The 72,089-nt window shown below is 46.5% G+C and overlaps 1 protein-coding gene across 1 annotated transcript; it reads right to left on the bottom strand.

Moving 5' to 3' along the window:
• Positions 1-771: 771 nt before the first annotated feature.
• On the bottom strand, positions 772-43,373 carry LOC147668316 (uncharacterized). Its single transcript, XM_086948606.1, has 7 exons — positions 38,723-43,373; positions 26,954-27,062; positions 13,909-14,046; positions 11,588-11,744; positions 10,633-10,728; positions 5,093-5,208; positions 772-1,860 (listed from the first exon to the last, which is right to left on the bottom strand). The coding sequence occupies exons 1-7, from the start codon at positions 40,080-40,082 to the stop codon at positions 1,854-1,856; spliced, it is 1,983 nt and encodes a 660-aa protein (XP_086804732.1). The 5' UTR covers positions 40,083-43,373; the 3' UTR covers positions 772-1,853.
• Positions 43,374-72,089: the final 28,716 nt, after the last annotated feature.

A 72,089-nucleotide genomic window follows, 5' to 3' on the forward strand; every position in this document is an offset into this window, starting at 1 on the left:
AGTCACCTGTCGTGTAATGTTGCCTTCTGCCACCCTTATCATTTTAATGAATTGTCACCTTATGTCGCTTTGTGTATATCATGAAACTGTTTATCACCCTGAACTTTTATCCTTATCTATGTCACTGTGTAGGAGGCTGTGAGGAAAAAAACAGAGAAAATAAACCCAAGGGGAATCATTTACTCTAACCACTGAAATCCTTGCACAAACGTCATGCCCTTGTGTGAACTGCACACCTACATTGAGCTGCCCTGCACACAGATCTTATGTTGTTGGTCCACCACTGCAACGGAGTGTGTTCTTTCGGATGGCTTCTTGGTCACAAGACCGCGTCCCTCTGCTGTTTGTGATCTCTTGAGTACCATCTCTGGGGCCACCGCTTACACTACATGTCATTCCCGCTCCATACACCATGAATCTCTCTGCTCCTCAAAATCCCAGCTGTCCACTGTGACTAGATATTTCCCCTAGAAACCTTATGAATTTCACCTGATCCTTATGCAGTTTCTGACATCAATTGGCCAAAGCTGGTTCCTAGGGGCCACTCCTGATTCCACCTCAATATTGAAAACTCTATTCAGATCAGTTGGTACCTCTTTTTTTTTCTCTTTCGCAACTGTGGTAAGACCCTTGCCGTACCCTACCAGTAAATCAAAGCGCCTTCTTCAAATCGACCAAACACTGTAGCTGAACTGGTTATTATGTTCTTTGAAGATGCTCAGAAATAAAGGAAGCGGAGCCAGGTATGTATACAATACTAAACTTTATTACTTGGGTATTTTCTTTGACATCTTTTACATTTGTGGTTCTGTTTCTGAGTGAGGGGTGGGAGAATCTGGAAGGAGCTTTTCCCTCACCATGTTATACGACCACTATCCTGCACTAATCTGCTTTTCCTCTTCCTTCACTTCCTGTCCAATCCTCGGACAGGAAATGGTATCCAGAATCCTTCCTGTGGACCAGGATGGACTTCTGCTTGGTGGGATCCTCACAATACAGTGCTGGTACTTGAACAAAACTCTAAAACTCTCCAACTCCCAACAAGAGGTGACCTGTGTGCTTTCCTGCGAAGGGCTCGTGACCTTCAGAGCATCTCCTTCAAGCTGAGCATCCGCGGAAGCACCTCCAAACAAGCCCTCCATCCAGGTCAATATCTACCCTTGTCAAATCAAGTATAGCCCAAACATACACAATTGTGGGAAAGCTGGTTTCTGCTTGTCGTTTTCAAGAATGCATCGTTAGTCCCTGCTGGCATCAGCCTTAAGCACACCACTTGGCTACCAGGAAGAATCTCATATTGGACATTGTTCGATTATGGACCACCTCATCTGCCAGGAAGCGGGGAGAAGCCGTACAAGTCTTTACGTTCATCTACTTTACATTTGTGATGACCAACTGAACATACATAGAATCCAATTGGGCATTGTTTGCATAGTCACTGGTTATCCAGAAAACGTGAGCAGTTTCTTTCCCTTCTGCATCAACTTGGGACAACTCTCGTTAAGTCGAGGACAATGGTAACGGGTAAAGAATTGAACTACAACAACCAACATAGTGCTTTCAGCACCGGATCTCTTCCTATAAATGAAAAACTCTGTGTCTTCATATGGTGTCTATTTTTTGAATGGATACTGAACGAACAGCGAAGCCTCAAGTTCCTCCTGTCCTCAGCTCACTTTAGAAAAAATATAAGTACCTTGAGTTTTTTGTGTAAAAAAATAGATAAATGATGGACAAAACACGAAACTGAAAAGAGTTATATGAGACAAGCTGTTGTCACATAATGTCCACATCTAATTTGGGCCGAGGTGCGGATATGTTCACAATGTCCTTGTAGTCAAGGAGTGAAGTCCTCAGAAGCTGCATGAAAAGAGAAAAATATGTTATGGAGATATTTAGAGAGGACATTCCTACAAACATCCTTACTATAGTGATCATGTGTAATACAGATGTCAAAACATAACTTCCCAGTTCACTGAGGGGTCTCCATTGTAAAAAAAACAATTGATGGACAGAATACAGAACATTGTCATACATTCACCCCAGGACAGAGATCTGGGCCTAAAGCCATTGTTTTTTTTTACTCCCATGCTATTCCAGTTTGAACCCAGCCATATGCAAATCAGTCTTGACCCCGCGCCAATGGGAACAGTCCAGGCCAGGTCCTCCCTGGACTGGAACAAGCATCCTAGGACCGGTTTCAGGGTTTCACTCCTCATCAGCCAGGATAGCTTGGTTCTAGTGGCAGGGAGCACAGACGTGGGTCCCTTGCTTACTTTGCGACTGGATTCAAGCTAGCCTGGCTGAAGAAGGGTGACATACCCTGAAACCGGTCCCAGGATGCTTGTTTCCGGTTCAGGTAAGACCTAGCCTGGCATTTCAGGCTGGACTGTTCCCATGAGGCACAGGGTCAAGCCTAATTTGCATATAGCGGAGTCTGAACTGAGGTGGCAAAGTGAGCTAAAGAATGATGATGAATTCAACCCAGATCTGTGACTGGGGGGTGAGTGTCTGAAAATGTTCAGCGCTCCACCCATCATCTCCTTGTGTTTGAGTCTCCACTGTAGACACAGTACAGGATGTAACTCATTAATGACTGAGCGCTTCATCATACGTGGTCTCTCTTTGGTAAGGGTTGTCTTGGACTGACTTGGAGAGTGTTTCCGTGGAGGGATCCACACTCAACGTAAAATGGTGCAGGGAGTGTGGTATCCCATTAAAGGTGTTCATTCTGGACAACTGTCCTGTGGCTGCTGGCCCGCTCAAAGATGTTGACAGAGTGAAGGTCTGAGGTTCCACCGTCTCAAACAAAGCAGTTCCCTCACCTCTAAATGAGTTAGTGGAAATTAAAGGGGGGCAGAATGGGCATTTACTAATTTTTGGAGGACACCATGTTGCCCCCATGCCTATATGAGCCCTGGATACATTCCCCTTCTTTGGAGGAACAATAATGATTTTCTTCCTTTCCCTTATTTAAACCAAATTTGCATAGGCTTCCCACACAATGTAAAATGCAACATTTTTATTGTACCCACTAACAAAAAGATCTGGTTCCGCAATATTATAAATACCAGATGAGCAGATCTTTATTCTTGAAAGCTGGCAACCAAAAATATGATTTAACCACTTAAAGTGAAATCTCTCAGAAATTGTGTTGTTTTTTGCTATTTTGTACCCAGGAGAGTCTGGAAGCGAAATACTTTCTAAGGAGGAAATGTTGCTGGAAGTGCGACAGACCAGAGTGAAGGTCAATGAACAAGGAAGAAAGTGTGAATTCACCTTTGTCAGAGATGACTTCAGGCACAGATTTTGGGTGGATCAGGTGAGATGATTATCCACGAATTTTGATAAGAGTTGGAGTGAAAGGTTCATAAGCCCCAGATCGGGAAGAGTTAGTTGTACAGAATTGGGTACATAAGTAACACATTTCTGAGGTTAGAATAAATGTGACTAGAAGACTTCATCCTGTGATGCATTCACTTAACTATTTGGGCAACCGCTCTGACACAGATACCCATGCGAAACAGGGCAGTTTCTGGATAGAGGTGTTACATGATATAATAGAATATAGTTGTACCTATTGCTCTGAACATTGCTAAATCTTTTCGTAACTTGCCCAATTTTAGAAGACTGTCATTATCAGTTCTTAACATTTTTTTGTTCCATAGGAACCGCAACGATAAATATGCTTATATTTGAAATAAAAAACAGAAAATCAAATTCTGTTTGCAAACAAGATTATCTCTTTTTGTTTTAAAAATGAATTCTATTCCTTGAAAATATAGTCATCCAAAAGGCCTCCAGGTTGCAGACTTTGGAAAAAAAATTTTTTTTCAGACCACGCTGCTTTCATGAATATTAAATGGGATATACATCCTTTTCTTAATGTATTTAATATGGGCTATGTGAGATTTGTCATTAGAAAAATAAGAGCAGCAGGAGAAATTGATAACCAGAATCCAGATAAACGGAAATAAACTACAAAATGTCTCAGAAAAAGCAGTGGTCTGGATTCTCACTCAAACAGACTCATTGAATTTTTGGCTGGCCGATCTAGAGTTGTCCACCCCGAAGTGGGCAGATCTATCAGGCCATGGACACATGACGAACATGAGGCCACTTTTATTATTTCTGCCGATAGACATCTAAAGTTTGGCTCTGTCTTCGGAAATATTGTAACTATCGCTGATGCTACACTGAAGGGCATGGGGAGCATTTTTTAGCTGTTCTTGGCCGGGACCGCCATCAATGACTTGGTGCCACCAGACAGGTTGTGTGAAGGCAGAAATGGTGTCCGAGGTAGCAGTCTATAATATTCCCACTGATACTGCTATGAGGCTGATTGTCTGAATGAATGAATTAGATGTTTGCTTCTTTACTGCAACGTTCCTGCTCAAATCTATTGAAGCTAGGAAAAGTATTGTTTTAAATTTACCCCTTATTAATTGACGATTTGTATGACTTTTTATGACCTTTTTAAAACAAAATGAATGTAATGAGAATTGATATTGATGATGTGTATATACATGCTTTTATGGTTATTTTTAATGACTCGAATAAAGCTTTTTTGAATTGAATTGAATTGAATATGGCAGCCCGTCCAGTCCCATTTCCAGGGCGTAGAGTCCCCCAAAAGGCTATTCTACATGCTGCTGTTCCATCAACAACTGTATTCCCCAAAGTCTAAATGAGGTGGGTGAGCCAAGAGAAATGCCAGACAGAACAACCTCCAACTTTAAGCAGAAGTGTTGATTCCCAAAGGATCGGATCACTTAAGCTTGATAACAAGTCTGTGGCAGGAGTGTAGCTAGCATAAGGGCAGCAGGTGCAGTTGCACTAGGGCCAGAGGGGCTCACTGCAAACTGATTATTCTGTTACTTTATTATCAAACTAGCAGTGGGAGGGACCGTTTTCCTTACTTTCACTGGGGTCAATGGCACCCTTGCTACACCTCTGAACTTTGGAGTTACTGAGCTGTGCTCCTAGAAGTAAAATTTGCTGGAACAGTAAAATAACCGTGGCTTGAGCCTCCCTCTGCTTCTCATGAGCAAATGCACCAATAATCTGAGATACATATCATTTTTAACTGTACCTGGTCACTCTGCAATTTCGTGTGCTGACGTAGCTCCCGCTGTACGTGAGTTCACATCTCACCACGTTATTCGTGAAATCCGACTCTGGGACCTGGAAGTTTGGGTTCACGGTGACCTATTGCGAGAGGGAGAGAGAAATAAGAGGTGTGGCTAACCAGTAGCCTGAAATGATATATTCATTATACTTCCTGTTTGGGTGTTTCTTTGCACGAAATGCTGTTGGATAAAAACCCATACTTAACAGAACCTAGTAAAATAGGGTAGATAATACACACGGCCTGTGAGATATGACTCATCAGCATAATAGCAGCCCCACCCCACAAAAATACTATGCTAAGCGTTAACATTGTCATTGCCACTGGGATAATGTATCAGTGGAGGACAATGCAGGGCTATCTTAATTGTGCAGCAAGAAAATGCAAATTATGCTGCATTGTGTGAGATGTTCCCTGGCCGTATTTATTTTGATCCATTTGAGGTTGAAAACATTTTGTATGAAATCTGCAAATTATGTGGCACGTGGTTTAAATTCTTTTTTTTTTTTTTTAAATCTTTATTATATTGTTCAACAAAAAGTACAGTTTGTAGCCCTACAACCACAGGGGCCGGTCACCACATGTAAGCGATACGTGTCAGGAGTTCCAATAACACAGCTCTTCAGCCGGCAACCCTGGTATCCGGCAGCGGTAAAGGATATACGATGCATTTAAAATATTTCGGATCAAGGATATACATAAAGTTTCATTTTACATTTAATCCCCCCTACCCCCCCAAAGACAAGATAAAGAAGAAGATACAGGATATCCGGAGCCACACACTCGAAGGTATAATAAATGCGGGTAGGTGTAGGAAGGTAGTCGCGGACCAAGTTAAAGAAACAGTAAAGACGCAAGCGCTTAGAAGTTCACTGAGGGTGAAGAACTAAACTACCTATCTCTCATCGTAGCCGCCCACCCCAGATCCCGCCCACTCGTATACTTCAGGACAGTACTGCTACCGGACCCTGCAAGAAGAAAGAAAAAAGGGGGCCATAGAACACAACAAAGGCAAAATAACAAACTCCCCCTGCACCCCTGCAATGGCTACGGCCTACCCCACTAGCAGCGTGCCTGTCGCCCAGAGGAATACCCTAAAAAGAAGAGAAAGAAAGAAATAGGGGCCATAAAACAAAACAAAGACAAAATAACAAACCCCCCACCACCCTGCACCCCTTCAATGGCTACGGCCTAACCCACTAGCAGCGTGCCTGTCGCCCAGAAACGTCCCTAAAAGAGAAGAGAAGCGGAGGAGGAGAGACAAAAACACACTCCCGGACTCCCTTACCCCCCACCAGTTGCGACCACCCCGAAACAAGGTCAAAATAGAATGCAGCGAGATACCCAATCAATCCGGGGAAGCACAATACATACCACCCGACTCCCGCACTTTACAGGTCACAATCCCAGCAGTAGATTAAATTATTTCTCCGAACCCTAAAAAACACAAGTTAACCCTGGCCAGTACGATTCTTCACTAGAGCACTTTTAACCCAGACCACAGCAACAATGAGAGAAGCAAAGCATTCGTAAAAGTTCAAGTCAGTATGAGCGAACCGAAGAAAGGATAAAAGTTCACGATATCCACAAAGCAAGCGCGGAAAAGCATGGAAGGATGACAAAACTCTCCAATAGCCACAGGTGATCTCGTTGAGGCACTCAAGGTTGTCCATAGCGATATTCAGCAGGACATGGCTCAAGCAGGGGACGCTAACAATGTTCACGGACGCGCGATCTGTCTTGTAGGGATCAGCAGCGCACACGGAGTCCGGCTTTCGCACAGGGTCCTCAAAGTTGAGCATATAATGTTCCGTGGGTAGTACAGCTGGCTGAGATGATGCCAAAAAGTCGCCGTCCGGTCTCCAGCAAAGATCGTCCACTGTTACCGACAGTGCCTGATAGTTGGCGATGATCTGTGAGTGGAGCGCTCTAATGGCCGCCATTACGGCATGCAACGGTGGTGTGTCTTCTGTTCCCTCCATCTCCTCTCGCGAAGGGACAGAGCAGGATGTGAACCCCGGAGGTCGACTACTCCGGGGTAGCAGGCACAACCGGAGCAGACAGCAACAATGGGTGCTCTCACCTCACGATTTCTGCACCTTCGCCGCTGGTCAGGGCTACCGTCCGCACCCCCCGAAAGGCTTACGATGTCTCCGGGCGTCGGATACAGGGCCGCAGCAAACGAGGTGTCACGCTGCAGCGTGTGCGGTGCAAGGAGGATACGAAATCGCTGTTAAAAACAGGTAAAGTGTGTCTCCGTTCGGGAGACCGGACGAAGCCCAAAGTTCACAGCCGATGTTGTTCAACTCCAGCCCGGATGGGTTGGAAATCGAGGCCCCGGCTTCCACGCTGAGGTAGGCCAAGAATGAAACACGGCGTATCTTCGTCACCCGATGTGGTAAAAAGTTCGGGATTGCGCCTTCAGAGTCAGTCACTCCTCATGTACACGGGAGTCCGGTGGAAAAACAGGATAACTTGCAGGATATACGAGCTGCTGGCGGAGGTCGGCGGAGCCGGGAGCTTATGCGGCCATCTTGCTTGCTAGCGTAGCTCCTCCTCCGTGGTTTAAATTCTTAATTATCCAGTATGTGCCACAACCATAATGTAGTCTCTTAATTTCATCAGCCTTGACAACTGTCCATTGTTTTATCAACAATCTATTTGTGAAAGGTAAACAAAATCTAATGTTCTAGTAAAAATCAGTGCCCATTGTTAGCTGCACATGGAAATTTAGCCCAAGACCCGCCGAGACGGGAAATGAGGGTCTGCCGCTCTAACCATTGAGCCACACTTCTCCATGTATATATTCAAATAAATTAGTGTTCACATTTACAAGTTGCCTGAAATACTTATGTAGCATTGATGATGTAATTCCTGTGATTTATGCATTTTCATCCATCTAGAAATGTAAAAATAACACAAATAAATGGGATGCTGCCCAAGAACACGCCTTGTAGTTAATTGGAAGTCATTAATCCCCTGAGTCATTAAACTGAGGTTTCCAATGTACATGATGGAACAGGGACGGAATCACAAACCCCTGATTTAGAAAGGCAGAAACTTTGGAGAAGATTTCTGATTTTTTCCAATTTATTTCAAAATCACCAACATCCATGGGACTAGTCCTAGTCCTGGAAAGTGACGAGAAGTGTGGAGAAGTGTGGCTCAATGATTAGAGCGGCAGACCCTGTGCAGAGGTCTATCCCGGGACCAGGGTTCAATTCCCCGCCTCAGTGGATCTTGGGCTCAAAATTCCACGGACCTGATAATTCTCGCCTCGGTGCCTATTCCAATCATGGAGTCCCACTCTGCAACTCTGGGCAATAGCTTGCTTAATCTCTACAACGGCCCCCACAACGCTAAGGATGCCTGGCCTCCACCTTGGGGGTGCCCAGGAGTGGACGCCTCACAGGGAAAGCCAGGATGGGTTCCACAGCGGTATTCGTACAAGCGCCTTGAGACCCTTGCGGGTGAGTAGTGCGCTATACAAGTATCAATTTATGAAGACCCTCTCCCTAGAAGTTTAAATGTATGTGTTAGACTAACAATTGCATGTAATATGTCCTCAAACCTTTGAAAGCTCGTCTATTTACATTGGATTTACCGACTACAGAACCAGGCTGGCACTCGTTTTGAGTTCAGCTGTTCAAGGATAGTTCAGTGAGTAACGCATGGCTTTGAGTGTTTTTAGGAGGCATGTTTCAACACTGCGTTCTTTCGGCACTGATAAGTTCTCTCAATTTTTTGATGAAGTGGTACTATATTCACCTACCCACCACACTACGGTGGATACACAAGACGTTTAGTGTTTCTTTTCCTCATGCGGTTTCACAATATCTTCTTCACAGGGATCTTCATTTCTGGTTCTTGGCATGTGCAAATCCTGTTTGTAACTTATGCTATGTACCTTATATTGGTCATTAACATGGATAACGTCATGGCACTGTTCTCTTTTGTTTACGTTGTAGCTTCCCCCTGAAGGAACGACTTCACGCAATTTTGTGACATAAATGTATTGGAATCATACCCCTGAAGAAGGGTTTTTAGAAAACCCGAAATGCATTGGCCTTTTTTGTTATGTTTAAAAATGTTCTGCAAACCTGATGTATAGATAGTTGTTTTGTAACATCAATGCATTGGTAACTGGAAGTTAAAAAATCTTTTATTCTTGTTTTAAAATGCATTTGATATAAGAAATGCTTTAAATAAAATTTTCTTTTGTCAAAGAATTGATATCGAATTTGTTGCTTTCATGTACATAAATACAATTGTTAGTCTAACACATACATTTAAATTTAAAGTAATAGGTGAAACCTTAGGGACCCGGCAGAGCGTCTCACAGACCTGGGTGATCCCAGGCCTCAACAGTGTAATTGTTACTCAGGGGTTCTTGCTGTACCCCCCAGTGAGGCAGCACGCCTATTTAGTTTACATGATTATCTTAGTGTTAAAAAACTCTAGTTGAATTTGATTAATCAGGAGTGCGGGTCTACACTATCACAGAGCCTCTCTCTGCAAGCCCATATTTACTCATGCAGATCTTTTACTAGGTGGAATAATCTACTTCAGAATGTCTGGTAAAAAAGTAAATTTGAACTTTTAATTTCTAGGTTTTTTTTCTCTACAGCAAGATATTATTCCTAGTGAAAAACTGTTCTGTCACACCTTCGTGAAATTAGGAGGTGCTTCCACCCATCTACATTTCTAAAACACATATAATGGAACATTTTAGGAGCACCTTCACCAGAATCTCCGGTGTTGGAAAGGTCATGCAACATGTTTGCGAACACACATGAACTTTTGAGTTTGTTGTAGTTCGTGCATTTTGTTCGGCAACAATCGCGACACGCTACCATTACTGCCCGTAACCTGAAATTTATGTTGGTGAAAAATCTACCACATTGGTGGATTTTCCATCACTTTAAGTGCATTTTATTGTTCTAAATCTTCACTCAGCCTTATTCTGTGTATCGCAGTTTGAGTTTTTAAATCACAAATTCCTTTTTTGGAACCTACGTTGCAGTGGGGTAACACAAAATGATGCCCCTCCCTTGAAGAATGTGATGATAGTCCCCTGAGGGTACCACATCTCACCGATATTTATTGGCCTTGAGCTGAATGGGCCCCCGAGTCCTGGGGCCCACTGGATGGTTTCCCCCCCTGCACCACAGGCCCCTGCTTAGTTCCACAAAAGCCATTGTGAGTTGAAACCGCAGTGTCTTATAGCTGTCTATGAATCTATTGCTCTGCATAATCGAAACACAAAGTAAGGATATGTTCTTTGCATCTCAACAAATGAACTTTTGTTACGCAGATTAAAGGCCAAGTGTTTCAGTGAAATTCCATCGAGAGGCAATGTCACATTAAACCTTGCCGACAGCTCCAGCCATTGCACAGCTTTGAGGGATATTGCGTTGGACGGGCAGAATCACATTTGAAGCAGCTGTCCCAGCTCTACCCATAGACATTAGGTAAGTCCTGCTTGAGGGATGGGCCTTGTTTACCTTCAGAATGTAATTTCCAGGTGACACGTCGGTGATATCGATCCATTGGCAGTCAATGTTGGCGTTGTAGGTGTCATAACAGCCAGGACCCAGGCCCTGCAGGGAGAGGAAGGCACATGTTATCCTCTATCTATCATATCATGATCACATAGCTAACTCCTAGCTTTGTGCTCTCACTTCTCACTAACTCTAGGCTCTGTGCTGTGTCTTCTTGCTACCTCCCAGCTGTGTGCTGCGTCTTCTTGCTACCTCCCAGCTGTGTGCCGCGTCTTCTTGCTACCCTCCACCTGTGACTTCCTTATACCCCCCACTGTGCTTTGTGCCCTCTCAATTCTGTGCTGTGCATTTCTTGTTGCCTTAAAGTAGCACACAGTGACTTCTCATACTCTCCAAAATGGGTCCTGTGTTTTCTTTCTTTTTTCCCAGATGTTGCTTCTTGCTACCTTTCATCTTAGCTCTATTTCCTTTCAGTTATATATTGTGAATTTATATTAACTTACAACAGTACAGTGTGACTTCTCACTCTCTCCCATTGTGCCTTTTGATTCCTTGTTGGCTCCAAACTGTGTCTACTTGCTACCTTCCAGCTGTGATTTCTTACTACCTCCTGGCTGGGATCTATGCCCTCCCAGCAATGTACTGTGACGTCTTGTTACCTTACAGAATTACAGTGTGACTTCCCACTATCTCCCAATTGTGTCATGCAGTTCCTTACTTTTTCCCACCTGCATCTTTTTCCTACCTCTAGTGGGGCTACAGATATCTTAGTAACTCCAAGTTGTGTGCTGTGATTTCTTGCTACCTCCCAGCTGGGTTCTATCTCCCCAAAGCTATTTATTGTGACTTCTTGTTACCTTAATGTAGTACGTATGGTGTGACTTCTATCTCCTCTGCTGCTTGATCTGACTTCTTGCCCTCTCCCAGCTGCGTACCGTAACCGAACCCATGCTCTTACCTGGGTGTGTGCCGTGCAGGCGTATCTCCGCCTGAATCCGGGGTCACACATTGTGTCCTCTAGACAGAAGCTGGCCTTGTGTCCTTCTGCCACTTTCCTTTGAGTTGTTGCGTCCAAGAGGTCATAGTTGCTGAAGGCGTCCATGCTGTGGTAGTGCCTATGCGTAAAACAAACCAACGTTAATTGCAAAATGAGAGTAGTGGTGTGTGACAGAGGATGCGGAACTATGCAGACATAGATAAACACAAGTTCACATTTGTCTAAGAACACAGAAACCTTCTGACTGGCCACATAGCTAAGGTTGCCAGTTGATCCATGTCATGAAGATCAGCATAATCCAGCCTTCCGCTTATACCTATCAACCCAATGGATTACATGAGTTTCCATTTACTAATTAATCAAATGTTTTAGACCACAGAATTTGTACAAGTAACAAAAATAGGCCTGCATGAAATTTAATTGCACAACAATATTTGTGCAATTGCTGGATTTTGCAGTACCCGAATTTAATGAAAGTTCCAGAAATCTTTCTTTACACAACTTTACGTACTGTGTGTTTTAATCAAGTGCGTACCTTGCATAAATAATCTTGTAAAAAGCCAGTTGGAGACTCATTCTCACAGAAAATGTCTTTCCCGTTACCTCAAATCGGTTTCCTGAAGATTTCTTGAAAGACTATTTTTTTTACGGGAGGTGTGCACCTTCATGGAATTTGATGAAAATTTGGAAGAATAAGATTGTGATTTCGCACACACCCTGGTAAAAACTGGGCTATAATATGATAACTAGGATAACATGAATACAATATGTAACCTTGTAAGTAACCCACTGCTGTAGTGGTGGCACATGCAGAATGGATGGATGGAGATGAGATGGATAGGGCTAGTGGAGAACTGACCATCAGTGTTTGTGAGAAAGGAAGAGAAGGAACGTAATGTATGGTGTATCCAAGCCCCAAGGAGTTAGAACATCATCTCCGGTCATAGTTGGACATTTTGGTGTGATTAAAAGGCCATTGTGTGCCCATGGGCTGGCTTTGATGTAACAGCTTCTTGTTTCCATCAGCTGTGAAATTAACAACTCTTGGCAACATCTGCATTTTCTATCAGTAGCAGAAACAGAAAGGCGTAATTCCTCATTTTTCAAGGGATCATGTGTGACACCCCGGAAGAGTAACCAGGTTTAAGAAATCCTTGCATTGCTTTTCAGCATGAATTTCCATACAGAGCCATATGTTAATTATAGCATAGTGCCCGCAGTATATGGAAGTAAGGATGCTGTTCAACACATTTTTTCGTTGAACTTTATGGAATATTTCTCTTCAAGGTATTTTATTCTGGCAATGCAGGTAACCTACACTACACCCTGACCTCTTTTGTTTCCCGAGTACAGCCAAAGATCCCCTTCCGTTCGTGCTGTCCATTTAGTCCACCAGTCTTCTTCAAACATGGCGGGCTTGTTTGTCGAATCAATACTTTAACCCCTTCACCAGACCATGCCTTCAGCAAACCCTCCACACCATTAGTTCTTTGAGAAAGGTTGTCACTTTTTAACTTTCTTTTCTCGCGTTCAATATTCTAAAATGCACCCCCTCAACACTTCAATGTTTTAATTGTATTTTGATCTGAAGGTTTTGAGCAAAATTCCAAACCTTTAGGTCATTACAAATAAAAATGTAGCAAAAATTGAAAAATTATCATATACATAGTCATAAGTGTCAGATATAACCGAGGGTTCTGCCAAGTCGTCTTTTGTCACCCTTGTCTCTCTAGAGAGATGACTCCTGCTTTCTTTGTACCAATTCCTTTTCCCCACTCCAGGATGCCTGTTTAGGTCCAGCAGGCACTGAGCACTGAGAAAGACTTCACTTCTAGGATTACTCTATGGGTGACCTATGGATGACTTGACGGTCCCTCGTCTCAACCAAACAAGATAACAAAATGGTGTTTAGTGGTTATTTGCCTACAAAATAGAAATGAAACAAACTAATTTTTCTTCACATAAGCTCTGATTGAGTTAGCAGTAAATTAATTTTCCTAAACACAGCAAACAAGAGACTACATTTTACAATGTTTATCATAATATGGTCTCGATTAGTTCCAATTTCTCGACTCAAATCAAACAACTTCCAACTCTCCCAGATATCTTCTTAACCTATTCACATTGATTAAGCAAGACCGTCTTCTCCTGGTATTCCGGCTTCCATGTTACAAACTTTAATATGTCGTTTTAGTGACAGACGTGTGATTTATTTCAAATCCATAAAGTATTCCATTGACGGTAGATTGTACTTCCAACATGGCTGAGCTCTTTGCACTTACTGATGGCAGCTGTGCCACTCCCAGGCATGGCGCGGTTTCACAGGCAGGAAGTCTGCAGTGCCCTGGTTTTTAACCCTCTGAGGGAACCGTAGCAGCACCCGGTAGCTGAGGTCACTGATTCCTGGTCGGTAGGCAGACCTAAAACGAAAGTAAACATTATGATGCTAAGTGAGGTTCATTTCACAACTGCGGAACCTTTCTTTAATAGGAAATTGCACAATACATCAGGGTTGAGGCTTTCTCCGTTGCCTCCCAAACTCCCAAAAATCTACTCCATATTTTCTACCTCTAACTGGTTCAAGAAGGGGAACTTCATGCTCCAAGAAAGGCAATTAATTATCCTTTGTCTTCGTTTGTAAACGAATGGCAACAAAGCGCTCTCAGTAAGACGCATTGAATGCCCTTTTTAGGTCTCGGCAAGAAGCGAGCGAAGCTCGCTCTCGCCAGAGATCTATTGTTAGCGGCTCAGCTTCCGAGGAGGACAGCACTGGCCGCGCGCAAGGCGATTTGCGCCGGCCACGCGCACGAGAACGCGCTCGCAGTGGCCAGGTGCTGTCCTCCTCGGAAGCTGAGGTGCTAGCTGCTTGCGCATGCGCCGTGCCCCATGGAAGGTTTAGGGTTTACGCATGCGCCATGCCCCTTCCTGCAGGACCGGCCGCGGCAGACCTGTTTTTTTTCTATGAGCATACATTGCCAGTAACTCGTGTCTCCTCCTTCTCTCGCTCGACCTTCTCATCCGAGAAACCATGCCTTTTGCAGTGTATTTGCCTTAAGAAATACTGCACTGTGGACGCAGTTGTTAGCTTTGTCAAGAAATCAAAATCATATTATCACTTCTGATTTGCTATGGACGTCGGATAAATGCCTCCTGACAGCAATGATTGAACATGTTATATTAACCAAATGGTTAAAAAGGTTCCATTACTGATGATTTTGACTACCATTGAGCACAGCTCCATATTCTGAAGACTAAAAGCAATACAACGTGCTATTTTAATCTCTTGTCTTTATAGACATTTTCATATTGAAAATAAGATGCATTGGTCCTTACCTCTTCTACAGAATCGGTGTTATTTCTCACAGCAAGTGCTTTATTATATAAAACTGAGAACTGTTGGCTTTGCCGAAGTGTCTTTTTCTTATATCAATTATTTAGCTAGCTTGTGAAATCACAGATTGCAGTGGTTTTCAGTATTTTTATAATCAGTTGTGGCTGGTACACAAGTGGCGTTAGGCATGGCCCAACCTGCGCGCCCACAGGGAAGATTCAAGAGGCGGAAATGAAATCCATAGTTAACATACCCAGGGGAGTACAGCATGTGAGCTATAGGGTGCTGTTTGTGTACAGATGCAAATTCGCTTCCTCTCTGATCGAAGCTGAGATTGTTAAACCTGGTATATGCAGGAGAAGGTTAGGTTCCTGGTCCTAGCCTTATTTCTAATCTGGTTGTCTGTAGCTCCTCACCTGGAGAGGCACAGGTTCAGGGAGCTTGCCCACCATAGAGCAGATGGCTGTTGTAGGAATCCACAGATCAAGTGTGCTTACTGATGCGCTTGAGAGAAACTGTGTGCGCTGTTGTTGTCTCCCTAGTTGACGTTTGTGGGTGGGTGTTTTGTCCATGGGTATGAGGTGAGCATTGTGTCCATCCTTTACGTATTGTTGGTTTTGATGGCAATGTATTTGTTGTCTGTGGCATTTCATGATCTAATGTGGCATTCGGAGCAACATTCTTGCTATCCGTGCTATACTGGATGCCTATCTATGACATATTGAAGATATTCTGGCTATGTTTGAGTTAAAATGACTGATTGTCCTCACAGTGTTCATGTTTTTGTTTATTTTATTTCGGAAGTTCAGTTAGAGTGAAAGTAAACCCCGGCAGGGGCTCCAGAACTCTTCAGCTCAGCCATTCCACTAAGATTCTCCTACCAGTCCAGTAAAGCCCTCTCAGGCATGAATCACTTGAAGGCTACCATTCAATGCCCATTTCAGCCTGATAGAAGCATCTAAACTCTGCTCATAGTGCAATTACATAATGCCATAGACACTCGCCATTCTTCAAGAAGGAAGCCAATCTGCTAACCACCCAAGGCACAGTGTTTTACCCATCATGTACCAAAAAAACCTGGCAGTGATCACTAGTTATAACTAGCATTTGTAATGCAATAGGTCTCGCATTTGCCAGAGTTTGAGCTATTGGCATTGTAAATGACAATGCCTTTTATTTATCTGTTTTTAAAACCAGCACATACATAAAAGGCATTGTCATTTACAATGCTAATGGCTTAATCTCTTGCAAATGTGAGGCCTACTGCATTGCAAATGCTTGTTATTATCCTACTGCAGCGGTGAGAGGAGAGTTTCACTGGCATTAGGGACACTGGGCCGGGCAGCGCCCGGTTTATGGCAGCACTAGAGATAGGGAAACGGCCTCTACAACAAAGCCGTTTCCACGAAATCCTTTACCACGCATGCTTTACAACGCATGAGTGGTTACAACGAGAGGTTTTACCACGCATACCTTTACTACAAAATATGTAGTAAAGGCATGTGTGGTAAATGAAAAAAAAGGGGGGGTTTGGGGGGTCTCCCCCATAAAAAAAATAAAGCGTTGGGATAAAAAGGGGGGCTGGGGGGGTCTCCCCCCCCAAAAAAAAAAACTTACCTGAAAAGCCGAAGTGAAGACGAAGCTGAAGCAATCGACGTTGTTAGAGAGGAAACGGAAAGTAACTTCCGCTTCCTCTCAACGACGTACGACGGACGTAACCAAAGAAGGAGGAGAGAAGGCGAGATAAAAGGTAAGGGGCATTTTAGTAAAATAAATATATATATATTAAGGGTTAAGGGCAGGGGTAAATATAAGGAGCGGAGGCAGGGGGCATTTAAGGGGAGAGTTATAACCTTTATCAAGAGTATGCCCTCACCATGCATACATTTACAACGAAAAACGTTGTAAATGTATGCGTGGTAAAGGTATATTCGAGGTAAAAGTTAAGCGTGGAAAACAAATTCCGTTGTAACGCATGCGTGGTAAAGGCATGCGTTGCAACGGAATTCGTTGTAACGTCATACATTCCTAGAGATAGAGCCGTGGCTCTCAGAGAGTCCGTCGGCTCAGGGGTACGGGCAGTGGAGACAGGTTGACGAGCCCTGTCTGCCTATAAGGGCTCCAGTGACGAGGCAGAGGCTCTTTGAGCGTCCTGATGTCCGCACCAGGGATCTAGGGCATTGCACTCCTTCAGAATGTGTCTGTTGCAATGCTTTCCTGCTACGCGCACACAAAGATGGGGCCCACACGCTCATTTAAAACATGTCCGTTCGCTTGCCCATTAGTGACCTGTGCTCGGCAAAGGCAATACTGGTTTACATTTATTGTGCAGAGGGTTTTACCTAGTGGCCGTTCTTCCTCACTCTCAGACTGTCAGAGTTAATGTTTCTTTCGTAGGTGATCAGTCTATGCCTCAGGGTAGTTGACTTGCAGTGTAAATCACAGCTTAAAGGGTTTAAAATTACGCATTCCAATTGTCAGAAGGCTCCAATCTTCGCAGAGGCAGTGATGCTGTACCCGATCACCCTTCCACCAGTGACTCCGCCGCATGGGCGAACGCACTAGTGACAGGGAAAGGGGAAGTGGACAGAGAAGAGACACCTTGAGAGCTTCTGGCACCTTCACCGATTGGTAGATCTCTCTTGACCTGGACTTCGGTGACTGTAGATGCCTAATGCACAGAACAAGGGGGGGAAAGAATAAACAACAACTTCCACCTACCAAAGTTCTCACTCTATGTAAATATTGAATCTTATCCTACCAGTTGTTCCCAAAGGTATTGCTACTCTTCATTATGATGTGTAGGTACATTCAGGGAGCTTCATGCCTGCAGGACAAAGACTAACATTACTGGATAATCCTTACTGAAAATCTACGACCCAGGAACTATACTCTCTCACTCCTTCTTTACCTGTAAGCTCTCTGTATTTGCCCCAACTGGGGTTCTGTTCATAGGAGTTAATGTCTTGCAGTGAACATGCGGCTCCAAGGATTCCAATCCAGAATGAAACGAAGCGCGCAAAAAGGAACAAGGGAGGCAAAGGGGGGAAGGAAAGAACAGGAGTAGCGCAAGAAGGGAATAGCTGTTCAGCACATAGTTCGCCGACAATGGGGGGAAGAAAGGGAAGCAGTCGCAGGCTTACTGTTCCTCTCGCTGGCTCCGCAAGAGGTCAAAGGAGTCCGTTGAGCTGTCCGTGAAGGAAACCCCTGCCGAGCTTCAACAGGGTGAACTGGATCTCACAATGTTGACGGAAGAAGGAGAACGAAGTCTCAGTCACTGCAGCAGACGGAAGAACGTTACCTCACGAACTTCCAGGAATCCACTCAAAAGTAACATTTGGCATATGTTACTCTCACTAGGAAAGTTACTAGGTTAGCGGACTCGGAAATATAACTAAACTACTCTATGAACTCCTGTCACGAATACTTGACACGGAGCGTCTGACTCTAGCTGTTTCCTCAGGAACCAGAACAGTTGAAGTGCGCAGTTTGAACGCTGCGCGAGGCGCACATCAACTAGCCCTCACGTACTAAACTCTTAATGGCTTCAGTGGCTATCGTGGCGGCCATCTTAGGAAGGAACTAAACCCACTATGACCTGAACCTATTTACAGGATAACAAAAGGAATCTATTTGGAAATACACGGGTACCAAATATTTACCCGACAAGGCTTTACAATTGTCTTTCCACCATTCCCCACTTTTGGAACATAGGTAGATGCAATTTGTAAATTCCTGACAGTACCCCCTCTCAAAGACCGATTTATCGGTCCAGGTTTGAGAGGTTGCTGTGCATGGAATCTCTTAATGAGTCGTGGAGCATGAATTTGGGAAGCAGGTTCCCAAGACCTTTCCTCAGGGCCGTACCCCTTCCAATCTACCAGATAAAATAGCCTACCTTTCTTGCTTTTGGAGTCTAGAATGTCATGAACCTCGTACTCAGGGTGACCAGAAATAATGAGGGGTTCAGGTGGTTTACCCAATCTCATGTTGGACTTAGACTTTTTTAATAAGGAGACGTGGAAGACCGGATGGATTCCCAATTTACCTGGTAACTTTAACTTCACTGTCACCGGACCCATAACCTGCTCAACTGGATAGGGACCCACAAATCTTGGTTGGAATTTTCTATTCCCTTTTAAATGAAGGTTCTTGGTAGAGAGCCACACCTGATCTCCTACTTGATATTGCGGAGCGGGTTTTCTATGTCTATCTGCACTTTTCTTGTAGGCCTGTTTAGCTTTTATCAAGTTCTCTTCTGCAGACTTATGTAGGGTGGACATATTTGTCAACAAGGTCTGCACTGCGGGAACTTCTAAATCTTCCTGAGGGCAGAATGGATTAGGGTGGCGACCAGAATTCAAATAAAAAGGTGAGTAACCTGTAGAAACACTTTTAGCATTATTACTAGCGAACTCTGCCATCCACAAGTGATCTGACCAGTCACCACCCTTCTCAAGGAGAAACAAACGGAGGTACTGTTCCAGTTCTTGGTTAATTCTCTCCGTCTGCCCATCCGACTCAGGGTGATAGCTGGTAGACAACCTTCTCTCAATTCCCAATCCTTTTAAATAGGCTTGCCAGAAGCGGGAGATGAACTGGGGACCTCGATCTGAAACCACTATCTTGGGAACCCCATGTAGTCTTACAATGTTCTCACTAAAAGCTTGTGCTAGTTCAGGAGCAGTTGGGGTACCGGACATGGCAATAAAGTGACTCATCTTGGTGAAAGTATCCACAATCACCAGGATAGTATCGAATCCCTTACTGACCAGCAAATCTACAATCAAATCCATTGAGACCGTATGCCATGGATGGGTCGGAGTAGGAAGGGGTTGCAGCAATCCTTGTGGAGCCTGCCGACTAGGTTTTCCCCTGGCACACAGTTCACAAGACTGCACATATTGCTTGACATGAGAGGACAACCCAGGCCACCAAAAATAGCGCTGAACTAAATCCAAGGTCTTAGAAACTCCTTTATGACCGGCCAAAGGGTGATCATGACAGCTTTGCAAAGCCCTTTGTTGGAGAGTAGTTGTCGGGAGATACAACGCTCCTTTGTAGTAGGGTAAACATTGGTTTAACTCTCGCCCTTCACCCGATTGAACCCACTTCTGAATTTCTTCTGTGGACAATCCTTTCCGCACCTCTTCTTGAAAGTTACTCAGGGAAAGAGCACAAATGATTTTAGTCTCTGGAATGATTGGTTGAGGATCCACAGGATGTTCACAGTCGTCAGTATCCAAGCGAGAAAGCGCATCCGCCTTTCCATTCTTTGTTCCAGGGCGAAAAGTGAGCACAAAATCAAAATCCGCAAAGTACAAGGACCAGCGTAACTGTCGAGGAGTTAGGGTCTTTGCGGATTTCAAGAATTGTAGATTCTTGTGATCAGTAAACACAGTCACAGTATGTTTAGCCCCCAGCAGGTAATGCCTCCAGTCCTCAAAGGCATCCTTAACCGCTAGCAATTCTTTTTCTGCAATTGTATAATTCAACTCTGCTGGATTTAGTTTTCTAGAGCGATATGCAACCGGATGCAACTGACCAGTTTGGGAATGTCGTTGAGAGAGAACCCCTCCGATTGCCTGATCTGACGCATCTGCTTCCACAAAGAAGGGTTCTTCCGGGTTGGCATGCAAAAGAATGGGGGCAGACACAAATCTTTCTTTGAGATGGCTAAAAGCCTGGGCAGCTGCTCTGGTCCACTCGAACTGCACACCTTTCTTTAGTAAACGAGTGATGGGTGCGATCAAGTGTGAAAAACTCTGGATGAAGCGCCGGTAGAAGTTCGCGAATCCCAAAAATCGCTGAATCTCCTTGACACTCCGTGGTTCTGGCCAATCCTTGACGGCTTGCACTTTTCCTTGATCCATGGTGATTCCATGTGGAGAAAGGACGAATCCTAGAAACTCCACCGTAGTAGCATGAAAAACACACTTCTCCAATTTTACGTATAAATGATGTGTTCTTAAACGCTCCAACACCATTCTGACGTGCTTGGGATGATCTTGAGTATTCTGAGAGTAGATCAAAATATCGTCCAGATAAACTATCGCCACCTTGTCAATCAAATCACTCAGAATGTCATTTATGAAATGCTGAAACACAGCAGGTGCATTACACAGCCCAAAGGGCATCACGCAATATTCGAAAAGGCCAAATTTGGTACGAAAGGCCGTCTTCCACTCGTGCCCCTCTTTCATCCGCACCAAGTGGTACGCCCCTCGTAAGTCAAGCTTGGTGAAAATCTGTGCTTCTTTGAGTTGATCCAGAAGAACGGAAATTAAAGGCAAGGGGTATCGATTCTTGATTGTTACTAAATTCAAGGCGCGATAATCAATGCAGGTTCTCAGACTGCCTTCTTGCTTCTTTGGAATGAAGAATAACGGGGAGGATACTGGGGACTGCGAGGGTCTGATAAACCCATTGGCCAGATATCGATCCAGATACTCCTTGAGATGGTTATTTTCAGCTTCTGTCAGAGCATAAATCCGACTGCAAGGCAGTACTGCTCCTGGGACCAAATCAATCGTACAATCGTAGGAACGGTGCGGTGGTAAAACCTCTGCTTCCCGTTCACTAAAAACCATCTTCAAATCCCGATATTCGGGGGGAATTTCTCCAGCATTAATTACACAGACTGACTGACCTCCATACGACAGTAAGGAAGCAAAGGAATTCTCCCCAGAGTGTTCTTGAGGCCCATAACAATGTTCCAGACAAAAGCTTGACTGCATACTGACTGTTCGATTCGTCCAATCAATGGTCGGATTGTGTAGAGTCAGCCAAGGTAGACCCAAAATCAATTGGAACTGAGGGGCGTCTATTAGATTGAATTGCATCACTTCTCGATGCCCATCCGATTGAATCAGCTCCAATTCTTCCGTATGACTGATAATCGGCCCAGACGATAAATTCGTTCCATCAACTGCTCTCACTGGCTCTGGTCTTTCTTTCTTTATGGCTTGAATTCCCATGCTTCGAGCATACCTGATATCACAAAAATTTCCTGTGGCCCCAGAGTCCAACATTATAGCCACTCCAGAAATCTGTCGTCCACGGAATTTTAAGGTCATGTGAAGGATTACATGTGGGATGCACGACTGAAGAGTGTTTAGGATTAAATGAGGATCCGGAGTCGTCTTGTTCTCCTGCACCACCAGAGCGACTCCGCCTACTGATGGCCCCCCTCGTTTCCCTTAAACGGTATTTTTGGGCGCTTAGGACATTCCTTTACAAAGTGGCCAGCGGTTCCACAGTAAAGACACAGTTTCTTCAAACGCCGTTCCTCCTTCTCCTCTTTGCTCAATGGCCCACGGATGGCTCCAATTTGCATGGGTTCTGCTTCATTACTCCCTCCGGAACCTTTCTCGAGCCGAGCCCGATCAAATCGAGGAACATTTACTCTCCAATCTTTTCTTCTTTCTCCTCTACGCTCTGAATGACGAAAATCCAACTCCAAAACTAAATCCACCAACGCAGACAATTCAGTGGGCCGATTAGGAACTTGGGCTAATGTATCTTTAATCTCATCTTTCAGTCCTCGATAAAATAAAGCAGCTCGTTTCTCCTCCGGCCAGTTGGTTTCCACAATTAACTTGTTAAACTGCGTCAGATATGATAGCAAATCTTTAGAGCCCTGACGCAATTCAAGCAGCTCATTATCAGTGGCCTGAGGAATCCTTCTCCTGTCAAAAATTCTGAGGAACTCAGTTTTGAACTTAGCAAAATCACAAAGGATTGGGTCATCTTCGCTCACCAAGGGCATTGCCCAATTAGCAGCATCCCCACTGAGATAGGACAAAATAAATGCTACTCTGGATTGTGCATCGGGAAAAAGGGTTGGGCGGCACATGAAATGAAGGGAGCATTGAGTTAAAAAAAGCTGGGCTTTTTGCGGATCCCCCGAAAATCTCTCGGGAGCTGCCAGAGGAATTAAAGGGGAGACTGAATGTATTACCTGAGCTACAGATTTAGGATCTGAACTTACAGGACTGGTGTGGGATGAAGAAGGACCCTGAACAGGGTTTCCCATTACTAATCCATCCATCTTCTGAGCTAACACTCTATTCTCTTGTCTAGAAGCCTCTAATTCTAATTTTAAACTTTTATTTTCCTCCCTTACCGCTCCTAACTCTCTCTGGATACCCACTAACATATCTCCCAGTTCCTTTAGATTTAAGCCCTCCGTCATACTGCCTGGGCGAAGTGAATACTTGGGCACTTCAATCTGTCAGAAGGCTCCAATCTTCGCAGAGGCAGTGATGCTGTACCCGATCACCCTTCCACCAGTGACTCCGCCGCATGGGCGAACGCACTAGTGACAGGGAAAGGGGAAGTGGACAGAGAAGAGACACCTTGAGAGCTTCTGGCACCTTCACCGATTGGTAGATCTCTCTTGACCTGGACTTCGGTGACTGTAGATGCCTAATGCACAGAACAAGGGGGGGAAAGAATAAACAACAACTTCCACCTACCAAAGTTCTCACTCTATGTAAATATTGAATCTTATCCTACCAGTTGTTCCCAAAGGTATTGCTACTCTTCATTATGATGTGTAGGTACATTCAGGGAGCTTCATGCCTGCAGGACAAAGACTAACATTACTGGATAATCCTTACTGAAAATCTACGACCCAGGAACTATACTCTCTCACTCCTTCTTTACCTGTAAGCTCTCTGTATTTGCCCCAACTGGGGTTCTGTTCATAGGAGTTAATGTCTTGCAGTGAACATGCGGCTCCAAGGATTCCAATGCAGAATGAAACGAAGCGCGCAAAAAGGAACAAGGGAGGCAAAGGGGGGAAGGAAAGAACAGGAGTAGCGCAAGAAGGGAATAGCTGTTCAGCACATAGTTCGCCGACAATGGGGGGAAGAAAGGGAAGCAGTCGCAGGCTTACTGTTCCTCTCGCTGGCTCCGCAAGAGGTCAAAGGAGTCCGTTGAGCTGTCCGTGAAGGAAACCCCTGCCGAGCTTCAACAGGGTGAACTGGATCTCACAATGTTGACGGAAGAAGGAGAACGAAGTCTCAGTCACTGCAGCAGACGGAAGAACGTTACCTCACGAACTTCCAGGAATCCACTCAAAAGTAACATTTGGCATATGTTACTCTCACTAGGAAAGTTACTAGGTTAGCGGACTCGGAAATATAACTAAACTACTCTATGAACTCCTGTCACGAATACTTGACACGGAGCGTCTGACTCTAGCTGTTTCCTCAGGAACCAGAACAGTTGAAGTGCGCAGTTTGAACGCTGCGCGAGGCGCACATCAACTAGCCCTCACGTACTAAACTCTTAATGGCTTCAGTGGCTATCGTGGCGGCCATCTTAGGAAGGAACTAAACCCACTATGACCTGAACCTATTTACAGGATAACAAAAGGAATCTATTTGGAAATACACGGGTACCAAATATTTACCCGACAAGGCTTTACAATTGTCTTTCCACCATTCCCCACTTTTGGAACATAGGTAGATGCAATTTGTAAATTCCTGACACCAATCGCCCTCAAGAGTTTACGGTTCACTAAGCTTTGTTGGCTCACTCATGAGATGCCAGTGATGGCTAGTGGGCGTCAGGAACTGGAGCTCGCGAGCACAAACACGTTGTAGGAGCCACGCCACGGGGATTTCTACTTTGGAGCTTTATTTATTTACTTTCAGGTTTTACTGGGAGATTACAGCGTGGTCACTGGTCACATTACATACATATTAGCATACCACCTAGAGAAGGTTCCGAACTAACCTTCCTTCGTCTAGAGTTGATAGGGAGCCATTCAGGGCTTTAAGTGGGATGAAAAAACCGTGTGTGTTTTGGGGGGAAGGCTCGCAAAGAGGGTTGCCGATGTAATTAAGGGTGTGGCTTAAAAACCACATAAGCTAACAATCTGTGCTTATTATAGTGTGCTGCCTGACTGGTATTTTGTCATTGCATCCAGATATATAATACAACATGTAACATTACACCTAAATAAACCAGGACTATTGGCTTTGTCAATGGATGTTAGTTGCTTGTGCTTGCTCTCCTGCCCGGCCCCCTCGTTCGTTGTGCTTGCTCTCCTGCCCCCTTGTTGCTTGTGCTTGCTCTCCTGCCCCTGCCCGTCGTTGCTTGGGCTTGCTCTCCTGCCACTGCCCCCTCACTGTGCCTGCTCCCCTACCCCTTCGCTGTGCTTGCTACCCTGCCCCCTCGTTCGTTGTGCGTGCTCTCCTGCCCCTGCCCCCTGTGTGTGGGTGCTAATGCAATAGGTCTCGCATATGCAAACGATTAAGCTATTGGCAATGTAAATGACAATGCCATTTATTTATGATTTAAAAAAAAAAAAAAATGTCATGAGCAATGCCAATAGCTCTACCTTTAATAATGCCGAGACCATTGCATTGTAAATGCTTGTTATTATCCGTCAAGTGCCTTCTTGTGAACACAAAGTTTTATAATATGGTTATTAAAGGAACAGTATTGAGGAGTTGGATTGTAATATTTTGTATGTTAAATTTATCCAAATTACTTTACACTAATCATAACCTTGCACAAATATGATAACATGAAGGACATTTAACTTTTCTCTATTCACCTATGATAGATGAAAGATTCAACAGCATGTTGACAAAACAAATATAAAAATTGTGGTGGAAATTTCTGCCTCTGGCTGACGGCATGTTTACCTTTAATACCTATTCATCAAAATTTCCAGTAGTATTTTTGTGAAAACAGCATCACATGCAAATATATAAGCATACTATTGAGAAGGTCGATGACTTTTCCCCATTCCCATAGCAAAATGTTTGCACAGTGGGCATGGAGCCGTGTATGCAAATGCACATTTTTTTTTCTCCCTATGGGATATATTTTTTCTTGTGCCGAAAGCCCGCCCCCTTGCACCTCTGTCAAATACGGATCTGATGCATTCTCCTTCAAATGTGAGGATAGGATGTAGCCTTATGGTTAGAGCGGTTGAAGCTCGGGAACCGAGTTCGAGTCTCGGCAACAACCCTCAACATCCTGTGATTCTGGGCAAATCACTTAATCTCCCTGTGCCAAACAAAAATGAATGTGTCCATCTGTAAGGAAACTGGTGCTCATGTAAAGCGCTCTGATACCCGATGTCTCGGGTCTTGTTCGCGCTATATAAAACTCTAAAAAAAAACGACAACAAAAAAACCTGGAATGCGAGTTACTCCGGCCCTGCGCTGGAGTTAATCTCCTACCATTGCAGAGGTGGGAAGACATCAAACCATGCTTTGGAATGGCCTCTTCAAGTCCCTTTAGTTGTGTTTTTATGTGTGGACATCTCTGGAATTGTGGTGGAGATCTCAGGTCTCGTGAAACTATTTACGCCTACCAGGAATCACTTTGTGAATTCTTGGAAGGAGTAAAAGGAACAGTCCATTGTAAGCTTATTTTTAAGATTGAATTTACCTTTCTGAATTGGATCCTCTGCAAATAGCGTGCAATTTTTAACATACCAGGAGTACCAGCCCATTACATATCCAGAAATCAGAGAAATATAATAACATGACATTGTGAATTATAAAGGCCCTACCATAAATATCCAGAGTAACAAATAACCAGAATTCTAATCCCTCACTTCTTTTCTTGGTTGCTCATATATGCTCATCTCGGTGGTATCAGAAACCCAATGCCACAAGGAGGCACTCTACATTTTCTGCTCCTGAACCATAGAAGTGTTTTCAGCGAAAAATATTTGTTTACATGATTTTGGAAGGTACAAAGAAAATCTTAATTATTATAAAACTTCACATTTTTAAAAACAGATTATATTTTATTGATCTTAAAATATTTACTTTGAGAATAAGAATCACTTTTATGAACTCACTAAAATAAGTTTAACCCCAACTTCAAAAGGTAGTAAGTACAATATTTCCACTTTAACATTTTAATTTGAGCCCTGAACTGAGGACTCCAATATTTTATGTTATCCCAGCCCAACATCATAACTCCTTTGAATGTTGCAGAAAAGGTAGAATCTCTTCTGGTACCTGGACAGACAGTTCTCTTCTGCCGCGCACCGGAGGGAGTACAGCTGGGCTCGCTGGACATAGGTGGAGGCTTGGATGTAGTAAGGATCGGGCACCAGGTCAGGGAGGCCTAGCAGATTAGAAAAATACAGGATCAGTGTCAGAAGCAGATTAATTGCTGGGAATTAAGAAATGCAGCCTCCAATATGCAGAGCACTTGAAACTAAACAAGGGAGCACCTAAGACAGTTTTAGAAGGTCATCGAAAAGAAATACTATAAAAGAGATGGCTTATTAGTAATGGCTGACAAGATGCAGCCCACCAATATACAACATGAAATGCAAATTCTAGCTTTCCTTACTTGGTAGGCATCCAGATGTATGCCCGAACCTCATAATGCAAACACGCTCAGCTCCTCGGATCTAAGCCTCGCAACCCTATCTCTACCATAGCTTTGTGCGTCATGTCACTCAACCAGAGTCCAATCCACACCCACAAGGACACTGCACCCAAATACATCTTAAGTCAAAGAGCTGTTCCTTCAATGTAACCTGCACCCCAAAGAGCCCTGCACCCAGTTCAACGTGCACGCCAACAGATCAACACGTGATGCAGCTTCAATGAAAGCGCACAATCCCCAGTGTAATCTGCACCCGGAGTGTTCCTCCAAAGTGCACCCAGCATCTCAAGAGCTCTGCTACCAATGTAGCCAATTGTATCAGCCTTCCACAGAGCCCATCTTTGAATCCACCCAAGGCACCATCCTCCAACACTTCTGCACAATCATAATAAGCTAATGTAATTGTCCTTCCAGAGATCTGCACAGTTGCAATCTCCCTACGTAATACTTATAGCAGAGATTTTCATTAATTGGTAATCGCCATCCCTGAGCTCTACCCAATTGTAATTTTCCTCGGTAATTGACTTACTTCCTGGAGATGTAATACTGAATTTGTATTGTGCCAGCCTCAGAGCAGCCAGCCTGACCCGCTCACTGCTTCTTTCCTAGGTGTACTATATTGCCTACCCTTGTATAAACTGATTTGCCTCTGGTACAAACAGATGCCAAGTGCTCTGCACTAATCTTGCTCTACTTTTTTCTGTACTTGGTTTGCCAACAAAAATGGCGTAATGTGGCTCACAAAGGTGTGTATGTATATTTATATAGCTGAGCAAAATTGACGACTAGCATATGAACGCGACCCAGATATGTAACTAAATTGCATGCATTATGACGATGTATAGACAGCATATTGCATACGCGTTTCTGAGAATCCAAACATTTTTAGGATGGATCACTTAGAGAGTGATAGTACAGCATTCGTACTACAGTTTCACTTGTGTATGAATTAATGGCTAATAACTGACATGATCACAATATTTGAAAACAGAAAGCAATGCTTATCTAAAATTTGGAGGAAAATCAAGAATCAACGGATCTTAAATAAAGAACAAGTTACTTACCTTCGGTAACGCTTTTTCTGGTAGATACAGTATCTGCCTGTGGATTCCTCACCTTGTGAATATCCCCTTGCGTCAGCAACATTCGGAAATTATTTTCGTAGCCTCGCGCCGACTTGGACGTCATAGAGAGACGGCATCGCACGCGACTCCGCTGACGTCACTGACTCCCATAATAGGCCCCGCCGGCGTGATGACATCAGTTCCGCCCTTTTTTCCGTGCCTTCGAGGCACACGGACGGACCAATGACAGTAGAAACATACATAGTATACACAGTACAAGAAAGTCAAGGTAGCACACACACAGTGTGAAGCAAATTTGAAATGACACATTTTCTTTTAACCATAAAACAAAAACAATACAGTTTCACTGGTATAGAAGAGTGGACAACGGGGAGGCGGGTGGGTCAGTGAGGAATCCACAGGCAGATACTGTATCTACCAGAAAAAGCGTTACCGAAGGTAAGTAACTTGTTCTTCTGATAGATACATCTGCCTTGTGGATTCCTCACCTTGTGAATAGAGTCCCACAGCAGTCCCCACTCCCGGAGGAGGGTGTCCACTCTCCTAAACCAGAAAGTCCTGGAGGACAGAGCGCGCCAAGTGGCCGTCCCTCCTCACTTCGCTATCCAAGCAGTAATGCTTCGCGAAAGTGTGGAGGAAGGACCAAGTTGCGGCCCTACAAATATCCTCTACTGGAACACCTCTAGACAAGGCAGAGGTTGACGACTTAGCTCTTGTAGAATGAGCCCTTATACCCTCTGGAGGCTCCTTACCGGCCAAAGAGTAGCAGATCTTTATACAGAGGATGATCCATCTTGAAAGAGTTCTTTTATGACCCGCTCTTCATTTTTTGCAGCCAGCGAACCCAATGAAGAGCTGGTCATCCACATAAGTCTTTAGTTCTGTCCAGGTAAAAGCTCACCGCCCTCCTAAGGTCCAGACGGTGTAACCTCTCCTCCTCCTTGGAAGGGTGTGGTGGAGGATAAAAGGTAGGGAGGGTAATGGATTGTCCTAGGTGGAAGGGAGTCACCACTTTAGGGAGAAAAGCAGCCCTGGTCCTAAGAACCATTCGTTCAGCATGAATGATCAAGAATGGGGGCTTGGAACTAAGAGCTTGAAGCTCACTTACCCTCCTTGCCGAGGTAATCGCAACCAGGAAGACTGTCTTAAAAGTCAAAAGCCTCATAGGACACTTGTGTAAGGGGTCAAAGGGAGCACCCATCAAGTATGTTAAAACAAGATTTAAGTCCCACTGAGGTACAATAAAGGGAGTAGGAAGGAATTTATTCGTTAGACCCTTCAAAAATCTTAAGACTATAGGAGATTTGAAAAGGGACGGCTGGTCCGGCAAACATAGAAATGCAGACAAGGTCGAGAGATAACCCTTGACTGTGGCAGCAGCAAGCCCTTGCTGCGCCAGAGAGAGAGCAAATTTGAGAATATCAGATAAATGGGCTTTCAAAGGGTCTACAGACTTCTCTCAACACCAGGTGACAAATTTAGACCATCTGTAGGAATAAATGGATTTAGTGGAGTCACGCCTAGCCGATAAAATGACATCCACCACATCGTGTGGAAGAGAAAAGGAATTCAGGTTGCCCCGTTCAATCTCCAAGCATGAAGGTGTAATGTCTGGAGGTGGGGGAGCTGCCCCTCCATCTGAGAGAGGAGGTCTGCCCTGAGAGGGAGACGGAGCGGCGGGTGAGAGGAGAGGTGGAGAAGATCTGTGTACCACACCCTTCTTGGCCAATCCGGGGCAACCAATATGACTTGGGCCTGGTCTTGGCGAATCTTCCTCAGAACCCGAGGAATCAAAGGTATGGGGGGAAATGCGTAAAGGAGTTGTCTTCCCCAACTCAACTGAAACGTGTCCCCCAAGGCTCCTTGCATTGGATACTGGAGACTACAAAAAGACGGGCAGTGAGCATTCTCGTGAGTGGCGAACAGGTCCACCCGAGGAGTTACCCACATCTGAAAGATGTCTTGAACTACCTCCGGATGGAGCCTCCACTCGTGGTCGGCCGAGAATTGCCGACTGAGAGTGTCTGCACGAACGTTCAGAACTCCGGCCAGATGATTTGCCACCAGACAAAACTGATGGTCCTGAATCCAGGACCAGAGCCGCAGAGCCTCCCTGCTGAGACACTGCGACCCCACTCCTCCCTGCTTGTTGATGTACCACATCGCAGTCGTGTTGTCCGTCAGGACTTGGACTGACCGACCACGAAGGGAAGGGAGGAAGGCCTTGAGCGCCAAACGTATCGCCCGCAATTCCAGAAAGTTGATATGAAGTAACCTTTCCTCTAGAGACCAGAGACCCTTGACCTCCAGGTCCCCCAGGTGAGCACCCCACCCTAGAGTGGATGCATCCGTTATTACTGTGGCCACCGGAGGAGGCAGATGAAAAGGCTTTCCTTGAGACAGGTTGCCTTCCACGCCCCACCAAGACAGATCCGCTGCAGCTTCTCTGGAGATCCTCACTGACTCCCTGAGATCTCCGTTGTGCTTATACCACTGCCTGCGGAGGCACCTCTGGAGTGCCCTTATGTGCCAGCGTGCATGGTTGACCAACAGAATGCATGAAGCCGTCAGACCGAGCAGACGAAGGACCTTCAGGACTGGAACGACCGCTCCATTGAAAAATAAAGGAATCATTTCCTGAATGTAGCGAATCCTTTGAGGAGGAGGGAATGCACGACACACAGTTGTGTCCAGTACAGCACCTATGAACAGGATGCGCTGGGAGGGCACCAGGTGAGACTTGGGTACATTTATCGAAAAACCCAACCTGTACAACAACTGGGTTGTCTCCTACAGATGCTGGAGCACTCTCTCTGACGACTCTGCTTTGATAAGCCAGTCGTCCAAATAGGGGAATACTGGAATCCCCGACCTGAGATGTGCTGCCATCACCGCCATCACCTTGGTGAAGACTTGAGGCGCAATAGTAATTCCAAAAGGAAGGACCACAAACTGATAGTGTTGCGACCCCTCCGTAAAACGGAGATACTTCCTGTGTGACTTCAGGATTGGGATGTGAAAATACGCATCCTGCAAGTCGAGCGACACCATCCAGTCTTCTTCCAGCAGCGCTTGAAGAACCTGGGCATGGGTGAGCATCTTGAATTTCTCTTGTTTCAGAAAGAGATTCAAGATCCTGAGATCCAGGATTGGACGAAGTCTGCCATCCTTCTTGGGAATCAGGAAATACCGGGATTAGCATCTCTGACCCCTTTCCTTCTCTGGGACCTCCTCTATCGCACCCTTTCTTAATAGAGTTTGCACTTCCTCCTGTAGAAGCAACAGATGTTCCTCCATGCAAAAACCTTGGCAAGAAGGGTAATTGGGAGGGAATTCCCGAAAGGGAAGGGCATACCCATTTTCTACGAGATTGAGAACCCTTAGATCTGATGTAACCGATTCCCAATCCCGTAGAAAGTGGGTAAGCCGACCCCCCACCGGACCCGCATGATCCTGAATGGCGGATCTAGGGCTGCTTTTCTGAGGCTGGGGGATTGGAGGAGGTAGAGGAGGAAGAGGCCTGACGTCCATGAGGACGAGATCTTTGCTTTCCCCTGTAAGATCTGTACAAGGTATTCTGCTGCTGCTGCTGACCTTGTCGGTAATTCCGAAAGGAAGAGCGTCAAAAACCTCTGAACCTCCTGGCCGAAGGACCTCTGATCTGGAGACCTAAAGATTTAGCAGTAGCTCTACTTTCTTTAAATCTCTCCAAGGCCGAATCAGCTTTCTTGCCAAAGAGACCAGATCCATCAAACGGCAGATCCAGCAAGGCCGCCTGAACATCTGACGAAAAGTCTGAAGATTTCAGCCAAGCCGATCTCCTAGTGGCAACCGCTGTGCCCATGATACGTGAGTCTGCAGTGTCCAGACCACTCTGTATCACTTGGCGTGCCGCAGCCTGTGCATCTGATAAAACCTCCTCAAAATCCTTTCTGTTGGCATCAGGGATCTTAGGAGCTAATGTACGCATAGTATCCATAAGGGCATGCACATACCTCCCCATAAGGCGAGTGGCATTAGTTGACTCCAACGCCATACTTGCAGAGGAGAAGGTCTTTTTAGCCACCTGATCCTGTTTCTTTGCCTCTTTATCACCGGGCACTTGTGGAAAGGCACTCACGTTCTTTTTGGAACATGCAGCTTGAATGACTAGACTCTCAGGTGATGGATGAGACGTCAGAAAAGCATGGTCTTCAGGTGCAACCCTGTATCTTCTAGCCACACTCTTAGATACTGCAGGAGCTGACAGTGTTTTTTTCTACACCTCCATAATAGGTTCCATTAAGGCACCATTAAACGGTAGCAATGGTTCCACCACAGAGCTAGGTGAATGGAAAACTGCTGTTAGAAGATTGGACTTAAACTCCACCGTTGGTAAAGTCAATTGCAGAAGTTCTGCCGCCTTCCTCATCACCACATGATAGGGCTGGACGTCCTTTGAAGGTGCATCTGAGCCTGAAGGCAATTCCCACTCTGGAGGGAAATCCAAGCTACCAGCGTCAGCCAGATCCTCAAAACAGTCCTCCTCCAGCTCACCTTCCTCCATATCAGGATGTGATTCCATATACCTTTGCTCCTCCAAAAGGCGTTGTGCCTCCCTTCTGGAACTCTCCTTAACACGCTTCGCAGTCGGATCCTCCCAGCGACCCCAACGGAGTCGGGACCGACGCCGGTATCGAATTCGAAGGCCCAGTGGGATGCTCTTGAGGTCGATCTGGAGCGGGCGACGCCGGAACCGGCGTCGACGACCTCGGCGGAGCCGGGAATTGCCAATGCGGCGTCGGAGCCGGCATATAGGGCATGAATGGAGCAGGAGGATAGGAGTGAGGAACCCCTAAATTGAAGGCCAGTGGACCCGTGGGACCCGAAGGTGCACCAGAGGGGTACCACGCCCTTGTAGAAGACGCCATACATTGCGTTTAAATACCCTGATGGGTCCTGGCCTGGGGTTGGGAAGGGTGGCTGAAAACCCTCAGGCTGATCTTGTGGAAGGTTCAGAGTCGGCTCTTCGACAGGCGCAGAATCCGCATCCACTTGAACTTCTTCCTCTTCCCGGGCCGGGGACGGCGCCGGAGACGGATTCGAACTCGGAGCCGGCGACTGAACCCGCGACTCCGCAGGTGAGGTTTCACCTTCATGATCAGAGACTTCAAGCGTGACCACCTTCGAACTTATCTTCTTCGGCGACCTCGACCTCGACTCCTTACCAGAATGACGTCTGGACTCATGCCTCTTCGTCTTATGTCTCCTCCTCGACTTCGATGCATGGTCTGAAGGTGACTTCGAAGTCGACTGCTCTCGAGATCTGGATCTAGACTTCGATCTCGACCTCACCCTACGAGAACGAGACCTCGAAGATTTTCTCTTGCCAGCCTTCAGCTTCGCTTCAGCTTCGCTACCAGGAGTTTGGTCTCTCTTTCTCTAAGGGCCTTCGGGTTCATCTTCCGACAAGATGAACATCCATCCACATCGTGATCAGAGCTCAAGCACTAGATGCAGTCATCGTGTGGATCGTTATGGACATCATTTTCACGCACTCCCTGCAGGGCTTGAAGCCGGTCTTCTTTGTCGACATCGCGAAGAGACAAGAAATAATGAAGCAAAAAGCGAATATAAAGGCAACAAAGTCACCAGTTGGCTACTGAGATTCCCGAAACCATTAGCGTCGACGACGCGGAAAAAAGGGAACTGATGTCATCACGCCGGCGTGGGCCTATTATGGGCGTCGGTGACGTCAGCGGAGCCGCATTCGATGCCGTGTCTCTATGACGTCCAAGTCCACGTCGGCGCGAGGCTACGACAAGAATTTCCGAATGTTGCTGACGCAAGGGGATATTCACAAGGTGAGGAATCCACAAGGCAGATGTATCTATCAGAAAGATTTTTTACTTTTGTGCCCCTTATCCTTCTCTTCTGCATGTTACGCCCTGTCACTAAAGTAGGACTCTGTCTCAAATGTGTAAGTTACATCCTATTTGTACTACAAAACTATCAACCCCAGATGTGTTTCTTCTCACAATACTGGTTTGGTCCAATGAGGCAGAAACACTTTTGAATTTGCTTTTTGTATCAAGGAGAGAATGTGGATGTATCACAAGATGAATGTTGTGTCTTGTTTTTTTTCCCTGCACAAACTGCATATTAATGCAGTTTATATGATCTAAGGAATAATACAACCATATGAAAGATGTAATAATTTAACTGTGTTAAAGCATACCTAAAGCTATGTAAGAATGCATATGCGCAAACTATTTAACTATGTGGCTATATGAATTGTATATCTCTACTGTATATATACTATTACAAAAATGTAACTATAAACTGTGTATCAATGTGACCATTTAAACTATTTAACAATAGAGCTGTGTAATAATGTAACTGTATAAATGAAATAACAGTATAAATATAGCAACCCAGAAAATATGCAACTACAGAACTGAATTAAAAAATGTAGCTGACCAACAATGTACCTATAAAAACTATCTAACAATTGAACTACTAAAACCATGGTATAATGTAGCTATATTAGCTATGTAACAATGTAACTATACTAATCCTTAAAAATGTAACTATTGCAACTATGGAACTATGCAGCTGTGCAGTTATGCAGCAGTAGAGCTATAATATTTACAAACATGTCCATACAAACCATGCAACTATATGAGCTACATAAGTGCCCATTTGGTAATATTCATAATGTAACTGTGCAAACTGTTACAATACCACTATATTAACTATACATCTTATGTAACAGTGTGACTGTATGACATACATAAAAATGTAATTATACTTGTACTAAATGTTTAACAAATAAATTGTGCAAACTATGTAACAATACAACTATGAAAGTGCATATCAGTGTATGTATCTTATACAACAACATACATATATTTATTGCAAGCAAGGTACCTATAAGAGCTGTAAAACAATGAAACTTTCAAAACCTTTACACTGCCGCTGTATGAATTATGTAACAATGCAAGTATACAAATTAAATAACAATGTATTTATAAGAATAATTTTGCAATGCTCCTATATAAACTTTGCAAATCTGGAAAAATGTAATTAAATGAACAATATATTTCTACAAACTCAAACGATTTAACAATATATTTATACACTGCAATGATACAATTTAGGAATGTAACCACACAAACAATATAGGAATATTACTGTGTACACTAGTTAACTATAATAACTTCATAACAATGTAAATATAGTGTATATGTAGCAATATTACTATATGAACAAGTTATCAATTTAATTCTACAACCGATATAACCATCTAACTATATGACCTACAAATAGTGAAAATTTGCAACAGCACAAGAACGCAAGCATATGAACTATGTAAATGTTACTACACAATAATCCAACAATGTAACTGTGCAAACTACTTAGCAATGTAAATACGTTATGATATAACTAGCTCAACTATTTAGCACTGTAGTCATACAAACAGTGTAACAAAACAAAGAACGATTATATCTGCATGAACTAAACAACTACAGAAACTCAATGACTGCTTAGATGTATTGATGGTCAGAATTTAACTATATTATCTAATTAATGAAGCAGCATATGATCTATGCTACAATCCGTGTATGTGGTGTAATAATGTACCCATACAAAACATGTGATAATGTTGCATTGTATCTATACAGACTGCAATTTACATAATATGTTAACCATTCAAGCTGCCTAACAACGTAACTATTAGAACCATGACACAATGAAGCCCAACAAACTATGTATCGTATTGTATTGTAATAATAATACCAATTGAATTATGCTGCAATATAACTATACACACTATATAACTGTATGAACTATGTCATAATATAAATATGCCAATTATAGACTAATTTGAATATACCACTATGCCTGGAAAGACTATGTAATAGTGCACATATATGTACTATTAAAACAATATGCTTATATGAGATGCATAGCAATGTAACTATAAGAGCTATGATGCAGTGTAACTAAATGAAGTAATTTATAATATAACTATGAACCTTGTAATACTGTTTCCACGCCGACTATCAAAAAGCTCAATCATAGAGCAGTGAACAATGAAACCTTTGTAACCGACCTTCCTATTACAGGAAGTAAAGGTCAGAGTAAAATTGAATATGCAGTTTATGATTTTATGACATCTTAATTGATAGTGATGATTAGAGGAAACTAAAGTTAGAAAAAAAATGACACTTGGATGGTGAAGGGATGTGGTATCAAAAGGAGGAAGAACCCAAAGAAAGGGGGTTCAACAAGTAACAGAAAAGTGGCAGAGAGATGCATAAAATGGCACAATGGAGGAACTCCCACTCAGAATGTAGGACGAGGTGATATCGGTGATATTAAAAACTAGAGCACATGTGGCAATGCCACAAATGACCTTGTACACTTTGATCGCGCTCTCTATGGTGGAAGTTGGACACATATCAAATCAGACTGTGGTATAAGCAATAAGAAAACAGGTGTTAAGTATGAAGGTTAACAGGCACTGGCATTAGCAAATGCCTCAGAGCTCTGCAGCATGAGCATCTGTAAAAAAACACTAGAGCTCTCCAATTATTGTAACATACCCTTCAGAGCTCTGCCTGCAACATGTGTAATGAAACCTCTAGAGCTCTCCAATTATTGTGGTATACCTTTCAGAGCTCTGCAGCATGAGCATGTATAAGAAACCCTGTAGAACTCTCCAATTGTTGGGGCATACGCATACCTTTCAGAGCTCTGCAGCGTGTGCAACAAACACTGTAGAGCTCTCCAAAGAATGTAAGATAACCCTCAGAGCTCTGCAGCATGTGCAGCAAATACTGTAGAGTTCTCCAAACAGCATAACATACCCCTCAGAGCTCTGCAGCATGTGCAACAAACACTGTAGAGCTCTCCAAACAATGTAACATACCCCTCAGCGTGCTGCAGCATGTGCAACAAACACTGTAGAACTCTCCAAACAATGTAAGATACCCCTCAGAGCTCTGCATCATGTGCAGAAAATACTGTAGAGTTATCCAAACAGCATAACATACCCCTCAGAGCTCTGCAGCATGTGCAATAAACACTGTAGAGCTCTCCAAACAATGTAACATACCCCTCAGAGTGCTGCAGCATGTGCAACAACCACTGTAGAGCTCTTCAAACAACATAACATACCCCTCAGAGCTCTGCAGCATGTGCAACAAACACTGTAGAGCTCTCCAAACAACATAACATACCCCTCAGAGCTCTGCAGCATGTGCAACTAACACTGTAAAGCTCTTCAAACAACATAACATACCCCTTAGAGCGCTGCAGCATGTGCAACAACCACTGTAGAGCTCTCCAGACAGCATAACATACCCCTCAGAGCTCTGCAGCATGTGCAACAAACACTGTAGAGCTCTCCAAACAATGTAACATACCCCTCAGAGTGCTGCAGCATGTGCAACAAACACTGTAGAGCTCTCCAAACAATGCAAGATATCCCTCAGAGCTCTGCAGCATGTGCAGCAAATACTGTAGAGCTCTCCAGACAGCATAACATACCCCTCAGAGCTCTGCAGCATGTGCAGCAAATACTGTAGAGCTCTCCATACAGCATAACATACCCCTCAGAGCTCTGCAGCATGTGCAACAAACACTGTAGAGTTCTTCAAACATGACATACCATTCAGAGCTCTGCAGCATGTGCAACAAACACTGTAGAGCTCTCTAAACAATGTACCATACCACTCATAGCGCTGCAGCATGTGCAACAAACTTTGTAGAGCTCTCCAAACAATGTAACATACCCCTCAGAGTGCTGCAGCATGTGCAACAAACACTGTAGAGCTATCCAAACAATGTAAGATAACCCTCAGAGCTCTGCAGCATGTTTAGCAAATACTGTAGAGCTCTTCAAACAACATAACATACCCCTCAGAGCTCTGCAGCATGTGTAACAAACCCTCTAAAGTTCTCAACTGCACATAACCTACCATTTAGAGGTCTTCAGCATGCATAACAAATCTCTAGAGCTCTCCCACTAAAGTAAAATACCCTTCAGCACTCTACAGTGTTTGTTACACATGTTGCAGAGTTATCCATCCAATGTACTCACCAGAACTCTGCTTCCAGTGTAACAATGCCTCCAGAGTTCTGAATCCCATGTGACCTTCCCCCAGCCTTCTGAACCAGATGTAACATGTACCCACGTCTATGTAGTTCTCGTGACAGGGTCCCCAGAGTTCTGTAGCCATACTTTTCTGCACAACACAGCCTGTCTTTTAGAGTCCCACCCTCCTGGACTATACCCCATCTGTCCCTGGTGCCACTCACCATTCTGGAAGTAGCGGGTTCCAAAGCCAGGCCTCCTTCCCCCAGGGGCGCCACTGCGAGACCTCAGCGCGGGGTAGATATTGTACTGGACAGTGTTGTGGTTCTTGTAGGGATTTCTTGGGTCGTCTCCAACCATCCCTGCGGTGCTAGGGCGCCTCTCCTCTACCGCAGGGCTCACCGTGGCCACCGTTGTGGGTACCCGTGCCACTGAGGAAGTGCCTATCTCCATAGGGCCACCTCGGCTCTGCCACCTGAGATTCACGTGCTCTGGCCTGATATTCATGAGTTCATCGCTGGTGCGGCCAACTTCATTGTGTGCGTTGTAAGTGGGGTCTGAAACGCGCTGTCTGACCTCAGCTGGGGCGGTGTTTCCTGGTATGATGTGTATGGGGTTTGAACTCTGACCTATTACCTCAGCAGCATCTATATGTCTCGGGATGATGTCATTGGAGTTCGAAACCCGCTCGGTGACTTCCGAGGTATCTGTGTTCCCTGATATGATGTCATAGTGATGTGAATCAGATTGCCTTAAATGGTTGGTGTTGACAATCTCTTGGCCGCCATCACTGTCTGCGAGGTTACCCTGGTGGATGTTGGTGGTAGGACTCACCCCCCTGGCACCAGGTGTCTGGGCCGCCCCCTGGTCGCGAGCACTCTGCGGTCCTGGGTGCCTCAGAGGGATCCCAGAGAGAAGGTGCAGTTTGCTGGCTCCATTGGTGGTGACAAGCAAGGACCTGGTAACTGAGGGACCCCTAGCAACTGTAACTGAGGGGCCCATGGAAACAGTATGAGTTGTACCCCTGGTGCCAGTGATGGAGGGGTTCCACGAACCAGTCACAAGAGGGCTGATGAAATTAGTCACTTCAGGGCCACTGGGATAGGTGATTGCAGGGCCCCGAGAGCCAATGGCCATGTAGGCTCTCAAGCCCGTGACAGCCGGGTTCCCAAAGCCAGTGACCACCGGGCTACTGGAGTTTGTGACCATGGGGCTCCCGGAACCAGTGACTGTGTGACTTCTGGTGCCAGTGACAGAGGGCACCCTGGAACCAGTAACTGTAGGAGCCTTGGAAGCATTGACCACTGGGAATTGTGCTGTAGAAGCAGGTATACCTGGAGCCTTGGGCCTGGGGCCTGCTTCCTGGCCCTGCTCCCTTGCAGACAGGTAGATGCTGTGCCGGGTGTCCTTGGACCTCAAGTACTCGGAGCCCGTGCTAAGTAGGCTGTAAACCCGACCACGGTTCTGCCAGCGAATGCGCTGTTTCCACAGCCCGGAATGAGGGTCTTGCTGGCTCAAGACCACTCCTGAGAGCTGAAGAAACAGAAGCAGATAGGTGGATAAGAATAGCAGGTGCTGAGGCATCGCAGAGATTTCTGGGTCACCACCACCACCAGTAGTGAAGCTTTCTGAGACCAGGAAACTGCTTTTTTTACTACCTTCTGGGGGGTGGTGATTGGCGTTGTATGTGGCTTGTACTTCGGAGGCTTGCAACTATTAAAAGTTTGCAGATGTCCTTCGCGTCTCAAGCTCACTCAAGTTGATTCAACAAGTGATTTTCAGTTGAAAAGCTCCTGAGATTCTGTGGCTGGTGCTCGCTGGTATTTGAGGTTCCTGGGAATTGGCTGGTGACGCCTCCTGGGGTTTGACGATCCGGCGAATGAGACACTAATGTGGCTGGGAGGCACTCGGGCTTCCCCGGAGAAGGTGCCCTGGCCTATTGGACCCTGAAGATTCCTCAGATTGGATGGTCCGTGCTTCCTGTGGTCTGCTGGTGAGCTCTTTGGTGTGAGACTTTGTGAATTGAATTGTTGGTGCTTGCTTTGGTGTGATCTGGGTTGCTGGGGCTCTTTAGTTTGAGGATGTCAAAGCTTCTGTTGTTGGTGCTCTCTTAGGACCAAGGTTGCCTGCCTTGGCTTGCTTGTGGTCTGTAGTCTGGTATGGTTGGATTGGACTGCTTGGGTACTTTTTGGTCTGAAGATCTCAAAAAGCTTGTTGTGCTATTCTTGGGCTGTGGTTCCCTGGAATGAGATACGGTTGGTCTTTTTTGCTGAGATTCAGTGGACTGGGCTGCTCGTACTCTGTTTGGTCAGCAGTTCCCTGACTTTGACTGCTGCTGCTTTCTTTGATTAGTGCCCCCTGGACTGGGCTGCTGGTGATCTTTTTGATCAGCAGCTCCCTGGGTTGGGCTGTTTGCGCTCTCTTTGGGTGATGGATCGATGGCTTGAACTGCTGGTGCTTTCTTTTATTAGTGGCTCTTTTGATTAGACTTCTAGTTCTCTCTTTAATTAGGGGCTCACTTAATTGGGCAGCTGGTGCTCTCGTTGGGTGGTGGATTGATGGAATTGACTGCTGGTGCTCTCTTTGGGTGGTGGATTGATGGTATGGACTGCTGGTGCTCCCTTTGGGTGGTGGGTTGATGGTATGGACTGCTGGTGCACTCTTTGACTATCAGCTCTCTGGATTGGGCTTCTGGTGCTCTCTGTCGTCAGCGGCTCACTTATTTGGCTGGCGGTGCTCTCTTTGGTCCAATGCTGGTTCACCTACGCCACAGGTGCTCTCTTTAACTTGGGGATCTCAGCGCCTTTTGACGTTGGTGCTTACTTTAGTTTGAGACTGTCAGTGATCGGCTGCCACTGCTGACCTGAAGCTGCTTTTGCTTGTCCTGGAGCGGTGAAGATGGAAGGGCCCTCAGCTGGACTCCAGTTGAAGTTCCTGAGGTCTCACTGCTCAGATTCTGGGGGCACGGAGGGCTGGAGCCCTTCCTTGCCGGTGCTGCTGCAGACGAGTGACCCGTGCCAGGCTGAGACTGTGAGAGAAGCTGGTCTAGGTCCAGATTTTTATGAGATCCAATCCTCAGGGCTGGGTGTGCAACACTGACCGTCTTAACGGAAGTGCTGGGTGCGGTGGAGTCCCCACAAGGTGCCCAAGTGTATTAGTGGATGAGCGTGCCAGTGCAATAGGCAAGTGGTGCCCTGGTACAGGAGCTCCTAGCTGCAAGAGTGCCCGAGTCGTTGGATACCCCAATGTAGAAGGTGTGGGGTACCCTAGTGCAGTTGGAATTGTGCGCTTCGGCAGGGGTGGTTGTTTGCTGCAGCGCGACAAGTTTTGTATTTCTGCTGGGTGTCCCTGTGCAGGCGGTGGTGTGTCTTCTAGTGCATAAGATATTGTTTGCCACAGTGCAGGTGTTCTGGATGCTGCCGCACAGCCAATGATGGGTGGACAGGAGGTGTTGGATGACCCAGTCCAGTAGATCCTGAATCGCCCAGTGCAGGTGGTATTGGCTGTGGCAGTGCAGGTGGCTTTGAGTGCTCCTGTGAAGTAGGTGTTGGGTGTCACCATATAGTAGATGCTGACTATACCAGTGTACAGTTATTGGGTGCACCCGTGGAGGTGGTTTTTTATGCCCTAGTGTAGTTGTTGATGGGTGTCCCGCTGACACAAGTGTTCAGCAGAAAGGTAGGCGCGCCTGCCTTGCCACTGTTTGCTTTTTGCGTTGGTAGCCTCAGTGTTGGAGTTTCCTGATCTCCTGGTGCAGCTTTGCTGAGCCCTTGGCACTGCCTGTTGCTGTATCACCCGGTGCGTGGGTGCTGATGTGGCAGTGGTGCCACTGCTTGGATGTTCATTTGGTGGAGGTGCTGTTCTGTTGCAGGAGGTGACTGATCGCCTGCTGACACCTTGCTGTATTATTTGCACTCTCTGATGGTGGTTCGCCTGGCACCGGAGGGGACTGCCTCTACCCAGAAGGCACCTTACACCCGCTGCTGGATGTTCTGAAATCCCCTTTTTGAGGGTACTCGGATTTGAACTGCAGACTGTCCGATGCACAGCACCCCTCGTGCCCTCAACCTGTCCTAATGCCTCCGTACCTTAGTTTCTAGGCGCCCTCGATGGAGGAGATGCTTGTGGGTCTGTGGCTGGGGTTGCACCTCCGCCGGCTCCTCTGAACCAGGTGGTACTGGATCCAACCCAGAGTTATAAACCACTAAACCCAGGTTCTGGAATGGGCGAGTGTCCAGTTGTGGGGCAAAACCATACTCGAGTGCTGTGATTGCTGGATGCCCCACATTTGAGGTTACTGATTGTCCGAGGGTTGAGGTTGCCTGAAATCTAACTGATGGGGTGCCTGAATGTCCCAGTGCTCAGGTTGCCGAGTGTCCCAGTTCTGGCGTTGCCGGAGTGGCCCAGTCCTGGGTCGCTGAAGCCTAGGTGCTAGCGTCGTCTCGCATCCAAGGGCTCAATCCGGTGAATCTCCCTCTCCTGAGGTTTGCCAATATCCAGTTCTGGGGTTGATCAATATCAGAGCCTGAAGGTTCCCCAATGTTCCAGGGCTTCGATTGTCCAATGTCCCAGGGCTCAGCCTGTCCAATGTTCCAGGGCTTCGATTGTCCAATGTCCCAGGGTTCAGATTGTCCAATGTCCCAGGGTTCAGATTGTCCAATGTCCCAGGGCTGAGGACATCCAATGTCCCAGGGCTGAAGACGCCCTCTGTCCCAGTGCACAAGTTGCTCAGTGGACTAGTGCACGTGCTGCAGAGTGCCTGTGGCTTGGTCTCCCGGTGCTCGAGGGTCCTGTGTGCGGCTCTGGCTGCAGCTTGGGAGATGCTCTTGTTTCCAGGACAGATCCTGTCTCTGCAGCTTTCTCTGTTTGTCTCCCTCGCTGCCTGTCTCCTTCCCTCGGTATGTTAAACGCTTTGCTTGCACAGCCATCCTGCACTGCCCTCGGGCCGCCTGCCCCTCCCACACTGGACCCAACCCCATAGAATTGTTTATTTATCAGCCAAGCTAGAAAAGCGAGAGCCTTGTTGAAAGTTCCTACTAAAGGTTTATTTCAAGTAAAATCTTTGCATGGGCCTCGCATGGCTGAATATACATCTAATTTTGACTCAATAAGTGGCAGAGGCAGAATGCAACCTATTGTGCTATTTTTGGGGAGTTTCTGGGAATATCCGTAGCTACAACACCTCATACCACCTTAAAAAGATTATGTATAGAAAATCTTAGACACAACATGCTTTTTTTCAGATCAAAGGTACGTGTAACCCATAAAATTAGGCCCAGGTGAAATTTCTGTTAAGCCGGCAAATGCTCAAGTGATTTTTCAAAATGTGCCACTCTTGTTCCATAAAATTCCCGAAATGACATAAGGACATGTGGAAAAACTTTAGCACAGGCGCTCGGGAACTATTAAAATGACCAGAACGTGAGTAGCAGTTTTTTGGGCACTTTGTATTTTTTTGCGCACAATGGACGTGAGGATGCATTTTGAGCTAAGAGATGGCGCTAAATGCCAGAATTTTTACCCAATTTTGCAAAAGCAAATGGCATGAATTTTGCACACCCCAATTTAAATTGTGGTTGGGCGTAATAGCCCAGAACTGTCTTAAAATAGTGCAGTGTGTAGAATGCATTGTTATGGGAGAGAATGCGACACACAAAAAAAAAAGCAGGAAGTCACTCATTTTGGTAGACAAACACATATATACAAAACAGTACAAACAATAACTATGGGGGCTGTTAAAAATCATTTACTTTCTAAAAGTTGGGAAAAGTGTAACAAAAAAACACTTATTTGGAAAAATTGTAAGCAAGCATTTTTGTTGTAACGCCACAGAACTTTAAGACTGATCTGATGGTAATTGTGCACCAGGTAAATCCCCAGCCCCTGACGTTGCCTTCCTCACGGAGACCTGGATGAACGCCTCTTCAGCTCCCGACATCGCCATCGCCATCCCAGAGGGCTACAAGATCACCCGGAGGGATCGCACCGCCAACCAGATGGGAGGAGGCATCGCCATCATCCACAGGAACACCATCCGTCTCACGACCAGCACCGACAACACCCTGACCACCGCAGAACACCTGCATTTCCAGATCCACACCGACCCGAAGACCACCCTCAGAGGCACCCTGATCTACCGACCTCCGGGACCACGCACCCAATTCAGCGAGGACATCGCCGACTTCGTCAGCCCGCATGCCCTCCCCTCCGCTGACTACATCCTCCTGGGGGACCTCAACTTCCACCTGGAGAACAACAACGACCGCAACACCAGCACCCTGCTCGACAACCTCGCCAATCTTGGACTCAAGCAGCTGGTGTCCACCTCCACCCACCTCGTCGGACACACACTCGACGCAGTCTTCTCATCCAGCACAGACATCAACTTCAGCCACGCCACAGAGCTTCAATGGACGGACCACAGCTGCGTCCACTTCACCTTCAAAAGAACGACGACCCACCACCACCAGCAACAGGCTGCCCGCAGAAGCTGGAACAAGATCACAGCCGACCAGCTCGCCACCTCCCTGAGCCAGCACCCTCCTGCCAGCTCAGCGAACTCCAGCCAGGCCGCCGACAACCTCACGAAGTGGATCAGCAACTGCGCGGATGAGCTCGCCCCGCTGAGGACCCCGCCCAGCAGACCCGGCAGCAAGAAAGCCCCATGGTTCACCGACGAACTCAAGAGCTCCAAGAAGAACTGCCAAGCCCTCGAGAAAGTCTTGAGAAGGGAACCAACACCGGACAACATGACCACCTTCAAGCTTGCCACCCGGAAGCACCACCAGCTGATCCGCGCCGCCAAGAAAACTGCATTCAAGGACCGGCTGGACAACAACACACACAACTGCAAGGAACTCTTCAACATCGTGAAAGAGCTATCCAACCCCAGCGCAGGAAACAACAACATCACCCCATCGCAAGACCTCTGCAACTCCCTCGCCTCATACTTCCACAACAAAATCGCGGACATACACAACAGCTTCAACAACCAACCAACGCACACCACGACCAAACCACCACCCCCCACCACCACCCTCCACGCCTGGACTCCGATCAGCACCGAAGACACCATCCGCACGATGAACTCCATCCACTCCGGATCGCCGACCGACCCCTGCCCTCACCACGTCTTCAACAAGGCCGACGCTGTCATCGCACCCCACCTGCGAGACATCATCAACACATCCTTCGACACCGCCACCTTCCCTGAGAGCTGGAAGCACGCCGAACTCAGCGCTCTACTCAAGAAACCCACAGCGGACCCCACCGAACTCAAGAATTACCGCCCCATCTCGCTCCTCCCGTTTCCAGCCAAAGTCATTGAGAAGACCGTCAACAAGCAGCTGGCCACCTTCCTTGAGACGAATGGATCCCTCGACCCCTCACAGTCTGGCTTCCGGGCCAACCACAGCACCGAGACCGCCCTCATCGCCGCCACCGATGACATCCGAGCCCTGATGGACAACGGAGAAACAGCGGCCCTCATCCTCCTAGACCTCTCCGCGGCATTCGACACTGTCTGCCACCGCACCCTAGTACAGCGCCTCAGCAACGTCGGAATCCAGGAGAAGGCTCTGGAATGGATCATCTCCTTCCTCGACGGAAGAACACAGAGAGTCCGCCTACCACCGTACAAGTCAGAGGCCACCGAAGTCATCTGCGGCGTCCCTCAAGGATCCTCGCTGAGCCCCACCCTCTTCAACGTCTACATGAGCCCCCTCGCGGCCATCGCACGCCAACACAACCTCAGCATAATCTCCTACGCCGACGACACCCAGCTGATCCTCTCCCTGACCAACGACCCCGCCGCCGCCAGAGCCAACCTGCACAAAGGGATGAAAGAGGTAGCCGAGTGGATGACGACCAGCCGCCTGAAACTGAACTCAGACAAGACGGAGGTCCTCATCCTGGGCCCTTCACCCTCCGCCTGGGACGACTCCTGGTGGCCTCCCGCCCTGGGCACCGCACCCAAACCGACAGACCACGCACGCAACCTGGGCTTCATCCTGGACTCCTCCCTCTCCATGACCAGGCAAGTCAACAACGTCTCCTCGGCGTGCTTCAACATCCTACGCATGCTACGGAAGATCTTCTGGTGGATCCCCACCAAGACCAGGAAGACATTCACCCAGGCCCTCGTCACCAGTCGACTGGACTACGGCAACGCCCTCTACGCCGGTACCACCGCCAAGCTCCAGAAGAGACTCCAGCGGATCCAGAACGCCTCAGCCAGACTCATCCTCGACATCCCACGAACCAGCCACATCTCCGGACATCTGAGAGACCTGCATTGGCTCCCCGTCAACGAAAGAATCACCTTCCGCCTCCTCACCCACGCACACAAAGCCCTACACGACCAAGGCCCGAGCTACCTCAACAACCGAATCAACTTCTACGCTCCCAAACGCCACCTCCGATCAGCCAACCACGCCCTCGCCGCCGTCCCCCGCATCCGAAGAGCGACTACAGGAGGAAGGTCCTTCTCCTACCTGGCCGCCAAGACCTGGAACTCCCTCCCGACCGACCTGCGCCTGACCCAAGACCACCTCTCCTTCAGGAAGAAGCTGAAGACCTGGCTGTTCGAGCAGTAGCGGCACCCCCCTCCCCCCAGCGCCTTGAGACCCTACGGGTAAGTAGTGCGCTCTATAAATGTCTTTGATTGATTGATTGACTATATGCATGCATTATATCACATGACAGTGATCTTGCATGCACTCCACCTACCTAATCATTACTTTGCAGTGTCATAGTGTCAAGCCACTTCTAGGCACTTAGATCTATTAATTATTGTTTTTGTTTTTAGCATGGACAAGGCCCATAGGGTGGCAGAGCGCTGTACATAGCAGAAGTGTTGTACAGATAATCTAAACAACTAAATTATTTAAAACCAAGGAACAAGGGATGCTGACAATGTCTTTGCATCCAACTCAGACTCTGATGCTGTCTCTTGTGTGTGCTTTTCTAGATTGTTAAATAAACCCTGAGGGGCAGGACCTATTTTAACATGCCATTGCCACTTTTTTTTTACTCAGGTCTGGTTTGACAAGGCCATTTGCACCTGTAAATTCAACCTACATGAGCAAATAGCTTGACTTACAAGTTCAAACTCACTTTTAGCATTCAGAAAACATGAGTATGTACTCCTAAATTAATTTACTAACACTCAGCTTACCAGTATGGTGAAATATTAATTGGGAGTTAAAATTCTCCCATGGGTGGAAAGTAGGCCTTTCTGGGCAGGAATGCCGTGAATCTACACATATTCACAAAGGTTTTTTCACTACCAGGAAAGGGTGTGATATTTGTGTCAAGGTCAAGAGTCCATCTGATTCCAGAGTGGTTATAGGCAGGGCCGCTGGAATTATACGATTCTGCGGCCATGGCAATTTTCACGCAATTATGAATTTGCCGCACGTGCCACATACCCCATCACCTGCTGCAGAATCTGCAGATTTTAACAAAAAAAATTGTTTCTAGCTTAAACGGATCAAAAGTTACCAAAAACATGGCGACGCAGAACATGGCGATGCAGGTTCCTGTGCACCAGAACACTCGTCTCAAAAATTGACTGCTCAGCTTTAATTTGCTTATTGCTGTATTTGGTTGTTAAATTGTTACTAATAAGCTGAACTCTTTTCCCAGACACTGTTTCCCGATGTAAAAATGATAAAATAATTAAGTAATACTATCACAAAATGTGTTGCATTATTCCACATAATTTGCCTTTTCTTGCTGCATAGTTTGGTCCTCCTGTTCAGCATAATTCCAGTGGCCCTGATTTTCGATAAAGAAAACCAAATAAACTGGTGAGGGTGGGTGATAGGAGAAAGAGTTTGTCCAGAGGAAAAATATTACCCTCTTGGAGAGAAAAAAGAGTAGTAAGTTATCATGCACGTTTGCACTTTAAGAAGGAATTTGCACACCTTTACACATGTACAGTAAATGTTTACCACTGGGTGTACTCCTGGAACTCTGAAAATATACTTCTGGATTTTTTTTAAATGCACACAAAATTGTTAAACTAACCCACACGTTAGAGTAACTTTTGAGGTGCACATTTAGAGCAGGTTTTTGCGACTCGAGTAGTGATACTCTGTTTTGATGCACTGATTTCACGTTTTTGATCTAGTTTTAAGATCAAACAGCCTTCCTCTGCATTGCGTGTGACACCAACATGCTGTGTGAATTTTTTTTTAGGTCGAGTATTTATACTCGAACCTATTACATCTGAGCCAAAGTCTCTTGAACCAGCAGATTTGCTACAATGCATGTTGGGCACTCGAGCATAAGGCTTCCCCAGGCGCGTGCTTGGCCTCGCACACCACCATCAAAGGCTTCTGCTCCCCCTCACTCACACCCCTTCCCCATATGCTCCTTTCCTCCCTCCCACTCGCTGGCCACGTCAAACGCGAGAGCTTTTGTAATTCCGACAGTGCATGAGGTGCGCGACCCACTGGCATTTGTCTGGCATTTGTCTTCAAAGGCTTGAAAGCTTGAAGGCAATCTGCTTCCCCGCCCCCTGGTGTTTCTGGCTTTTCTCTAATGCGTTTTTTTCCCCTCCAACCCTTCCTTTGATGTCCGCCGCGCGTGGCCTCTGCCTGTCCCCTCTCCGTGCATCCGATAATGTCCACTTATAATGTCCACTTTTGCTCCTCACCTGCCCCGCCTGGACGTGAACATGGTGTGCCAGCACCTGCCCTGTACCAATCTTTTATGCAATCTCTTGTTTTGTAGGCTGAAATTATCGAGCATTAAAAATTTGCTTAACTTCGCAGCCGCGGAGGTCGTCATTTCAAAGGGGCAGGTACTTGGGACTTGAGCATAATTTCATATGCAGTTGTTTGCTTGAGATGTCAATGTTGATGGCATGCTCTTAGGTTTGGGATTTCTCCACCTATTTGGAGATGTCAATTTTAAATCAATACATTTGTGCGTATGATTAAATAAAATCGGGTCAAAGTGGATGTTTAATCAATATGAGCCACCAGTTTTCACAAATCTCGTAGTGGTCTCAGTAATCCTCGGCGCCTCCATTCTCTGTCGCTCCACAGTGTGTTCTACGGGTTTTATGTAGCGCTTCACACCTCATTTCTAAGTAGTGCGTGACAAGTGTTACTGTTACACATATTTGTTGAAGTTTAACTCAGCCATCCTGTAGCCTTCTCCCTGGCACCACGTCCCGAGACACAGAAGGAAACAAACGCTTCTGCAACTTATGACTCCCTCCCCCACAGTCCCCTCCATATATCGGCACACACACCATAGTGAACAGAGATACACACCAGATACATATACACATTACACATTGCACACTGCACACACCCCACACAAATCACACTTCGCGCACACATACATAAACAACACATTTGCACCGCACACATACTACACTCACACTACAGATATGCACCAGACAAACACACACAAACAATCCCCATGTGGTGAAGTACGAACCTGTGAGTATGAGGTCTCCTTTTAACACTTGACCAGAACGGCAGTAAGATGCTTTCTCTGGGAACATTACTGAATGTCACACAGCATCACTCGTCTCCACCACATCACTCAGCGCCACCCCAGCATCACTCAGCGCTACCCCAGCATCACTCCGCACCACCACATTATCACTCAGCACCACCTCAGCACCACTCAGCACCACCACAGAACCACTCAGCACCACCACAGATCTGTAATTGGATAGCAGGGGCTATAAGAATTACTGCACCACTGAGGAAAAGATCCAACCTCAGAAAAAAACAGGTGTCACAACCTTGGTTCTCCGAGTCTCTTAGGGAGGCAAAGAGAATTTGTAGGAAGCTTGAAAGAGTGTGGAGGATCAGCTATGACCTTGACAGTAAAAAGGAATACAAAAAAGCCCTAAATTCCTATAAAAAATTAATTTTTGCAGCTAAGAGACAATTTTTTATCGAGGGAATAAAGGAGTCGAAAAATTGTAGTAGAGAGCTCTTCTTGACAGTAAAAAAGTTATCCAAGATAACTACAAACAATAATATACCCAGTAGTACGGATTTCTGTAATTCCCTTGGTCAATTCTTTACCGACAAAGTGACATCTGTATATGAATCATTCACGTCAAACACTTCCCAATTTGTGACCTCAGAGAATATTTCTCCTAGGAATACATGTCCTGCTGATGAATCACCTAAATCAGGGTTTAAGTTCCACCCCCCAGGACTAGAACAGGTCTTTCAGGCAGTTCGGTCTACAAAATCTGGGTCCCTCTGGGATCCCTGTCCACCAAAAATTCTACATCTTTTTCCTGAGCTGCTCAGCGAGCAGTTGACTAAACGCATGGAGCATATAATTACCTCTGGACTCTACCCAACCCCATGGAAATCTACTTCGGTTCTTCCACTATTAAAAAAACCTAATTTAGATCCACTAGATCCAGGAAGCTATAGACGTATAGCCAGGATCCCCTTTGGCGCAAAGGTTCTTGAAAAACTGCTGAACAAACAACTGGCGCAGTTTGTTAAGGAGGCAGACATCCTGGACCCATCTCAGTACGGGTTCCGAGAGGGACATGGTACCGAGACCACACTGCTGATGGCGGTGGAAGAACTTAGGAGTGTGCTGGATGCCGAAGGGAAGGCCGCCTTGATCCTGTTGGATCTTTCGGCGGCCTTCGACGCGGTAAACCATGACACACTCCTAGACCGGCTGACAGCAGTGGGGGTCCATTAAGAGGCAAGAACTTTGTTGGCGTCATTTCTTAGAGACCGGTCCTTCGCGGTGGAGACGGGGAACGCTAAATCTAAATCTTTCAACTCCCCGTGTGGGGTACCGCAGGGGTCCTCACTAAGCCCGGCATTATTTAACCTATATGTCTCACCATTAGCTGAAGTGATTAGGGAATGTGGTTTCCTTCCAATATCATACGCTGATGATACGCAAATCGTGGTCACGATTTCTAAAGACACTTTAAGCACGGCTGATAGGTTCAGAAACTGTATGAAGCAGGTTAACCTCTGGATGGAAAGAAACTGTCTAAAACTTAATGGAGACAAAAGTGAAGTCATGATACTAGGCAGTAACACTGAAATTTGGTCTCCGAATTGGTGGCCCTCCAACCTTAGTAACTGCCCCTCGCAAGTCAAGAAAGTAAAAAATCTGGGGATGTTGATAGACAATAAACTGACTTTCGAAGCCCAAGTCAATAAATTGTCGGCAACGATGTGGTATACACTGAAAATGATTAGGAAACTAATACCCTACATCCCATTGGATTCCAGGAAAACAGTGGTCACCACATTAGCCTTATCGAGACTTGATTATGGGAATGCCTTGTTTGCCGGTATGCAGACCCAGCATTTAGCAAAACTGCAACACTTGCAAAATTCAGCAGCTAGGCTGCTATTAAACAACCCCAGATCTGAACGCATATCCCATCATCTGAAATCTTTACATTGGCTTCCCATAGTGAAAAGGGTCAAATTTAAATCATTGTGCCTAACATATAAGGCGCTACAAGGCTCTGGATCTCTCTTTCTCAGAACACACCTGAAACCGTATATTCCAATAAGAGAATTGCGTTCATCCCAAGCCAAACTAATTCAGGTCCCCCGCTTCAAACAAGTGAGATGGGGTGGCAGAAGCTTCTTACTGCACGCTGCTAAGAATTGGAATCAACTCCCCCAGATCATTAGAAGCTGTACCTCCTTGCTGTCCTTCAGAAAACTGACAAAAACCTGGCTTTTTAACCTTTAATCATTCCTGCTTCTTCAGCACTGCTCACGTGTTCTCTGATTAGCGCTAAGATGCCCACGGGCATATGCGCGCTTTATAAAACTACAAATCAAATCAAATCAAATCAATCACTCAGCACGACCACAGCACCACTCAGCACCACCACAGCACCACTCAGCACCACCACATTATCACTCAGCACCACCACAGCACCACTCAGCACCACCACACCAGCACAGCACCACTCAGCGGCACCACAGCATCACTCGGTGCCACCCCAGCACCACTCAGCACCACCACAGCATCACTCAGCACCACCACAGCACCACTCAGCACCACTCAGCAGCACCACTCAGCACCACTCAGCACCACTCAGCACCACCACATTATCACTCAGCACCACCACATTATCACTCAGCACCACCACATTATCACTCAGCACCACCACAGATTCACTCAGCACCACCACAGCACCACTCAGCACCACCACAGCATCACTCTGTGCCACCCAAGCATCACTCAGCGCCACCCAAGCATCACTCAGCACCACCCCAGCATCACTCAGCTCCACCACAGCATCACCACAGCATCACTCAGCGCTACCCCAGCATCACTCAGCACCACCACATTATCACTCAGCACAACCACATTATCACTCAGCGCCACCCAAGCATCACTCAGCACCACCACAACACCACTCAGCCCCACCACAGCATCACTCAGCACTACCACAGCACCACTCAGCACCACAACAGCACCACTCAGCACCACCGCATTATCACTCAGCACCACCACAGCACCACCACAGCACCACCACAGCATCCCTCAGCACCACCACAGCATCACTCAGCACCCCCACAGCATCACTCAGCGCCACCCCAGCATCCCTCAGCGCCACCCCAGCATCCCTCAGCGCCACCACATCATCACTCAGCACCACCACCGCATCACTCAGCGCCACCACCGCACCACTCAGCACCACCACTGCACCACTCAGCACCACCACAGCATCACTCAGCACCACCACAGCATCACTCAGCGCCACCCCAGCATCACTCAGTGCCACCCTAGCATCACTTAGCAGCACCACAACATAACTCAGCACTACCACAGCATCACTCAGCACCACCACAGCATCACTCTGGAACACTACAGCATCACTCTGAAACACCACAGCATCACTCTGCGCCACCACAGCTTCACTCAGGTCCTCCACAGCATCACTCACGGCCTCCACAGCATCACTCACGGCCTCCACAGCATCACTCACGGCCTCCACAGCATCACTCACGGCCTCCACAGCATCACTCACGGCCTCTACAGCATCACTCAGCGCCACCCCAGCATCACTCAGTGCCACCCTACCATCACTTAGCAGCACCACAACATAACTCAGCACCACCACAACATAACTCGGTGCCACCACAGTATCAGTCAGCACCACCACCATATCAGTCAGCACCCCCACCGTATCAGTCAGCACCACCACAGCATCACTCAGCACCACCACAGCATCACTCAGCACCACCACAGCATCACTCAGCACCACTACAGCATCACTCTGGAACACTACAGCATCACTCTGAAACACCACAGCATCACTCTGCGCCACCACAGCATCACTCAGGTCCTCCACAGCATCACTCACGGCCTCCACAGCATCACTCACGGCCTCCACAGCATCACTCATGGCCTCCACAGCATCACTCACGGCCTCCACAGCATCACTCACGGCCTCCACAGCATCACTCACGGCCTCCACAGCATCACTCACGGCCTCCACAGCATCACTCACGGCCTCCACAGCATCACTCGGGGGCACCACAACATCACTATGCGCTACCACAGCATCACTGAACGCCACAGCATCACTCGTCGCCACCACAACATCACTCCGCACCATCACAGCATCAATCTGTGCAACCATTCAACAACACCTGGTTCAAATATGTTCTCTCAATGTTTCCAGCTTTATTACAAATGTCACAAAAAAGATGTTAATATTTCACTTCTGTTCTTGGATTTTCGTCACAATAAAATACACTGAACATAATCTTCACAAAAGTTATTTACAAAAGTTTAAGCTATTGCCATTATAAATTACAATCACTTTTATTTAAGTATTAATTATTTAAAAAAATTAAAAGCCATTGTTATTTGTAATATCAATACATCTAAGTCACGTAAATACAAAACATGTTGCATTACAAATGCTATAGGTGTCACATTTGAGAAAGTTATAACTATTGGCATTGTAAATGACAAAGCTATTAATTTAACTATTTGAAAAAATAACACATAAATAAAAAAAAACATTTATAAGACCAATAGCTCAAACTTTCATAATGCGAGACCTATTGCATTGCAAATGCTTGTTTAAGTTGGGCCCTGTCTGGGGCCAGCGGAGTGTTGGACATGGACTGTTGGACTCGACAAGCAGAGCACAGACACCTTTCCAAGGCCCTAAGCTAAATGCAATAACTGAAATCATGCCGCAATTGACCACCAAATTATGCGGCAGGGTTGACTAAATTATGTGGCTAGAAAAGGGAAACGGAGCAGATAATGTGTCACATTCTAAGGTAGTTTTATTTTGCTACTCTGTCATTTAACACGTGTTAACACTGTCTGGGAAAAGTTTGAGCTTATTTGTAACAGTAAAACACCCGCGGCCTCATTTATGAAAAGTGACGCATCGCTGCGTGAAAACAGCGATGCGTCACTTTTCACTGCGCACTCCTTACGACATTCCTGATGCGTCATATTTAATGTATGACGCATCATGTCGCAAGGACTTACAGATACGTCAGTATTTCTGACGCATCTGTAAGTGCAAAAGTGACGCATTGCTGGAGTGTGTCACAAAAGTGACGCAACTCCAGCAATGCGTCCTTTCACATGGGGAAAGCCCCATGTGAAAGGGCTTGCGTCAGTCTTACGCCTGCTGTGAGGCAGGCGCAAGATTTTGACGCAACAGCGTCCTAAAAGTGACGCAGTGAAATCTCATAGATTTCACTGCGTCACTATAACGAGGCTTTTTGCGGGGGAACGCCCCCTCTGCATACATTATACCTGACGCAGGTATAATGTGGCGCAGGGGTTTAAAAAGTGGCGCATCTACCTAGATGCGTCACTTTTTAAATATGGCGCAACAAGGCGCATTTTGTACGCCGCTGGTGCGTCACAAAAAGTGACGCACCGGCGGCGCAAAACTGACGCAAGGCCTCATAAACAAAGGGCCCCGTTTTTAGTTGGATAGAGTGCAAAAAATAGCTCAGATGCAGTCAAGACAGTGCGACGTAACGCCCTATAGACAGACATATCTCAAGGGCGTTCAACAATCACTGACACGTTTTGCCCACTTTAGGGATGGCCAGTGTGATGTGTTCGGCATGATTTGGGTCAACAAAGCTGGTGGGAGGAAAATTGATCAACACTAAAAAGTGGAGATTTGAGTTCATTCTTAGTCATTTAAATGACATTTGAAATCCTCACTTACGAAAATGAGGGACCAAGCGCTTAGTGGTCAATAAGGGAGACTTCGATACGTTTCGGTACATGCACTAAGCTAATTGTTTCCTAAGATTGTCTATATTTTTTAAATTATTCCGTTCAGATAAAAATGTTGGTTTCATAACCATCACTGCTCGGAAGAGGCCCGGCAGATGCTGAGGGCTGAGCCGGCTTCTGTTTGCCTTATCTGGGGATGCCAAAGTCTGCACCGCCTTGTCACTTTTCAGGCTGCTCCCACCCACCCCAGGCCCAGCGCTGCCCCACCAGAGGTTGACACCAGGCCAACACAAACGGAGCAGCTGGGACGACAGATTACTCGCCACCTCCACCAGCAGCGAGCCCTCATGAAGCGCCCGGCGGCTAGCCAACAGATGCATTCCACGTCGGTTCAGTTACTTTCTTTATTTCAATGATTTGTATTTTTTAAAATGATTATTTTAAGTGCACAGCTAAGGTGTAAAAATGCAAACTAAGGGTAGGGCAGTAATCTGGAACGCCTCTGCACTACGCACAACTAACATATCATGGGCACACCCAGGGCTTTAAGTGGGCCGGGTCTCACTGGTGCCAAGCACCGGTTGCTTTTTAAAGGGGGCAGCAAAACGGGTCTCTATCGGGCTCTGTTTTGTGCCCTGGCACAGGCGGACCTGCAGTGACGCAGGCACATCGATGTGCACTGCTCACTTCTCACTAGTGGAGAAGTTACGGCATGACGTCATGCCAGGCGAGCGGTGTAGGGGAAGGGAAGTCCTTTAAGAGAGTCAGTTTCTCTCTAGATTTCCCTTTTCTTTTTGAAACTCAGGAGCGGCCACATTGTCCTGGTGTCACCAGGGCTTTAAGTGTAAGCTTTTTCAATATTATATACAAGCCATAGTTGCTGCTAGTGCTTATTTATCTTATACAACTAGCCATTGATAAAGCCAATAGTCCTGGCTTGTTGTAGGTATGGTGTTACTTGTATCATGTATGGGAAGCAATAGGCGCGGTGCGTCTATTGGGGCGTAAGGGCTTTTCCAGAGTGCGCAGGGGGGGGGAGGCTGGGCCTGCTGCAGCTGCGCAAGTGGATTTTTGGGCAGAAACTAGCCCGCGCATGCGCAGATTGTTTCTCCTGTGCAGTTCCCCTTAGAGAGAGGACCAGGGGGCGGGCCACAGCCCCCGGGGTTGCACAGGGCACCTGGGCGAGCAGTCATGGTGCCCCCCCAGCCAATCCCGGCGCTGCATACAGCGCCAGGATTGGCTGGTCAATACTATAGCCCGGGTCCTGCAAGGAGTGCTGGACGCAGAATTAGTTGTTTCTTTAATCAATAGTCTAATCTGTAAGCAAATGCAATTTAATATATTGCTTTTGGCCACATACATATGTCAAAGGTCATCTGCGTAGAAATTTGACCAGTAGCGAATAGACAGTTATGTTGGGCCTAGACGCACTTCCTTGGCACGGTTCTCTTTACCCTTTCAGACACACATTAACTCCGCAAGCTCAAATGACTTGAGATAGTTCAGTGTGTTAAAGCATCTGCTGCAGAAATGTGTGCCTCTATTCCAGGTCACCCGTTTATTTCACGGCACGAAGTTGTAAAAATGTATACATGAGTTTGGTGTGAATATGTACCATCAAAACTGCAGGGCCACACCAAAGGGGAGAGGATGTGGTCTGACGTTTAGCGCGGCCGACTTTGGTGCTGTGAAACCAGGTTCGAGCCTCTTATCGAGCCATAAAAATGTATACATTACTTTGGTGTTAAATAAATAGATGTTTTAAAAAACAAATAAAAATGATGTTCCTAAGGTGTGAAATTGGTGTCGAATAAATGCATGTTTTATTAATCATGTATCATTGGTGCTAGAGTACAAGGTTCGAGACTGTTATTGAACACTGACAAGCTGTGTGCACATTATATGGGCATAAAAATACATGAATGATGGATGGATGCAGGGTGGGTGTATTAATGATTGTTAGGTGAATAGGTGGATGTATGCATGGTGGATGGATGCATGAATGATGCAGGATGGATGGGTGGATGGATGGGTGGATGAATGAATGATGTATGGATGCAGGATGGGTGGGTGGATGGATGGGTGGATGCATGAATGATGTATGGATGGATGCATCGATGCATGCATGATGGGTGGATGCATGATGGATGGGTGGATGCATGAATGAATGATGTATGGATGCAGGGTGGGTGGGTGCATGGATGGATGCATGCATGATGGGATTGATGGATGCATGAATGATGGATGCAGGATGGATGGGTGGGTAGATGGATGGATGGGTGGATGAATGAATGATGTATGGATGCAGGATGGGTGGGTGGATGGATGGGTGGATGCATGAATGATGTATGGATGGATGCATGGATGCATGCATGATGGGTGGATGCATGATGGATGGATGGGTGGATGCATGAATGAATGATGTATGGATGCAGGATGGGTGGATGAATGAATGATGTATGGATGCAGGATGGGTGGGTGGATGGATGGGTGGATACATGAATGATGTATGGATGGATGCATGGAGGCATGCATGATGGGTGGATGCATGATGGATGGATGGGTGGATGCATGAATGAATGATGTATGGATGCAGGATGGGTGGGTGGGTGGATGGATGGGTGGATGCATGAATGATGTATGGATGGATGCAAGGTGGTTCGGGCTCGCTCGCTACGCTCGCTCGCTGCGGTGCAATATGCAAATTAGTTTACACCACACCACTTTCAAATGTCACCAGCCGCCCCTGATGCAATGACAGAAACAGCAAAATACAAGTCTGGCGGCACACTATGCTAAGCACAGCTTTTTAGCTTAGGTGTTTTAAACCACGCCCTTAATTACATTTGCCACGCTCCTTTGAGAGACCCCACAGTTTTTTCATCCCACTGAAAGCCCTGGGCACACCCCTACTTCTGACCTATTGACCCCCCCCCATAGTAGGGGCACATGACTTGGAGTGGAGGGGGTAGTTTGCTGTAGGGAGGGTTGGAGGTAGGGCGGTGGCTGCAGCATGTATGTGGTTGTGCCCGGTATAGGTGGCAGACGCGCAACACCCATTGGAATCAAAAGAGCTTCAGCCCCCACGTCGTGCGTGGCAGCCCGGGCTCAGAGAGCTCCCGGGCACACACACAGCCGCACCCAAGCACTTCACAGGTCTTTAAAAGACCATATGGATGTTAAAGAGGCTTTGTTGATGTTTCATCCCTTCTAAGAGCCCATGCAGCTCCACTCTGCCTACTGCTTAAAGTTTCAGCCCCCCCGAAAAATGTTCTTAGCCCCCCGAAATGTGGCTCTAGTTGCGCCTCTGGCAGGTGGTGTTGTAGGTTGAATGTGGTCCAGGGTGAAAGCACTCTGTGAAGTAGGTGGTGGTGCAGATGGGGTAGTGTGTAGGAGGCAGTTGGTGGTGATAGTGCCGGTTGTGGAGTGTAGGCGGTGAGGAAGGGAGCAGGGGATGTCATAGCAACTGTGTTCCTAAAATGTCAAGTCATCTCAGGCAGTAGGATGCCATGAACTCTGGTGCGGGCACTTCCAATCAAAGACCCCCGACCGGACGTGACGTCACATGAACTAAACCAAAGAACTCTTCAAGTGCTTTCGAAAAATATATCTAGACGAGTCTCTCTTCTAAGGCCAGGGTAAGACCCTACCGCTATTTTACAACTCAAGGGTGTATTCCTTTCCTCCCAGGGTTTTCTTTTTAGGTTTCGCCTGTCAATGCACTTGCACATTGAGCTTGCAAGAATATAGGGGCTTATCCAGAGTTTAACTATCGGGCGATTCCATGCAGTGCCCGTGAAAAGCAAGCTTAATGCGCAAGCGCATTGGCAAAAAGCGCCTGCACATCAAAGCCACCAGCCTCCCTCCCACAAGCTTCCCCCAGCGTGCGCTCTGTCTCTCCTCCCCTAATTATTCACTGCCACGGTCGGCCGGCCGTACTTTCACTTTCACCCCTCCCTCCTCCCAAACAACATCGAGCGGCCGGCTGGCCGTACTTTCACCCAAATTCTTCAATTTTGATTACATTTTGTAATTGATTATGGCTAACTGCAACTTTCAAGCTAACTTCGGAGGTAAGAGTTTCAGCTTCAAAGAATGACTTTCACCGAGCCAGTTGAATTCAGCTCCGAACAGTGTCTGTGAGCGAAATTTTAAGTTTGTGCGTTTATGAAAGCCACCTTCATGCCGAGTTTAGGGTTTGATTGGCTACAACATTCACACAGGCAGACGGTGCATGTTTGAAATACTTTCTATAGCTAAACGAGCAATGTCGCCCAATGACTTGTCTGACTCTGTTTACTTGGCTGGGCCGAATTTGTGCATAGTCACGATAACCACGTGTGTTGATGGCTTCTTGTTTTCACAGCCGCCAGGCCATGAGCTACATCAAAGGGTTGGCTCCCAGCCCCCTGCTTCACGGACGCTTCTCAGGCCACCAGCCTGCCCAATACTTTTTTTTTTTTGCCGCACAGCCCCTCTTCTCCGTAATGAATGAGTCTATTGTTGGCTATAAAAGCGCTATATTAACAAAGCATGAGGCCATCTTCCTCGCAGCCATTTTCCGATTGCACCTTCACCTCCGTGATAACCATATATTACAGCTACACGCTGTATCAGTGTCGGGAATGGGTATTTCATTACCGCACCAGGACTTCACGCATCCAGTATTGTCGCCCATTAGGTGAATCTAGGAGCAGGAGCATATTACTGATAATTCATTTACCAGCTCCCTTCTATTGCTCACCAGTATTACATGTCACTTTAACGTCACACATACGATGCAATGCCAGCCGCAATGTAAAATTTAGCAGCCTGCCCAATACTTTTTTTTTGCCGCGCAGCCCCTCTTCTCCGTAATGAATGAGTCTATTGTTGGCTATAAAAGCGCTATATTAACAAAGCATGAGGCTGTCTTCCTCGCAGCCATTTTCTGATTGCACCATCACCTCCGTGATAACTATATATTACAGCTACACATATGCTGTATCAGTGTCGGGAATGGGTATTTCATTACCGCACCACGACTTCACGCATCCAGTATTGTCGCCCATTAGGTGAATCTAGGAGCAGGAGCATATTACTGATAATTCATTTACCAGCTCCCTTCTATTGCTCACCAGTATTACATGTCACTTTAACGTCACACATATGATGCAATGCCAGCCGCGATGTAAAATTTAGCAGAGCATCATATGTTACATGAACACCCTGTTAATGTCTTAAACACACTGCAGGGCTAGCTATCATTGAAAGTTCAGTGCAGCATTCCTTTCTTCCGCTACTCTTGTGCAGGGAACTGAGGGCTGAACATACGCCAATGCCGAAAAATCATTTCCAATCAACATCTGGGGATGCAGTGCCGCGCGTGCATTTAAACAAAGGTAATTTTAACTTGAATACAGTGTCTACAATACTTTTTCAACTGTATATGCATTAAACCATATTGTACAAAAGACCTGGCCATATGATTTGTCAGCTTGAAAGTACCACGCGTACTGCATTATTTCAAACTTGATTGGTAAAGGTCCCTTTAAACAAACATCTAAACAATAGGTTTTAAAGGGCTGTAAGAATCATGCATTCCAATACAAATGCAGGTGGAGTCAGCATGCGCGGATTGGATAGCCAGAGCCCTCCATATAAGCAGCATAATGGTCTTTTTAGGTTGAGCTTGCTCGACATTTTGTACAGGGGCTTTTCAAATTGCTACCCCTGTTTTTCCCTGGCTGCAAGCTTGCGTGCATGTGCGCGTGGCCAGCTTGCTCCATTTCACCGTGTTGCGCCCCTTTCCCCCACGCATTCCCAGCCCTTTGATGCTTCCGCCGCACTCCAATTGCTCCCCTCTCCCGTGGCGTTTGTAATCCTCCCCCCTGTGTTGCCCCGTCACCCTCACACTGTGCTTGCGTCTTTGTTTGACTAATACACCCCAATGCTTGTTGTAGTCGCTGTGTAAATTGTACTGCCTCACACTGAGCATGCCACTGCAAAGCACTATTATTTACAGTGTTCTACCTGCATGGTAAATTTTCAGATTCAAGACTGAAGTGTATTCCGGAATATCATTTGTTTGACCTAATTTCTCTGCCTACACCCAGTTACGTTGTATTCACAACTTCTACAGTGTAATGTTGCGTGGCGGAATCCCCTTAATTCACAGTTCCTGACCCCAGTTAAAATCTAGCCTGTAAGGTTCCCTGTTTCCATGAGGAGTGCTTCCATTTATTGGCTTGTTTTTTTTTATTATGCATCAAGCTCCTAAACCAAACGTGCCTTCCTGGTATTTCATGGTGCTGGAGTCAATAACATGGTTCTCACTCTCTCCTCCTCTATCCCTCTCCCTGCTCTCCTCTCTCTCTCTCCCTCTCTCACTCCACTCCCTCTCCTCTCCCTCTTTCCCTCTCGGCCTCCCTCTCTCTCCCTCCCCTCACTCTCTCTCTCTTCGCCTACCTCTCTCCCTTTCCCTCACGTCCCTCTCCCTCTCTCACCCTCTCCCTCTCTCTCTCCTCTCTCCTCTCACCCTCTCCCTCTCTCTCCTCTCTCCTCTCTCCCCTTCTCTCTCCCCTCTCCCTCTTTTTACCTTCCCCCTGCTCTCCTTTTTCTCCCTCTCCCCATCTCCCCCTCTGCCTGCTCTCCTCTCTCTCTCCCTCTCTCCCTCCCCTCTCTCCTCCCTGCTTCGCTCTCGTCCTCCCCCTCTCTTCTTACCCTCCCTCTTCCCTCTCTCCCTTTCCCTCTCTCCCTTTCCCTCACTTCCCTCTCCCTCTCTCCCTTTCCCTCTCCCTCTCTCCCTTTCCCTCTCTTTCCTCTCTTCTCTCCCCGTCTCCATCTCTGTCTCCTCTCTCCCCCTCTCTCTCTCCTCTCTCCCCCTCTCTCTCCTCTCTCCCTCTCCTTACCCTCTCCCTCTCCTCCTTTTTCTCCCTCTCCCCATCTCCCACTCAGCACCACCACAGCATCACTCAGCACCACCACACCATCACTCAGCACCACCACGGCATCACTCAGCACCACCACAGCATCACTCAGCACCACCACAGCACAACTCAGCACCACCACAGCATCACTCAGCACCACCACAGCGTCACTCAGCACCACCACAGCGTCACTCAGCACCACTCAGCACCACCACAGCACCACTCAGCGCCACCACAGAACCACCACAGCACCACTCAGCACCACCACAGCCTCACTCAGCACCACCCCAGCATCACTCAGCACCACTCGCCATCACCACATCATCACTCAGCATCACCCCAGCATCACTCAGCACCATCACAGCACCACTCACCATCACCACATCATCACTCAGCGCCACCCCAGCATAACTCAGTGCCACCCCAGCATCACTCAGCACGACCACAGCATCACTAAACGCAACCACAGCATCACTCAGCGCAACCACAGCATCACTCAGCGCAACCACAGCATCACTCAGCGCAACCACAGCATCACTCAGCGCAACAACAGCAACACTCAGCACCACCACAGCATCACTGGTTCAAATACGTTCTTTCAATGTTTCATGCTGTTTTCAAGCTTTATTACAAATCAGAAAAATATGTTAATATTTCACTTCTGTTCTTGAATTTTCGTCACAATAAAAAACACTGAACATAATCTTCACAAGTTATTTACAAAAGTTTAAGCTATTGCCATTACAAATTAAATAAATTATTTAAGTATTAATTATTTTAAAAAATCAAAAACCATTGTTATTTGTAATATCAATACATCTAAGTCACGTAAATACAAAACATGTTGCATTACAAATGCTATAGGTGTCACATTTGCGAAAGTTATAACTATTGGCATTGTAAATGACAAAGCTATTACTTTAGCTATTTTAAAAAACAACACATAAATTAAAAAAAATTCATTTATAAGACCAATAGCTCAAACTTTCCTAATGCGAGACCTATTGCATTTCCAATGCTTGTTGAACTTAAAGGAAGCAGAAATCACATAGGGCTTTAATTTAAGCTCCAGGGCACAAGTCCTAAAAAATAAGTGGGGGGGACGCTGAGGTCACGACAGGAAGTGACATCATGAAAGGTGGCTTGCACCATCAGACTCATTGCCTCCCCTCGCTCACCCTTTAGATGCAATTGCGTCAGAGAAGCCAGGGCGTGAGCAGCGTTCTGAATGAGCTCCGATCTCGCCCCAGAAAGCTCCTGGTAAAATAAGTGGGGGGGATGCCGTCCACCCACATGGTACCCCGACTCGAGCCCTTATAAGCTCTGATTGCTGAAGCCCATGTCGTTAAAAATGTTGTCAGTCACTACCAGTGCTTGGAGCCCGACATGGACCACAAAGGCTGCCTACCAAAAAAACAAGCATTTGCAATGCAATAGGTCTCGCATTAGGAAAGTTTGAGCTATTGGTATTGTAAATGACACATTTTTTATTTATGTGTTGGTTTTTAAAATAGCAAACTTAATAGCTTTGTCGTTTACAATGCCAATAGTTTTAACTTTCGCAAATGTGACACTTATAGCATTTGTAATGCAATATGTGTTGTATTTACGTGACATTAAAGGTGCTACTTTTGGTTGGCAAGGGAGGGAGAGGGTTTTAATTGGTTTAATAATCATGGGCCTCAGGCCCCACTATGCTGCCCTGGGTACCACTTTCATTCGTTTTTGATCCACTGGACTTGGTTACAAACCAGAGAAACTTCAAAAAACTAGTAGAGGCTGCCACCCGGCAGACACTTTTGAAGAGGTATTAAACATTATCCAGCTCTACCATTAACGTTCAATGGATTTCTAGGTGTAGTAGCGGGACATGCCACATCTGCTGGTCACCTACACCCAATCCTTTCACTCCTTGAGGGAGGAGATACCAACATATTGGGTGCCACAGAGGTGAGGTTGCAATGGTTAGGTGATTTGGCACCTGGTTAGCTATGCATTTGTTCAGCAAGTGTGGGACCGAGATTTGACAAGAAGTTGGAGGAAGGATCTTATGCAGGCATCAAGCTGTCCCAGGATCTAAGGTTTGCTGCTGTGCATGCAGCTGGGTTTTGCAATGGGTGGCCGGCAGGAGGTGTATGTGTCTCTAAGACTGGCACTCAAATGGAGTTAAGTTAGTTCTATGGTATTCTACATTTACATTTGCTCCATCCATCTCACAGATACCACAGAGCAGATCTTGCATCAACAACCTAGTGCCTTCTGGGAGTTGTAGTCTGAATCCACTTCAATTAATCAAACTGCACCGAAGTTCGACATTACAATTGTTTGTAGGTGGAAACCCCAAGAGTTGTCCAGGTGGCATGGAGTTAGCTGGTGTCCGTCTGTATTTGTTAGGTGATCGCGTGAGGGCATGTGCTTAGAGTGTCCATCTAAGTACGTTTTTCTTCTAGTCACAAACCATGGGTGCTCGCCTTGGATAGTGGCAGGGCCTAGGTTAGTTACGCATTGAATCCCATGGTTAAAGGGCTCGCTTCAGCCCTCAGCCTGGCACGGTAACAGCGCCTGTGGCCAAATATTTCCCCTTAGATGTGGGAGTGACTAGAAGCGGGGCCCGCCTCCCCTGGGGCTGTGAGCAAACAGAAGCCTCCGGGCTGGCAGGGACGGCGTTTAAAATGCAGCGAGTGTTTACCAGGAAGGCAGAGTTCATTCAGGCAGTCCCTCCCCTAGAGACCGTCGAGTAAGCGGCAGTGAGAGAAGGCAGGGGGGCACAAGGGCAGAAAGTATACACCAGAGTACTCATGTGAAAGGGAAAACAGAGAAATAAGCAGCCTACAATAAAAGAGGGACTTTCAGATCCCATACGTAGTTATTATTATGCAAATATTGAATTCATGGTAGCTACAGAACTCAGAGCCCCTGATTACGTGCATGGAAGAGCCGAGAGGCAGGCAGATGAAGTAATCAGCATACCACAACAGAATAACACACACCAATATCACAATAATACACTAAAGGTCAACAGCCATAATACACCCGGGAGTTAGCATGGTGAATAGCTAGCGTACATCCTCAACAGGACACCACGCTTCAACTAGCGCCTGGATCACACACATGAAATGCTGCTGCCTGCTACAGCACACGCGTGACCGATTCATGAAGACAGGACACTGCACGTGGAACACGCCTCCATCACTGATGCTTCAAGTTACACAACCCGGAATCAGACTTTAGCTGTGATCGCACCCTCCAGACCAGGGTGTGATGCACCGGAACACTCCCAACAGCGCTGCGAGGCCATCCTCATGGCACACTAGGAGCTGGGAAAAACTAACACAGCATTCACTGGGGGATGCCAGGATGAGAGCAGGTCTCCCAGTGACGCACCTGGTACATTACCCAGTCAAACTATTCCCACAAATCAGTAGTAGTAAAACCAACTATACAGTGCCGAACACAGACAACTGTACACAACGGACAGGCTAATAATGGATTCGGACGAGGAACAGGAGGGAAAACGGTGTGTACAGAAGGTAAGTGCATGAAAGGCCTCGTGGGATAGCACCCCGGCTTCGGACGTCACTACTTCTCATAGTGCTACCCCTAACCTTCCCTCAACTCGCTCATTAATACAAACACTGGCAGAGAGCAGCCAGCTTACCGTACTGGAAGCTGAGGCGTGAGAGCAGCTCCTGAGTGGCCGCCGCCAGCCCCGCCGGGCACAGCGTGTCTAGAGCGGGGATCAGCCAGCCCCGTGTTGCCCCCATGCCCCCGGCTTCGGCCGTGCTGTGCGAGTCCTCACCACCTTCCCCCCGACGGTCCTGGTGGGCAAAATCCAAGTCATAGGGGCAGTCCGAGCCTGGAGAAGCGAGCTCCGTGTGCCGGCGTCGCTGAAAGCTGATCTTGCAAAACTTCACTCAAGCCCACCTCTGCCTGAAGGACTGGGTTATTTAAGACCCAGCGGTGCCAGGGGACAACACCTGAAACCTTTGTGGGTAACCTGCTCCGGCGTACGAATCACAGAGACACGGGACACTTCCTTCGGCGTCAAAGATTCAAGGTTTATTTACTGCAGGGAAACACAGAAGTCACAGGAAGTACAACGAGTGTAGTTCGGGGAGACTGCTTCAAATTGGTTCTGTGGATCGCTCCTTTTATACACAATTCTCCCATAGGTTTACATGGTACACAAAGGTTTACGACTCGGTTCCCATAATTATCCCCCAGAGGGGTCGTTTTGGTCGCTTTGATACATTCAAGGTCCGGAACTGAAGTGCGGAAACATTTGGCGGTTCCCAACTGTAAAAACCCATCTTCCCACCATTAGTACATTCCAATCAGTAGTAAAACAGATCGAAGAAGGAACAAGGACAGGTGCAGAGGAAGATGGAAACAGTGGGGAGATCGGAAAGGGTGTAAAAGGGGAGGTATCGGGAAACACGAGCTACAGGCATCAAAGGGACGTGCCTAATGAGATGCACGGCTGAGACAATAAACCGGCACGGCGAGATGAGCCTCGAGCGGGGCCATCTGCCCTACAGTATCATCCCCCTCGTCATAAAGACACTTTCAAAGGACATGTGTCTTCCGCAGATATCTTGGTAATCCCAGGGTCGCGAAGCGGACAACGTCCGTTCGCTGGCTACTTGAGGGCAAGAGACAAAATGGATGCCGTATCTAAAATGGAACCCGTGGGTACAGATAGAAAAACCCACGTATCATACGAACGGTTTAGGTTAGCACAGCGAAACTGCGTACACCCACTAAACTCGTCATTTGCGGTTCATAGATACCAGACTCGACCATATTCGTGCGAGTCGAAAACACCACTTACAATTGTCACGGAACCTCAGACGCTCCTTTTGCCCTCATGTAGGCAAGCACTAGTCGGAATCATACTCGATATTCATCAGACCATCTAGATGTTGCTGTAACATAGCTCTGTCCAACCGAGCTCCTTTGGTAACAGGCGGCTGTCTTATACACGTTGTAGCACAGAGGCCACATAAGGCAGGACCACACTGCACACAAAGGCAACACGTGAAGAGGAACGCCACAACAACTCCGATAATCATCAGAATCTTCCAACCCCAAGTCGACATCAGGCCCCAAAACCACCCAAGTAGCGTCCAATCCCCTACATCCACGTGTATGGATTCAGAGATTTTATGCAACTTTGAGATGGCTCGATAGACAGTCGGAGCGTTATCTGGAATGAAAATACAGCAGCTCGAATGGATCACCTTACATACCCCACCTCGATCTGCTAAGATCACGTCTAAAACCATACGGTTTTGTAACGTCATAAGTCTATCCGCCTGAAGTTCTGTGGTGATATTACCAAGGGCACTGGCAGTAATATTAGCTGTCGATTCCACCACTCGAGTCAACTGTCTCAGGTTCCTACTATTAACCATAGGTCCCCAAAACGGGAGGAAACCCTTGAAAAAGTCTCCTGCCTCTTGACCGGCAGTGTCCTCTTCGCTAATTACGCCTCTCACAACTCTAGTCTTGTGATAGTCTGCGTCTACAGTGAACGTCGGAGGCAACAAATTTGCGATAAAACATGAGCCCACAAAGTCGGAGGGCAACCATGCATACGCACGATCATGACAGACAAAGTATGTACCCTTGGCAGCCAGAAACACAGGGGACGAGACCATCGGCAGAATGTAATTTTCAGTGCAAGCACTCTCTCCAAGTCGGGCTTTCGATCTTCGGCCACGACCCATTAGACAAAAATTACCAATGTGGGGTACGACCCATATCGGAGGCGAGCTTTTAAGCTGTTTATCACTCGTGAGCGCACTATACTCGACCTTACTCAGGACCCTATAGGCTTGTACCTCTTCCTCCGGGATGAGCGACGGCTCATAGATATCTCTATCTAAGTCTTCTATCGCTATAGACAAAGGCTTGTGATACGAGCCAGGGCCAAAGTAGGGAGAACGTGGCTCTCGACTGGGGTAAGAATCTAGTGCGCTTCGAAACATTGTTTGAAATGCTCGAGCGGACCCCTGGGAACTATACGGTAACACCAGATATGGAATTCCCTTATCCGTGGTATGTGGCATCAACCCACACACCCAACAATTAGTAGTGTTAACCACTAACTGGTGCTGGTGAAGGAGCTGAATAAAGGAATTATTACGGAATTCTGCACGTCTAGCCTGCTCGTGTTCGGGTAAGATATGGAAAGAATGGGGAGATGCAGTGGAGGTAAGTTTAGGGTCAGAAGTAGGAGTAGGTATGGCAGAAGGTAAGAAGTAAGACATCGTGTAATACACCCCACCCGCCAATAGTGCAGAAACAGTCAAAAGCAATATGAATATTTGAAACATAAAACATTTGGTACGACTAAGTTGTTGTAACTTGAACCTTTGCGCCTGAGCTTCTTCCAAGTCCATCAGCTTTGAAAACGCCATCCCCTATGACCGTCCGCAACGTTTCTTGACGCACTTCGTTCTGTGTAGCAGTAGTCAATCCCTAGGAGTTCCCAGGAACCGACGGTCTTTAACCTAGTGTCAAGACCTACTAACCAGAAGGAAGTACACGCGCGGCCCTACGGCCTTTATTTACAATTATATATGCAAAATGTCTCTCAGCTGTGGAAGCAAAAATACATGTGGAACGAAACTCAATATATATATATATATACAAAAATAATTACAATAATACGGGTGTTCAGACTGATCGTGGAAAACGGGATAATGCAGTTGTCAAGGGGCAGAACGAAATCTTTTATTAGTCCTTAGTGCTGGATCGCAAAAAGTATCGGGTTTTCCCAGGACGTGTCTGTTCGTCAAACAAAGGATCCGTTGAAGAAACAGAGTTCTGTTGATCAGTCGAATGTTCTGGTCTTGAGTCTTTTGATGACAAATGTTCAACAGTGTCTTTCTGCTGCACTGAGGATTCTCCGACAGGTTGTGCGTCGCTAAAAGGTACAAACGCCGGCAATCCTTCGGATTCAGTTGAAGCAATGCCTCTCCTCACCCACGAGTCTGCCGGTAACGGTATAGGAACTTTCTTCGTATGGGTGGCATGCACCCAATTTTTCCGGCCCTCTAGACGAACAGCAGTTCTCGTGGCAAGGAGGACCTGGTAGGGTCCAGTGAACCTGGGCTCCAAATTCTTCTTTCGCGCAAAATTACGCGTCACCACCCAGTCTCCGGGCTGGAGCTGGTGGCCTGGACCCTCCGTCTGCGTCGGCAATGCTTCGTAAACCTGTTGGTGAATTAACCTCAGTTTAGCAGTCAGATCATGTAGATAATCAATCAACATTGGGTACTCAAGATTACAGAACACACCCGGTCTAGGGACCCCCCAAACATTCGCAGGACGACCGAACACTATTTCCTAGGGACTGAGCCCTACTCGGGAGTGTACGGTTGCCCTTGTTGACAGCAAAGCTAAGGGTAAAGCGTCAGGCCACGAAAGGCCAGTCGTAGCCTGAATCTTCGCTAGCTTCAGTTTAAGGGTGCCGTTATACCCTTTACCAAACCAGCTGACTGGGGGTGATTGGCGCTATGGAATTTTTGATTAATTCCAAGGCCCTTACACACACTCTTCATCACACTCCCCACAAACTCACTTCCGTTATCAGACCATACAATCCGAGGCATTCCGTACCGTGGAAAATATTCCTTCAGTAGGATTTTCGCAGTTGACAAAGCAGTGTTGTCTTTGAGAGGATAGGCTTCAATCCATCGGGAGAACGCGCAAACCACAACTAAAACGTATTTCAGGTTATTGCATCGCTCCATATGGATGAAGTCTAATTGAATCACCTCAAAGGGACATGAAGGGGGAGCAAAACTACCAGGAGGAGTTGGGGTTCCCTTATCAGGATTGTACAACATACATACCATACAATTCTTAACCAATCGTTCAGCACATTTTGTGATACCATCATTCTTCCACACAGGAGACAGCAACTTACAAATACCTTTCACGCTAATATGTGCTAACCCATGTGCCATTGTCACAACAGCCAGCACATACGCATCCGGCAACATCCATCTCTTATGTTCCGACAGATCGACCCAACAACCATTCGCATCCAACTTTCCCGTACTTTCTTTCCACTTCGTCTTTTCAGTCTCGGTGGCCTCATTCTGAATTGCTTTCACACTCTCGATAGTGTCTTCACACATACTCGACTCTGTAGGCCACCTAACCGAACTCGTCACATACATTCGAGTGCTAAGGTTCCGGGCAGTCTCCTTAGCAGTCTCATCCGCAAACGCATTACCACGACCAACATCATCCGTCACCTTACGATGCGCACTACATTTAACAATCGCTACCTGCTTAGGCAACGTTAGTGCATCCAAAAGATCATTCACAAGCTGACCATGCTGAATTTTCGTACCATGCGATGTCATAAAACCTCTCTCTCTCCACAACCGTCCAAAGCTATGGGCGACGCCAAATGCATATTGGCTGTCGGTAAACACATTCACACGTTTCCCTTTCGCTAACACACACGCTCTAGTGAGAGCGATCAGTTCTGCAGCCTGGGCAGAATTCTGATTTAATCTCGCAGCTTCAACAACAGTATTCAACGTTACAACAGCATACGCAGTAGTCACATCGCCATTCGGCAACTTAAAACATGAACCATCCACATACAGCGTTCCATCTGGATCTTCCAAAGGAGTGTTTTTAAGGTCCACTCGACCTTTTGTTTCCTCTTCGGTCCTCAAATAGCAGTCGTGTTCTGTTATTTCATCTGACTCTGTGCTAATTGGTAACAAAGTCGCCGGGTTCAGAACATTGCAACGTTTTATCTGAATATGACTTGCCAGCAGCGTCAACTCGTACCCAGACAATCTCGCACTCGTCAAGTGCTGAGTTTTCGTACGATTTAAAAGAGTGTCGACTGCGTGCGGAACCATCACCGTATGCATATTATCCATGACCAATCCTGCTGATTGTCGGATGGACACCGCGGCTGCCGCTGTTGCTCTCAAACAACTCGGCAATGCTCTAGCTACCGGGTCCAAGATCGAGGAAAAATATGCACATGGACGTTGCTTACCACCAAAAGGTTGCGTTAAGACACTCAACGCACAACCTTCCCTCTCGTGAACATATAATGTAAACGGCTTACTGTAGTCAGGAGTACCTAACACAGGGGCCGAACACAATGAATCACGCAATTCAGAAAAACTTTTCTGACATTCTTCCGTCCATGGGAGTAAAGGAGTTGAAACATCCTTGCACGTAAGAGCCACCAATGGTTTCGCTAGCAATGAAAAATTTGGAATCCATTGCCTGCAGTACGACGTGATACCTAGAAAGGCACGCACATCTCTCTGGGTTGTTGGCACAGTCATTCGCGCAATTGCTGCAATTCTCTCTGGGGTCAACCGCCTTCCCTCCTTTGACAATAAGTGACCTAGATAGGTTACTTCTTGACAACAATATTGGAGTTTAGAAGGTGACACCTTGTGATGTAAATCACAGAGAT

The sequence above is a fragment of the Lissotriton vulgaris genome, unplaced genomic scaffold (genome assembly GCF_964263255.1).
Source record: "Lissotriton vulgaris unplaced genomic scaffold, aLisVul1.2 SCAFFOLD_4512, whole genome shotgun sequence".
Lineage (NCBI taxonomy): Eukaryota > Metazoa > Chordata > Amphibia > Caudata > Salamandridae > Lissotriton > Lissotriton vulgaris.

Bases quoted from the DNA above. Each gene is read 5' to 3' on its own strand.
- LOC147668316 (XM_086948606.1), bottom strand. From the start codon at position 40,082: ATGCCTCAGCACCTGCTATTCTTATCCACCTATCTGCTTCTGTTTCTT. The intron at 14,047-26,953 runs GTACCAGAAGAG...CTTTCGTTTTAG, and splicing joins GAAGAGAACTGTCTGTCCAG to GTCTGCCTACCGACCAGGAA. The intron at 5,209-10,632 runs GTAAACAAGGCC...CTCTCGCAATAG, and splicing joins CTGGAAATTACATTCTGAAG to GTCACCGTGAACCCAAACTT.